This window comes from Lactuca saligna, chromosome 8, assembly GCF_052625555.1.
Source record: "Lactuca saligna cultivar CGN05327 chromosome 8, ASM5262555v1, whole genome shotgun sequence".
Taxonomy (NCBI): domain Eukaryota; kingdom Viridiplantae; phylum Streptophyta; class Magnoliopsida; order Asterales; family Asteraceae; genus Lactuca; species Lactuca saligna.
In genome coordinates this window covers 106,057,571-106,129,659 of record NC_136424.1, presented here as the reverse complement: position 1 = coordinate 106,129,659, position 72,089 = coordinate 106,057,571, and the positions used below count along the sequence as shown (strand labels likewise).

The following is a 72,089-nucleotide window of genomic DNA, read 5'->3' as shown; positions in this document are numbered from 1 at the left end:
CTAAAGACTCTTATGATCAGTAAAATTTTTTCACTTTGTGCCATAAAGATAATACCTCCGTATCTTTAGGGCGAATACTACCGCTGCCAACTCCAGATCATTAGTGGGGTAGTTCTTTTCATGTTCTTTCAATTGTCTCGATGCATATGCTATTACCTTATCCCTTTGGGTCAGAAGACAACCTAACCTAATTCCAGATGCATCGCTATAAACTGAGAAGTCTTCAACTCCTTCGGGTAAAGAAAGAATCGGTGCTTCACAAAACTTCTTATTTAGCTTCTCAAATGCTTCCTTATGCTTCTCATTCCATGTATAAGTAGCTCCTTTGTGGGTCAAAGCTATCAATGGATCAACTATCGAAGAAAAGCCTTGGATAAATCTTTGGTAATATACGGCTAATCCCAGAAAGCTTCGGATCTCCGTGGGACACTTTGGTTGTTCCCAATTTATTAGAGCTTCAATCTTAGTTGGGTAAACCATTATCCCTTCTTGGTTAACCACATGACCCAAAAATTGGAATTCAAGAATCCAAACATCACATTTGGAGAACTTTGCATACAACTTCTACTTTTTCAAAACTTCTAACACTTCTCACAAATGATTGTAATGTTCCTGCTTGCTTTTTGAATAAATTAAAATGTCATATATGAACACTATCACAGATTTATCGAGGATTGGTTTACAAATCCTATTCATCAGATCGATGAATGCTGTTGGAGCATTGGTTAGTCCAAACGACATAACCAAAAACTCATAGTGTCCATATCTTGTTCTAAATGCAATCTTCTCAATATCCTACTCTCTCACCTTTAGCTGATGATATCCTGACCTAAGATCGATCTTCGAGAAATAGCTCGAACCTTGCAGTTGATTGAATAGGTCATCAATTCTTGTCAATGGGTACTTCTTCTTTATTGTTGCCTTGTTCAGCTCTTTGTAATCTATGCACATTCTCATGCTCCCATATTTCTTCTTTACGAATAACACCGGAGCTCCCCAGGGTAATGAACTAGGTCTAATGAAACCGTTGTCCAACAACTCCTGAAGTTGCGTCATAAGTTCCTTCATCTCTGTCGGTGCTAATCAATATGGTGCTTTTGCTATTGGTTTTGTTCCTAGTAACAAGTCTATTCAAAACTCCACATGTCTATCAGGGGCAATCCAGGAAGATTTTCTAGAAAGACTTCCGGATAGCCACACACCACTGGTATGCTTTGCATTTCTTTTTCTCCTTCTTGGCATCAATCACGAACGCCAAGTATGATGTGCATCCTTTATTCAAACATTTTCTAGCCTTCATCAGGGAAATGATTTCCGAATTCACTCTGTGCGTATCTCCGTACACCATAAATGATTCTTTACGAGGCGAGATTACCCTCACTATCTTTTTCTTGCACAATATTACGGTATCATTGGCGCTAAGCCAATCCACCCCCAGTACGATTTCAAAACCATTCAATGTAATGGGTAACATCTCCTCGTGGAATTCATTTCCTTTCGAGTCGATGTCAACATTTTTATTGCAATCGCCAACAGGTATGAATTTGCCACTAGCAACTTCTACAATTAGGGCATCATCTAGTTTTTCTATAGGCAATGCTAATCTTTCACCAAATTTATGTGATATAAATTAAGGAGTAATTCGCTCAAGAATCAAACAATAAATTGGCAGGCAATCCATTTACAAGAAAAGTACCTGAAGCGACATCTGTTGTATCCTTTGCGGCTTCCAATGTCATCTGAAAAGCTCTAGATTTTGGCTTTGGTGGGAGATTAGGCCTTGCTACCTCCTTCTTCAGGCAGTCCTTCAAAATGTGTCCTTCTTCGTTGGACCCATAACAGACTTTCTTATTGAAGGTGTATTCATTGGCATAATGCCCAGGCTTTCCACCTTTATAACAAGTGACTTCTCCATCACATTTCCCAGAGTGCTTCTTCTTGAACTTCTCACACCACTGTGTTTCGGCTCCTCCTCCAAATTTCCTGGAACCGGACTTCGATAATTTTCTCTTCTTGTTGGAACCTGAAGTTCCTTCAAACTTTCTCTTCTCACCAACTTCAACCTTGTTGGCAGCTATTCCCTTAATCAAATCTTCAACAAACTTAGCAGCCCAGATAACTACCTCCAGAGTAAGTACCTGACGTACTGGCACCGCATGCTCCCATGGAAGTCCCTTTGCGTACTTGTCGATTTTTGTCAGCTCGTCTGGGACAATACTCAAAGCAAACTCCATTTTATCTATGAAGTTATTGGTGAATTCATCGATGGAAATGCTTTCCTTCTTTAATGTCAGAAATTGATTCTCTAGCTCTAGCAGATTTTGGGCCGAGCAATACTTGCGCTTGAAATGCACCGAGAACTCTTCCCAAGTTAGTTGCAGTGGCTCAATAGGGCTTAGGGTTTTCCCCAGAGTGTTCCACCAGCAAACAGCACCACTTCTGAATTGACGCACTGCAAATATGGTTTGTCGCTTGCCTTTGCAACCATATGTCATGAAGGCTAATTGCATCCCCAAGATCCAATCCATTACTCGAACGGGATCTTCCTTTCTAGTGAAAGTTGATGGCTTGCAAGTCATAAAGTCTTTGTACTTTCATCCATTTCTCTCAACTTCGTCCTCTTGGTTATTCCTTCTATCCACAAGCGGTTCAGTTTGACCAACAGATCTACTATAATTTCCTTCCTCTGACTGATCGTCATTTAGTTCAAGTTGTTCAACAGGAATTGAAGGTTCATTCCTGTTGTTCAGCAATAGTTGTCTTATTTCTTCCCTTTGTTCAGCCATCATAGCCTAAATCATGGCTTGTACTCCATATATTGTGATTGGTTCTGGTACAGCTTCTACAATAGGCAACTGCTCCATCACTTGGGGTTGAGGTTGTTGATTCCTATTCGCATTTCCAGCTCCACTTCGGGTTCTTTCCATTTTAATCTATACACCAACTTAGGCGAATTTAGGTCTTTATTCAAGATAGATATTTGAATTCTTCTTATCACTCTGAAACGTTACATGCTAGTTCTAATATAGTAGTCATACGCTTAGAATCCTAAACACATAAAGTTTCCAGATCCGGACAGCAACAGACCATAAATCCGAACAAAAATTGGCATATATGGCAACATATAGCATTTATCACTTAAAAGCATTTTAGGCGTCTTTACTAAAATATACTAGTGCTCGTGTCTAAAATATGGTAGACACTCATCTCACAATCATCACTTAGCTTTCCGAGTTTAAGTCTAGAAAGTCTACAAATTCCTAGTTCGCTTAATCTACTGCTCTGATACCAACTGTGACATCCCCATTTTCACGGCCAGAAAAGACTGATTTCGATTATGCTTTTAAAATAAAATAAGAATAATCTTTCAAAAAGTGTTGCAGAATTTGTCCCCAAAACAAAATATGATAAAAATATATTTATCAAAGCATTTCTTATAGAAATGTATTTTCATTTCATTACAAAACTCGGGATGTCCACATCGATACACACCATATGCATAAATTATACAATATAGGCCTTACAACAGTTATTTACATCTACTGACCTATAATCCAAAATCTCTCATCATCGTCCAACTATGCTCTTGTTCCACTACCTGTAATACAGAAAGCTGACTAGGTCAGGCTTGGGAGCCTGGTGAGCATATCGGGTTTTCGACCCACAAATAATAAATTTATTAATTTCATTAACCAACAATAAATTTATTAATTTCATCAACCAACAATAACCCTAATTACCCATTCCCGTTATCCTTACTTTACGTCCCTAAACACCTATCACAAGGGACCTAGTCTAAGGATCATCATTGGGATGGAAAATACTGCTAAGGGATTCCTCAGCCATATATGTCCGTAAGAAAACATGAGGGGGATGGTGTACACTGATAAACACATCATTTACAAACACCTACAAGTTGCGAGCCTGCTAGCGTTCCACTAGACTGTCTAGAAAGGTTCGTGGTCGTCATCTATACTCCGTTAGATGATTGGAACAACAACAACATCAAGGTCTCTCATAATTTTAACACACATCAACTATTTCATCAACTCATGTTATACCCAACATGTAGATAAAAATACATATTCAATTTAAATCATTCTAAACATGTATAAAACCTTCATTAAATATCCATCTCAGATAAACAAATAATATATACACATATATAAAATACTTCCTATCTATGTGTAAGATAAAAGTGACTACACACTCACAAGATAAGATGGCGATTGGACAACACGTCGTCCATTAAAATAATCTTTTTGGATGAAACCGAGATGTTTTCTCAAAACCGGGCTTTACGCTGGCAGAGTTTTGACTCGAAAACTCTTTTTCTTGGAGACTCCGGGCTCTCCTGGACTTTCTTATGATGCTAGGAAAGTATTCTAGGCTTGGGGGTATTTATTGTAACATAAAAGAAAGTAGAGGGTGGAAAGATGAAAATTTTTGTAACATAACTCGGGCAGCCTCAGACCTTTATTTATAGTGGCCGAAGCCTAGCATTACGTGGGGTGTAATTTCATGGTATGCGGGACGTACTACCTTACAAGCCACTACGTTGGGCGTACACCGAGTACGTTGGGCGTAGGAAAGGATCACTCTGGATGCATCAAAGCTACGCACATGTGTGCACCATGCGAAGGAATAGGCGATGTGGCCAATCTCGAACCATGAACACGAGTACGTTGGGTGTACTCCTGTACGCCTAGCATACTCCTCCAATTTTTATTTTTCAAACATTCGCATACGAGCTCCGTTTTCGACGCTCTTTATATGCACGCGTAGGTTTGACCATGCTCTACAACTTTAATTTAGACTCCGTTGGCTAGTTTTGATTTTATTTTTAAAGTTATATTTTTAACAAGTCGGGACAGGAAAAGTCCGTTAAAAATTCATAACTTCTTCATCCGACGTTGATTTATGTCTGTCTTTTTACCGTTAAACTACAATCGACAAGATCTTCGATTCTCGTGTAGGTTGTGTCGGATAAAAATCTATTGATCTATAATTCGAGGTCTGGGCTGCATACTACTATGTTAAATCTTAGAAAACTCATAACTTCCTCATACGAAGTCAGATTTGGACATTCTTTTTCTGCACTCTCTCGGTTTAACATATACTACGACATTCATTTAGATCACTAAGGCTAAAAAGCACTTTATCGTAAACTCACTTTTTGCATCACACAGCGTCGTGTCGGTTCTATCGCGAAAGTTCGACATATCATAATGTCTTCATTATAATTCATATTTCGGTATTCTTTATATCTCTGGAATACTTGTTTAACCACTACAAATTCCTGCATAGATATCGGGTTTATATAATATTTATTTTCGATGCTTATTTTTATCCTTAATTTATTAAATCATAATAATTAAGTATAAAGCACATAATACTCAAATAATACATCTTTATTACTTCAAAACAAGTTACAAAGATTGACCTAGCCTATTACATCATTTTTAATGCTTTAGCATAGAAACGCAGGCATTACACCACGGACGTACTGACCCTGTTGTCGGAGAATCGCGCTATTGAGCCAATGGTCTTTCCGGTAGAATGAAAAGAGGGATAAGAAGACTGGGCGGCGACGGCGAAGTGCTGGTGGTCTGGGGAATCGTACGAAGGACTGAATTGTTGTCGGAGTCGGAGAAATGTTGTTGTAGAGCCATCAGTTGTTGGATATGGTTAGGATGGAACGCCATTACAGAAGGCGGTGACGACGATGATAGGGTAGTGGCCAGTGGGTCGATGCTTATTTAATGTAGGGTTTTAAACTAAATTCCCTAACTAAAAGGCGATATTGATGTTTTCAGATTTTACTAAAATTAAATAGATTAAACATTACTATTATACCCTTTAAACAATTTATTAATTATTTAATATTTCTTAAAAATTGATTCGTCCATAATCAATCCTACATCCACACAATAAGTAGTTAGAATACTTGAACCTACATCTCTCTATCTCTCTCTCTCTCTCTCTATATATATATATATATATATATATATATATATATATATATATATATATAAGATGGTTCACTTGAGATTAAAAAAAGTAGAGATCTTGAGATTCAACCTGAGTTATATATTTCTTATTTGTCGCTCTAATGATCCAGCGTACCGGCAATAGCAGTGAATGCCTAATCATAAATGATTATATAACATAGATGTAAAATCATATATGATTATACATGTTTATACATATATGCCCACTCATAAATGATTATACATATGTTTGCACACAAACTGAGTAATCATATATGATTATGACAATTGGTGAGAGAAGAGGTGGTGGTGACAGAGGTAGCGTTGGTATAAGTGACAAAGGTGACAATGGTGCTTTGGCTGGTTTCAGAGATGGTGGTAGTGGTGGTGGCGGTGACAGTTATCGTGGTGGGGATGGTGGCAGAGGAGAAAGGAACGGGCGATGCTATATAATCATTTATGATTATAATATGTTTGTTGCACCGGTACGTCGGAGGATTAGAGCGACAAGCTTGATATATATGGCTGAGGTTGAATCTCAAGATCTCTATTTTATTTTTAATCTCAACGGGACATATATATATATATATATATATATATATATATATATATATATATATATATATATATATATATAAACACTCTCTAGCCATATAACCGCATACATCAACGTTACATTAAATTGAGGACAAAAAGGTGTGATTTTCATTAATCTTCATTTATGGACATATGTTTCTAAATAAACGCAATTTCATATTTACAACAAGTTTAAATTTACAATTCATTTGTGAACGTATGGACAAAGCTTGAAAACATAATATATTCATAAATGATCATATATTCATAATGGTAAGATATGTTAGATTTTATTTATGAAGATATGTTCATGTTCATATGATATGAGTTCATATTTACATATGAACTCAAATTTATTGGGAGGACTGGTCCAAACATGTATGGGGTCCAGGGCGAATAGAAAAAAAAAATAGGCCCCTAAAAGTCAAATATAATAAAGATTCAAAAAAATATCATTTACTCTTCACTATATATGTGTTTAATTTGCAATAATAATCAAACCAAATTGTTTATCTTTTAGAGCTAATTTGAGTTTGAACCAACTTTAATCCCTAAAAACATTTAGGTAATAATTTTTTTCTATATATACATTATATAGCCTAGAAATTTTGGACCCCTGGAGATGTGGGCCCTGGACGATCGTCCGGGTTACCCACCGTCTTGACCGGCCCTGCTTATTGGAGGATGAGATTTATTTGTAAACATATGTATAAAGCGTGAAAACATAATATATTAATAAATGAACATATGTTCATACATGGGAAGACATGTTCATATGGTTCATATATCATGTCATATCCCTGATCACCATAGCTATCTCCGTTAATGTTCATCGTTATTATCATCTTCAATCTGATCTCTTTCTCTTAACCCACCACCACCAGATTGCTCATCTTGAACTCTTTCACTTAATCTTCAAAATAAAATTACACCAAAGCAAATTCAAATCAATAATCGATGCATCCAAGGCATCACAAACAAACTTGAAACAAAAAATGACCATTTAATATCTTAATTACACATGTTCAAAAAGAAAATGTATCCAAACTACACCAGAAATCAGGCTAACCATTTAAATTACCATTTACTGGATGAAATAGAGGATTGATAAAAGCCCTTTTTTGAAAAAGCATCTAGCAAAGGCGAAGCAATTCATCATAACTCTTATATATCAGTTATCATGTACATAGAAAATACATAGTCAAATCCATGACATAGAATTGTACATAAAACATAAGATCATGTATAAAGAAACTAAACATCCTAGCAACAAAATATTTTAAATACCATACACATACATGTTACATTACCCAAAAAAAAGGTGTGCTTCAAGCTTCAACTTTTGAGCAATGATATATGAAGAAATAATGGGACTTTTGACTTGTGAAAGAGAGTGAATATTTGATACATGGTATGGAGGAGCTAAGTGTAAAGAGCTATAGTGATGTTTGTTTCCAAATTGATAAAGATAGTTCGCATTCTCATTTTAGATTCATGTTCGTATTGAAATAGTGGAGTAGTGACTTGGAGGAGTTCTAAGCAAGATATAGTAGCAAATTCAACAACAAAGTTTGAGTATTTAGCAGCTAATGAAGTTGTAAAGGAGACTATGTGGATACAGAATACCATTAGAGATCTCAGTGTTATTCCTAGCATTAATGGTTGTTAGGTGTGTCACTTACACCTAAACAAAGAATAATGTTCACTATTTAGCTGCGCTAAAGGATAGTACAAGGAAGCATGGTCGAATCAACAATGAAACAACCTAAAAGTAAACACCTCTTTGCATAAGGTACATAGTAGTCAAAATAGATAATTTTAAAAGGGGATATTGTTTAAAACTGAAAAATAATTTGTAAAGCATAAAATATAACTTTAAAAAATTCAATATAAAAATGAATTTTAATGACTCTCCTAATTATGTAATTAATCCAAATATGATTGTGTAATAAGTGTAAGATCAATGTTGTTGTTAATAACAACTAATAAACTATAGAATCACACTTTTACCACGTTATTTAATTAAAACATGCTCTTTGAGTTAAGCTTAACTTTTTACTAACTTAATCAAATAAACTCTTAATTAAATCAAAAAATTTGCATTGTGACATGTCTAAAATTTTAGTTAATATTCAATACTTCTCACAAGCTCATAAGGGTATAAATATATGTTTTCAATTTAAATCACAAATAAATTCCTACGTGGAATGAATTTGATATTTGTTACTTATTATCAGTTGATTAAAACAATTACGGATATTAACAACTTATTAATTAGATTGACTTAATCCTAATTCAGTTGATCGGTCTAAGTCGAACTAAACCCAAACATTGTTTTAAACCAAAACTAAAATCACTAGAAAACAAATTTAAAACCAAATTTAATGATTAATCACATAAAAAGTTGATGTCTTTGCAAAACTGAAAACTAGGGCTTTCAGCAAGATATGGCTAAAAATAAACCAAAACTATAAAATTTAAATACTGAAAGCTAAATTTTACTAAACTAAATTAATTGGTCGAGTCGTGTTCCTCAAATCTTCATAAAATGTCGGAAAATGTTAAAAATTATCGGAAAATCATCTAAAAGTCATGTGGAACAGGTGTACTATGATATCGCTCTTTCAGGTCAAATAATTGTTTGTATTTATATACTTTTATTAGAAATGACATATTACATGTCGTGTAAATGTCTTGGATGCGATGCTTAAAGCAAAAAATTGTCCAAATAAGATTAAACGAAGTACATTGCTATTTCAGATCCTCAAAAACTTACATGATCGTGTAACAAAATAACAAAATCAATATAATCATGTAACTTTTTCATGGACTTCCATAAAATCATGATATTTCTCAGCTTCTTCCAACTCCAATTTCCTTTAGGTGTTTTAGCTCCAGTTAAGCTTCAAATATGCTATAACAAATGCCTCTAGAATACCTCTTCACTTCGAATTAACTGAAATATACATCAAAACATGAGCAGTATGGATACTCTTGCGAAAAGCATAAGCTATCAATTAATTAAACTAAAGCATATACAAGTACAAAAAACATGAAACAAAATGCAACTAAAACTAACATAAAATGATGCATTAAATGGGATCTAAAAATTGTAAGATCTTGATTTTTAAGTATTTACCTTTTAACCCCTCAGTATGAGAATTGATTTCATTTTGGCCTACAGGGGCATTTTGGTAAATTTTTCTAGACTTCGTACGTTGGGCGTATGTTGTGTACGCTAGGCGTACTAGGGCGGACCTTAGTATGCTGGGCGGACACCGCGTACGTAGGGTATACGTCTTAGATCCTCAAACCCTAATTTTTAGGATTTGGTCCATATATAAACATCATTAACTCCTCATTTATCATTCATTCTTCAGGCTCCACTTGCAATTTCGTCCATCTAGAACCCTAATCCTCCTTGAGAGTGTTCTTGAGCTTTTATCGTACTTTTGGTGATTTAGAAGGAAGAAGAAGAAGAGAGGACCACCTTGGAAGAGTGAGGCACCTTAGAACTAGAATCTCATCACCATTTGAAATCATTTTGAGGTAAAAAGCTCTGAACTAGATGACGATTTGTTTAAGATATTTTTATCCTTGAAGTTATGAATATTTTGGTCCCACTAGCTTGGCATTATGAGTATGGGTTACTCTAAGTCAATTGAGCTGTCCTTTTAGACATTTCAGAGTGTTGTGATGCATAAAAGGATGATCTTGAGTGTTGTATGTAACCCATGCACATGTTAGATGGTCTTATTAGGTTAAGAACTTAGGATTTTTGGACATTTAGCACTTTATAGCCATGCAAAGTCATAAGGTTGGAAACTTTATGATTTAGGACATCATTTTGGGCTTGGATCTGAGTTTGGGACGTAAGGGCTTAATAGAATATGATCTTAATGGAGTTTTGGGATTGCACTGCATACGCTGGGCGTGTTCGGTCAGCACTCCGTTTTTGGTCAACATCAAAGTACAATGGGCGTACTCTCTTGGTACGTAGGGTATACTCTACTGGGAAGACGTATTGACTGTTGGACCTTGACTGTTGACTTTGACCTTGACCAGGGTTGACCAAGTTTGACTTAAGGGTATTTGGGTATTTTGAGCTATAGTTAAGCGTTGGTCTTCATCTGTTGAATAGGTGACCTATAGAGACCGTATTTGGAGGAGTGTATTGTTCAATTATTCGTCAGACTACAAGGTGAGTTTTGCCTCATTGTACCGTGGGTCAAAGGCACCAATGTCGGTCCACTAGTTTCGATTATATGTTACTAGATGGATGCCTTATAGACTGAGGACTCTTGATCTAGAACTTCTTGCATGTTCCTCATTTGGTTATGGCACTAGTGTAGGATCATATATCCATGTGTCTATCTCACCTCCAAGTATATATGGTTAAGCATTCCTTGGATTGTTGGTATTTGGTGTGTTTCTATACTATAACGATCTATTAGATCTGTATCCTGATATATATGATTTTTCTATGTTGTAGTGATATGTTAGATATGCATGTTTATTTGTTAGTTCTTATATGTTTACTTGTTTGATAAGTCGACATCTTGTGTTGGGTTGAGGTTGTACTGCTTTGTGTTGTACCCAACAAACCTGAGAGCATTCCATATATGAGCTAAGGGCCCAATTGGCATACCAGACTCATACTGAGGGCTCATGAGGGCTCGATAAGCATACCATACTCGTATTGAGGGCTCATGGGTAATCCAGACTTATGCTAAGGACCCATTATATGTTGTTATATATTGTGTGTTTGGTACTTTGGGGGAACTCACTAATTTTTAGCTTACAGTTTTAGTTTATGGTTTCAGATACTTCTGAGGATCGTGGATAAGCAAAGGCATGATCATGCATAGTTTCCTGTTTTTATAGCATTGGGTCTTGGGAAAACTCTGATTTTAAAATAATGTTTTTGGAAACAATAACTCTTTTGTAAATAATGATGTTAAATGGTTGATTTTTGAAATTTTGAAATTTCTTTGATTTTTGGATGTTACAAGTTAGTATTAGAGCCTTGGTTTGAGAGAATTGGATGAACATTCGTGTAAATCCAGAATCAAACTAGGGAACTGTAAAAGTTTTTAAATGGCTCTCAAAATTGTTTTCAAAAACAACCAAGGAAGGAGGTGATGTGTACGAACAGCCTGAGCATAAAGTATACCCCAAGTTACCCACACCGTTATTTGATATTATGTTTATGTTAAAAAAGCATGCTAGTTGTAGGGTAAGGAAATTTAGGAATTGCATGATAGAATTGTCTGATATATGATGCCTTATTTCCTATAGAGTTTTTCTTGCTTATTGATTGTAGGACTCTTTCAAGTGTGAATTAACTATTAATTGAATATGTTAAGTAACATGTTGCATGGGTTAAATAATTTTACAGTGAATGATTTAGTCCTATTGCGTAGCTCTTGTCTCAGTCAACCGTTGTAGGGTTGAATCTTTTAAGCTAAGATTATTTAAGTTATGTAGCATGTGATTGTATTCATGTAGTAGTTAACTGGCACTAATGGGGGTCATTTGGCAATTGATGGTAGGGTGAGGTGTAGATACTAGGATTGCCAAGGGAGTATGTAGTACTCATGATGTACTTTTAGCAATTGTTGGGAGTGTCTTTGTGGGGAAGTAGGTGTGTGAGCAGCCGGCCAGATAAGGTGTGATTAGCCACTCTCTAGGGAGTGAGGAGAGGTTGTACGCATATCCTGGTTGTTGCATTGGTTTTTTGTGGTTGTGATGATCCTTGAGAAAAATACATACAGGTGTGGAAGGTAGTATGGGCCCGTACTACTGAAAGCACATGACCCATGTGCATCACAACAAAGTCACAAACCCTGAGGGGTAGTCTCGTCCTGTAGTTGTAGCAATGTGTATTGTGGCATTCTGATGCATTTTTGGTTCGATTCAATATGGAGCTCACAAGGGGATATGATTCAGGATCTGGAGCCGATGGCTAGGATAGGCCGGGTGGATTGTTGATCAGATGTGGAAAATGACTACCATTAAGGTTTCACATATATTGCTGGAATAATTATCATAATATCATGGATCAGATCACTGGTAGTCTAATTACCAAGTTCAATAAATGAACTGTAGCTTTACAGAATGTGAGGAAGGAGAGATGAGATGGCTACTGGGGAAGATAACATGGTTTGATACCATGATTCGTGGCAGTGTTTCGACATTCTTCAGTCTTCTTGTTATGGTTGTTCAGGCATGAGAATCGGATTGGTGATTGTTTGGGGCCTTAGTAGTCATGTCAGTTGGGTTTAAAGGTTCCATACCTAGGTAAGTTAGTTGGTTTTGAGGTATCGAGGGCCTTGCTCGAGGTCGTGCATTTGAGTCACAGGACTCAAGAAGTTAATGATTGTTATAATCAGCTTGAGGATTGCAGCTGGAAGTTGAGTGGTTGACAGATGGATTGGAATGTCGTTATCCACAACGAGGTTATGTTCTTCCAGCTTATTGAGTTCGAAGGAAAGATAGAGCAAGCATGTGATCTTCATATTTGGTATGTGAACCCAGCATGGTGCTAATTGGCCACGGTTTATGGTGGTTGTATGACAACGAGGGAATGCGTAGGAGGATTGTTGTCGTATTGATGCCTCGTGATGAGACCAAGGATCTGTTTGTTGGGATATATGCATGTCAGGTGCTAGCTGATGGTTTCAAGCGAATCGAGAGCGATAACTTTTGTTGTCTCGGATGTATCCAGACTATGAGCATAATGCCTTTTGGTATTTATGGATGATATTGCAATGGATTGACAATTGGGATTGCGGGAAAGGAGTGTATGTTTCAGATAGCAAGTTTGTGTTTTTCTTATGTAATTTCATGGAATCCTTAATGTTAAAGGTGGTTATGATTAGAAATCTTTGAGGTCTTCATCTGAGATTCAAAACCTCTTAGGGTTTGCTTGGTCCTTGTTTGGAAGATCATCCTGCATGTGTTATACATTCCATGAGTCAGGGATGGTTTGTACTTGGTTGAGCTGGATTGAAATATGGTTTGGTGACAAAAAAAAGTGAGTTGTAGTTCGAACCCTAAGTGGGGAAGAATTAGGTATTTTTCTTGGAGGAATATCAATCTATTTGAGTTTGTGGTGACAGAAGAATTGTTCATAGGGATCTGCGGTGCAAGTATGCTGGATTTCGATTTAAGATGTGTCAAGTCAGGGGTGTAGAGCAAGTGGCTATCGGACGCATAGGTTTAGGAAATACACGAGTTGTATCGTAGCATGAAGTATTTAGTCAAGGAGCTCATTGTACCCATTAGTTCTTTTTGTGATGCCAACGAATAGATGAGGAGGCTCTAGGATCGCTCGGGTTGAGTGTCGGTTGTTGAGGGACTTGTCAGCTCACCGTATGGAATGCTATTTACAATCTAGATTGGGTAGTTGTTGATAGGTAAATTAATTTTAGAGATGGGTATGTTCGGCTCTACGTGGCTTTGGTTCACTGGATTAGGTGTCGATGTATTCTCGATCATTGGTCATTTCATACATCGTCAAAGCGAAGATTCTTCAGAAGTTTTGAGCTATATCAGTTGAAGTTCAACGAACTCATCAGCCTATCGTAAAGTTCAGCTCGAGTTTTGAAGATGTCCTTGGTTTTTGGAAGTTTAGAAATTGGGACAATGTTGCTCATATTTCAATATGGGACATTAGATCTGCATGGAATCTAATTTTAGCATATCGTGCTTGCAAGGTTGGTATTTGGATGGATCCGACTAGAGTCTTAGCAGTACTTCGGTACTTCGCCCCTTTTAGGTAAGGTTATGGGTTCCCTAAGGGTGTGTATTGTGGCAAGTTCATTAGATATTTTCGTGAGGGGTGTACATGGGTTGAGCAAGATAGAAATGGGCACTTAGTTCAAATTATATGCATGGTTCTTATTTAGGTTATAGCCTTTAAATTGGGTCAAGAGTGCGACTGTCTATCCCATTCTCGGTGTAACATTCGAAACCCTAGGTATACTAATGGTGTGTTTATTTTGGGTTTTATTGAGTGACTCGACGAGTTGTGAGTCCAACCCGTCGAGTAGAGTCGATATAACTGTGTGGGTTTAATGAGCGGACTCGACAAGTTGGAGAGCCGACTCACTGAGTAGGTGTTGTGTAGTGAAACCCTAATTCCCCATGTTTGGGGGCTATATAAGGGAACTTATAGCCTCATTTGCGGCTCATGAGTTGCCCAACTTCACTGAGAGAAACCCTAGTCACCTTTTTGAGCTAAAAGAGAGAAGGTTCAACTTATATTGAGTACTTTGGTGCATCTTTGGAGGGGAAGAGATGGAATTCAAGCAAGGAACGATAAGAGGCTATTAGATATGTTGCTTGTCATCCAAGAGCTTCTGTAAAAGGTGAAAATTTCATACATTTATCATTCTTATGGATAGATCTCTTGATTTTGGAAGGTTAGGGTTTATGCCACCTTTATTTTGGGTTTTGAGCTTACAGAGTTGTATTGAGGTTTAGACCTCAGATCTGAACCTTGTGAGGTCCCTAGAGTCCAAAGGTCCCAACTTTATTCACCCATATGAAGGATATTCTGCTTGACACATTGTGGGAGCATGTTTTTGTATGTTGGAGCAAAAACTACCATGCATGACTGTAAAGATTGAAGCTTTACGTGACAATGGAGTCTTGGGATGCTAGATCTAGTGTTTGGAGTAGTAGAGCTGCTTTGAATCGTCTGAATGAGAAATCAGTTTGAATGGACTCACTGAGTCTATGAGCTGACTCGACGAGTCGGCTGGGGTTTTTCCCCGATGGGTCTGGATATGGGTGACTCAACGAGTTGGCGAGACAACTCAGCGAGTCAAAGTGGATTTTCGTGATATGACAGAAGAAACAAGGGGACTCGACGAGTCACATAGATGCACTCGGTGATTCGGGTCAAACATAGACTGTTGACTCGAGTTTGACTTCTGTTGACTTTAGAGTTTGGTCATACATGAGTAAAGGAGACCATGGAGGGGTAAAATGGTCTTTTACCCAATCGAGGAGTTATAAAGAGAAAGAAAGGGAAACCTTTTGGTATTGAGAATGAATAGAGTATTAATTAGAGATATTTATCATGTGTGATAGGCGAAGGCTAGTTCGAGATTTCCGTGTGCGAGATTATTACTTGTAAGCTTTCGAGGTGAGTCTACTCACTATACTTACCATGTGTGGTATATTTGTGCGAACAAGATGTCTTATGTGCTTATCTGTATATCTTGATATTCTGCATTATGTATTTTTGATATATGATGAGTATTATTATTATGAGCTTCCTGAGTTAGGACTGGAGGGTCCACCCGAGATATGGGACCGGAGGGTCCCACTGAGACACATTGACCGGAGGGTCTTATCTGAGTATGGCCATGACAGGCTACTAAGATGTGTGTAGTATTTTGGGGAACTCACTAAACTTCGTGCTTAGCGTGTTATGTGTTATGTGTTTCAGGTACTTTTCATGATATCGGGAAAGCGTCGGCTTGATTGTACACACGAGAGAAAGAGTTATGTTTGAAGGATCCTGGATTTGTGATAAATAATCTTAAATAAAAATATGTTGAAAATTTGTTACTAGTGATTTTGAGGGAAAGTGACATATGTTTATAGTGTTTTGAAATGAAAAGTTGGTTTTAAATTTTACGGTGTTACAAGTTGGTATCAGAGCATTGGTTTGAGAGAGTCGGATGCACCCTCGGGTGTGTCTGGACTAAAACTGAGTATTTGAGAAAAAATTTCAAAAGTAAAGATTTTATGAAACGAGTAAGATTTCTAAGAGAAAACGAGAAAGAAGCAGTGCGTAAAATCAGCCAGAGCCCGAACGGTGATTTCCCAAAAAAACCCTTACTTATTTATTTGTGTTATGAGTTATTATTGGGATATTAATGACGCGTACTAGAAGATAGGCTAGGTGTTTCATATATTAAGGCTAGAGTTGCCTGATTTGTGATGCCTTAGCCTAGGGATTGTCGTTATCTGTTTTGTGCCTTAAGTATGTGCTGAGTAAGAGTATCTAGCGGGAATCACTTAGAGAGAGACAGTTCTGAGTCGAGAGATAATCTAGGAGAGATACCTAGATGAGCATTGAGGAGTCTGCTGAGAAGAGTAATTAGATACCATGAGAGGTAAGGTAGCTTGAGTTTAGTGATGCCTTTTGAGAGCAAGTAGAGCAAATACAATTGCAACCAAGAGTCGTTTTATGTGTTGGTGGAGATTATTCAACGCCCGAATGTTGATTGTTTTGTGCTTTGTGGAACTCTTCATGATGGGAGTCAGCTATTAAGTGAATATGGTGATATTCAGGAGGTAGATGGCTGGCATCATTAAGAGTTCTTCAGCAGCTGACGGCAGAGAAGTGTGAGAACCTAGGAAGAGCCTAGGGAGTGTTTGTAGTCATAAAAGTATGTTGATAGAGGAGACTATTCGCTGGGCAGCAACAAAGTATATCGGGATTGGTGATCGAGAATGGTTGACTAGCTACTTAGGAAATATGGGACGATCTGTGTGGAAAGCATGGGTAGATGTGGTAGGTAGTATGGGCCCGTACTACTAAAAGTAGAGGAACCATACTCGAAACAGGGAAAAGTCCAGAGGTTCTAAGTAGTGAACTGAGAGGTGATAACATGGTTCGGGTACCATGATTCGTGGCAGATTAAGAGGTGATAACATGGCTCGGGTACCATGATTCGTGGCAGATCGAGAGGTGATAACATGGTTCAAGTACCATGGTTCGTGGCGATTAGTGCTTCAAATTTTATCAGTTATTCCATTATGATTTATCAGACTAAGAGTAGATATGATAGAGTGTAGGGCCAGAGGGCCAAGTCGAACGAGTTTCAATGGAGCATACCTTAGAGGGAATCAAGTAGTTTCTGAGAGATTTTTTGGAGGTGCCAATTAGAATTGCAAGACTCGGGATGAGTAGAGTCGATGCTTATTAGAGGATCGTGATCTGAGTTGAGCAAAAGACCTATAGATGAGACATCACCTTCTGTGACAAAAATTGCGTTGTCCTCGTTTTGAAGGAGAAGAAAAAGAGACAGGGAGTTCCAGTTTCAGAGTTTGGAGGCAAGCTCTGTAGGGGTAGCTCAGGGTTGCAATCTTTTCGTCAAAGTATTTGGGCAGTATGGTGGTGCAAGGTATTTCTTATACCATGAGAGAGTCATTAGTGAGACTGAGATGGGAGAGACTAGAAAGGTTCCTTTGTGTGTGAGGAATATTTTTAGCAGCAGTTCCAGGCGATCAATAGGAGTACATCGGGAGGTGGCCCTCGTTGTCTACATTATGTATTGACTGTGAGAGTGAGGTCTCTTGCTTTTATAATTTCCCACGATGGGTGAAAGTCAAGACTATTTTGGATTATTTTTAGAGTGAAAGTCAAGACTATTTTGGAACAGTCAAGGTATCCGGCGGTGTGTCGGTCTAAGGCATTCAAGATGACTATAGGCAGTCATGTTGGGGGGGGGGGGATTCTGAGGTTTTATCTAAGATACTGGATATTTGGAGTTGCTTGGCTTCCATCGGGAAGATCATTGAATGATTGCGTGGATCGTTTCAAGAGTCGAGTGTGATGTACCTGGTGAAACGGTCTATGGAGTAGACTGTTAGTATGCCTAGGGTGATGGTTCGAACCCTAACTGGGGGATATCTGGGTATTTTAATGAAAGGAACAGAGATTTTTTCAAGGGAGGTTAGAGAACTGGATATAGAGACCTGCGGTACAACTACATGAGACTAGGGTTTATTGGTGGTTGAGGCGAGGTGCAGAGCGAGATAATGCATGTTATGCGTGTTTAGTAAAGGACAAGTGTCTCCACGGTAGGTGGTCGTTGGTCCAAGACCTTGTGGTGGTTAGAAATTCTTCAAGGTTGTAATGGTAAATTCAAGGTGGTTGGCTCGAAGGGATAGTTTCGGCGGTTGAGAACTTCGGGCTCAACGTATGGGTTGTTTTATGCACCATGGGAAAGGGAAGAAGTTGATTAGGCAACCAACTTCAGGGTTGGTATGAGTACTCTTTCATGGGTTTTAAGCAATAGAGGAGGGATTCTCGAATTGTCATCAAATGTTCTAGGTCATTGACGATTCCTCCGTATTTCAAATTGAGAGTTGGAATATTTCGAAGTTGCGAGTTATACAAGAGGAAGATCTGATGTAGGGTTCTGAAAGGATGCATTGTAGTATTTGAGTATGGTGTCGTAAGTAGGAGGTTAGTGGTTGAGGCAAGACATCGTGAGGTTCTGTGATGGTGTACTGAGGTATCTGAGTATGATGCCCTGAATTTCGGATCCTTCTAAGACTTGAGTTATGGGATGGCAAGAGGAGCATAAAGTGACTATGATTCCAGCGGGATCCATTCAATTATTATCATGAAACGGGAGTATCCAAGAGTGTAAGTTTCAGTGAGCAAAGTGTTTGGACACGACGGTTGTCGTCAGGAGTGGTGATGCTTAACCCGGGTAGGAGTGTATAGCTATCTATGTTGGACCGTGGAGTATTCGGTGGTGAACTCAGTTGGGTGATGACTCGAGAATGAGATTATGGGGTGATAATAGGGTGAGTGGATCTGAGTGGGAGTAATCACTTTGGGTTATCAGGAAAAACCATGGAGTGAGCCCATGGTGAGTCGGCAAGAAAGTGTTGTGATACTGCAGAGAGCCGTAGTATTCACCATCCAGGGAGAAAGTGTTGTGATACTGCGGGGAGCCATAGTATTCGCCAGTCAGTGAGAGAGTGTTGTGATACTGTGGGGAGCCATAGTATTCATCGGTCAACGAGAGAGTATTGTGATATTGCAGGAAGCAATAGTTTTCATGAGTCAGCTAGAGAGTGATGTAGGCCTGCGGGGAGCCGTAGCCTTCTCGGATTAGTGAAAGGGAATGTTATGATACTATGGGGAGCAGTCTTATTTGCTAGTCAGAGCATGATGCAGAAGAGTTTTTAGGCTTGGGTAGCCTTATTATTTGAGTTTTTGGGAATTTGGTGGTCAGACCAGGGGGCGAGACTGTGGTCTCCATATTGGTTGGGAATCGTTATAGGCTGAGTTAAGGCGTGGTTATCACAATTGGAAGGAATTAGAGAAGTAATGTACACATGGATAGCGGGTCATGGGTCATGGGTTGAGTGCTTCATTGGGACGAGTGGTTCCAATTATGTGTTGGTGTAGTGACATAAAGAACATGGTTTGGCATGCGGAATTAAAGATTGCACAATGAACATGGTGATTTGGGTGTTCAAGAGATGTATTGATTATGTATGGTGTTAGAAAAAAGGGACATAGATCTACATCTACATAAAAAAACACACACTTACACACTCACTTTTACATCTCTCAAGAACACCTCTACAAGTGGACTAAACCCACCTTATATAGAGGTGTTTACATGTCTCTCTCTCACTCTCTCTAACTAATGAGTCAAAAGGATAATGCACCACATGCAAGTGGGTTTTACAAAAATCAATACATTACAAAGTCAAACATGAATAACTTTGCACCCTAACATTCTCCCCTTCAAAGTTAGGAATGGATAACCCACTTCAAATCTTCCAAAATCGAGCAACTACGCAATCCTAGCCTCAAGGGTGACACATGTCGAAACGAACTTCAAACCTTTAATTCTTCTATGATTCTTCAATTTGGGCTATAGGATGTGAGACCATACAAACCGAGCATCAATGAATGATCACGAGCCTCTCAAACTCCAAATTGATAACCAAAAGTTGAGCATTAAAACACACCCCGAAAATCTTCAATAAAACCAAACCTATTTAAAAAATAAATCACTTCTGAACTTCCAATTGCATCATTTCGTAAGCTTAAAAAATTCAAGGTCACTTCGGTCTTCAAATCCACATAATATGAAAAATTCAAGTTCGAATTTCCATATAAATTTCTCCCCTTTTTATAATCGAAATTTGATTATAAAACCTTCAAGGAAAGAGAACGTACTCTATTCGGAATTTTTCGTGTCAAAACTCCCCCTTAACATGTGGCATAAACTTTGTGCTTTAATCCAGAAAACCCAAAGAATCTTCAATTTTTAGCTTCGTTCACAGACCGCCTTTGACAAAAAAATTCAAAAATGGGTAGATATTGTCAATTTTAAAATTCTTCAATGACCCAGTGCGCCCAAAAAGCCAAAAATGCAAAACTCTTCCCCTTTTCCGAAGTTGGGTAGAAAGCATCAATTTGCACAAACTGTAGGTACCAGAAATGCATTTTTTTTCTCAGCAAAATCAGTCCTTTTCGAAAAATGGGCAAAAACTGCCAAATTTCCGAAACTCCAGGGGCTGATTTCGAAAGTCCTCTATTTCTCTTCAAAACTAACGAAGATTTTATCCCTTCGTACAAAAACTTGGAAAAAGTGTTAAACTATCAAAAGTTTAGGGGTCATTTTCATAACATTTTCACTCTTCTTCAAAACATACGAAGCTTCATCCCTTCGTATGAAATTTGTAAAAAGTATCAAATTATTGAAATTTCTGGGGCCAAATTCAAAACTTCTGCTTTTTCATCCCAAACATATGAAGAATTATCAAAAGCACCCTTCGTATCAAATTTTGAGTTGTAAAAGATGTTAAACTTTCATAAGTTCAGGGGTCATTTTCGAAAATTTTGTCCAATCATACGAATCCAATGTTAATGAAATTTTGTTCTTCATCCCTTCAATAATATTCATTACCCCTTCGTACAAAATCTTCTGCCCATTTTCTCTCTTCCCTTCGTTCAATCAGAGCACCAAAACCATAACCCATGTTAACAAAAACGAAGCCAAATATTCGAAATCAATCCATAACCCAAACATTCGAAATCAAGATGATACCAAGCCAAATCATCTCAAATGAAACCTGATTCAAACCCAAATATTTCGGATTGTCAATACAAGTAGATGTTGAACCCAACATGCATCCTTCGCTTTCAGTTTACAACCTAAATTGAAATCAACTTCGCCCTATTCTTTCCGACCGAATATCGATCGGTAACAAGTCAACTAAAACACGACTCTCACATGAACTAAATCATGAACTAAAATTCGATGAGATAATGAAACCATTGACGACGACATCGAAATTTGACTATGAAATCCAAAATTTCGTTTCCAGATGAAATTTCCTCCAAACAATCGAACTCAACCTTCATCAGTTAACATTTGATATTGACTTCACTATCAATCGCACTTCAAGAAAACTTCCATATACAAACCCTTCGACTCCAAACTAATCTTCAATCGAAACCCAAAATCAAATTCTTCATTATCGAAATTTCAAATTTTGAGTATATATGAAGCTTTGACTTTTCAAAACAATTTGATTCCAATATCGATTTTAGTTAAATAATCGATTTCGGCTAAAAGAACTTCTAGTCGAACACTCCTCATACAATTTTGAAAGCCAATTCACTAAACCTCAATCTAAAATCTGATTTTGACTTTCTAAAATTCGTTTGAATTGTACTTGAATTTATTATTGATCTCTTGATCATAATCGATTTTATATTGGAACAAACCAAATACAATCGATTCACAAGATAAAGTTATACTCATAGATTGTTAAGAAAGACAAGATGAAATCTCATTCGTATGAATACTATCAAGAGCAATCGAGATTACAAGAACTTGAAGCGAGTGAAGATGAATGAACGAATTGTTTCCTATTTTGATTAAAGGATATTTTGGGCTTCATCATGAATATTAATGGATCAACATGATTATTTGGGCTACATCAAATGAAACGAATCCAAAATGAATTTAGGGTAAATGTTTAGGTTCAATCTGATGAACAGTAACAGATACAAATTTTGATTTGGCTTGATCTTAAAAAAAGTATTGGATCATCAATGGGGTTTTCAATAAAAATTTGATCCAACGAGTCAAAGTATCACAAATCAAAAATGCAATGCACGAATTCTATGAAATTAAGATAGATGATAGAGAGAGACTCACCAAAAATGCTTCAATTGTGACAAATGTTGCCAAACCGAGAATCGTTCTTTAATAAATAACTTTGATCATTGAAGACCCACTCTGATACCAATTGTAGTAACACAAAGAACATGGTTTGGCATGCGGAATGAAAGATTGCACAATAAACATGGTGATTTGGGTGTTCAAGAGATGTATTGATTATGTATGGTGTTACAAAAAGGGACATAGATCGACATCTACATAAATAACACTCACTTTTACACCTATCAAACACACCTCTACAAGAGGACTAAACCCACCTTATATAGAGGTGTTCACATGTCTCTCTCTCTCACTCTCTCTAACTCATGAGTCAAAAGCTTAGTGCACCACATGTAAGTGAGTTTTACAAAAATCAACACATTACAAAGTCAAACATGAATAACTTTACACCCTAACAGTTGGATCAGACTCTCGAGTTTGAGTTTGACTCTTATGGTGTATTGTGTAGGCGAAATGAGATTCTAGATTGAGAGATGGGTCTCCTTTTTGGAGGGGTATTGTTTATCATCTAATGTCTTAGACCTGAGTGGGTTAGTTTGTTGGTATGGAAAGGACTGAGAGACACATGGAACTTATGAGTAGTAGACGACGGATGTCGAGGATGAGAAGATTTCAGTTGGGATTTTAGTAGTCGCTTGGGGTAAAGAGAACTTCATAACTCGTGTGACAAAGTGGGCCAAGATAAGTATTGTGAGAAGGATGCAAGTGAGATCTTTTGGGTATGATTTGGGTAACCTTTGAAGGTTCAACTGTTGTGTCGGGAGTTGACCTGGTGCTCGAGTGTTGAATGGAATATTTGAGAGGAAGCTTGGGCTTATGCTTATAGATATCAGAGGATACTTCCAATCAAGCATGATCATTTTCTTATGTCTGAGGACAGGGTGTTGAGAGTTAATTGTTCAGACGGGTTCCAATAGCAGTTCGGTGGATTAGTTCCTAGTGGAATGTGACCCCCCCCCCTTTGTTCCCTTGGAGAATGGACTGATTGATTAGTATATCTAGTATGAGTGTTTAGTAGCCAATTACTCTCCATGGACTTGATTCTATTAAGTCGCAGCAAGAGAATCAAAGGGACAGTGAGTTATCTAGGTATGTTATTCTAGGAGCGATAAGCATCGTGATATCGTGCGACGTCGGTCTGGAGGGGAGACAGACCACTAGAGTTTTTCTAGGTTCTGGAGAGTCAGATTGGGTATCATAGGGGCAGAGGAGTCTGTACTTATTTGGGATGGGGAGACCTTGTTTACATTCAGGCGTCCTTGGAGGAAGATAGTTGTGTGGTATGGATCCTTTGAGTCGTGTTTGCGGGTTTTTAGGTTTGATCTATGTGTTGCTAAGGAGCGATTTCGAGGGCGAAATCTAATTCAAGTGGGGAGAATTGTAACATCTGAAATCCTAGGTATATTAATGGTGTGTTTATTTTGGGGTTTATTAAGTGAATCGACGAGTTGTGAGTCCAACTCGTCGAGATGACTGTGTAGGTTTAATGAGCGGACTCGGCGAGTCGGAGAGCCGACTCGTCGAGTAGGTGCTGTGTAGTGAAACCCTAATTCCCCATGTTTGGGGGCTATATAAGGGAACTTATAGCCTCATTTGCGGCTCATGAGTTGCCCAACTTCACTGAGAGAAACCCTAGTCACCTTTTTGAGCTAAAAGAGAGAAGGTTCAACTTATATTGAGTACTTTGGTGCATCTTTGGAGGGGAAGAGATGGAATTCAAGCAAGGAACGATAAGAGGCTATTAGATATGTTGCTTGTCATCCAAGAGCTTCTGTAAAAGGTGAAAATTTCATACATTTATCATTCTTATGGATAGATCTCTTGATTTTGGAAGGTTAGGGTTTATGCCACCTTTATTTTGGGTTTTGAGCTTACAGAGTTGTATTGAGGTTTAGACCTCAGATCTGAACCTTGTGAGGTCCCTAGAGTCCAAAGGTCCCAACTTTATTCACCCATATGAAGGATATTCTGCTTGACACATTGTGGGAGCATGTTTTTGTATGTTGGAGCAAAAACTACCATGCATGACTGTAAAGATTGAAGCTTTACGTGACAATGGAGTCTTGGGATGCTAGATCTAGTGTTTGGAGTAGTAGAGCTGCTTTGAATCGTCTGAATGAGAAATCAGTTTGAATGGACTAGCTGAGTCTATGAGCTGACTCGACGAGTCGGCTGGGGTTTTTCCCCGATGGGTCTGGATATGGGTGACTCAACGAGTTGGCGAGACAACTCAGCGAGTCAAGGTGGATTCTTGCAATATGATAGAAGAAAAAAGGGGACTCGATGAGCCACATAGATGCACTTGGCAAGTCGGATCAAACATTGACTGTTGACTCGAGTTTGACTTCTATTGACTTTGGGGTTTGATCATACATGAGCAAAGGAGACCATGGAGGGGTAAAATGGACTTTTACCCAATCGAGGAATTAGAAAGAGAAAGAGAAGGAAATCTTTTGGTATTGATAATGAATAGAGTATTAATTAGAGTTATTTATCCTATGTGATAGGCGGAGGCTAGTTCGAGATTTCCATGTGCGAGATTATTACTTGTAAGCTTTTGAGGTGAGTCTTCTCACTATACTTACCATGTGTGGTATATTTGTGTGAACAAGATGTCTTACGTGCTTATCTGTATATCATGATATTTTACATTATGTCTTTTTGATTTATGCTGAGTATTATTATTATGAGCTTCCTAATGTAGGACCGGATGGTCCACCCGAGTTATGGGACTGGAGGGTCCCACTGAGAGACATTGACCAGAGGGTTTTATCTGAGTATAGCCATGAGAGGCTATTGAGATGTGTGTAGTATTTTGGGGAACTCACTAAGCTTCGTGCTTACCGTGTTATGTGTTACGTGTTTGCAGGTACTTTTCATGATATCGGGAAAGCGTCGGCTCGATTGTACACAGGAGAGAAAGAGTTATGTTTGGAGGATCCTGGATTTGTGATAGACAATCTTAAATAAAAATATGTTGAAAATTTGTTACTAGTGAATTTGAGGAAAAGTGACATATGTTTATTGTGTTTTGAAATGAAAATTTGGTTTTAAATTTTACGGTGTTACACTCGAGTTGTGTGTGACCATTTTTTTGTCGGATTTTGTGATGGAAGCAGCTTGTATTGTGAAAGGAACTATGCATGGTAAAAGAGTATGTGTCACACCCCCAAACCAGAAACGACGGAAACGTTCGGGGGCAGAAGACGTCATGTTCAGTATCATAACCATAGACAAGAAAGTAAACACAAGCATCATCAATATAATTTAAATGGTTACATCGTTGCAAAATACATGTTCCAAATAAATTACATATGATGTCAAAATAGTTCAAAAGGAATCTACGCCTTAGCGTCTTGTCTTCAAAAAGTCATGTGGTTGCCTGTATTACTGACTACCTGAGAATACAAGTTGTTTTTGAAAGAGTATCAGCATTAAAGCTGATGAGTTCATAAGCAATTTATGAATGAAAAATGTATGTTGTTCCTTAAAGTTTGTTACGAGTTTGTTTCCAGAAAATCCAATATTTTTTAAAAGGTTTATTGTAGTCTTAACTGAACCAAGACTTAGTATATGTAAGTAAATCATCATACTTATATGTGGTTTTATATGTAAATAAAACTCTTTTTTGTGAAATCCTTAAATTCTCATGAACGGCGTGTTTGTTAATTTCTCATGTGAGTTGATATAACCATACTATGACTTGAAGACCCCGTACTCGATGTTCTTCAAGCATCGGAATGTTATGACACTTGTCACCCCAGACTTGCCGGTCTAGCTGGTGGAAGTAGCTCAGGTGCGGGTTGTCAAATCCAATATACATCTATACACAACTATCACGCTCTCTCTACAAGAGATTCCGGCTATAACTACAGGACTTTTTTGTTGTACTAAAGAGTACTCCGAAGATGAATGTCTCACAAATTTATTCATTAACATGTTCACGTAGTTTGTAATAAAATACTCGCTTTGTAAATCGATAGTATTATCATTTGAGGTGTCCAAACTATACCTATTATAGTTTTATCAAAAAAAATTATGTTGTAACTGAAACCTTTTTATGCATGACCTTGTATTTCAATAAAATGATAGTGAAAATGCTAAGTATAAAATCTTACACACCTTGCTTAGCATGTTACAAGGTGTGAATAACTCTTAAACTTCTTTTAAGAATTTAACTTTAACTGTCACTGTTTTAGATTATTTATACAAAAACCATCGTAAGTCTAAAACTAAATCCGTAAACTTGGAGAGTTTGGAAAAAGAGTCTACTATGTCCACAGTTTTTCTTATAATTTTTGGTAGTCTCGAACCTGTGTGAAAATGTTCATTCTCGCAACCTGGTCCGATTTCATTGCTGCAGTGATAGGCAGTTTTGTAAAAATCACCAAAAATTGTAGAAACATCGTATGGAGATGTGAAAGTAGTCATTTTAAAGGTATAAACCTGAAATATTTTAATATTGAAAATGTTTGAAAAATATTAAGTTTAAGTTGGGTAAAACAGTTCGTGAACAGGTCACAACTTTTCTGTTGTAAGCTGTCAAGTTAAGTTTCAAATATGTTTTGGAGTTTTAACTTGTATCCCCCCTCCCTCCCCCCCCCCCCCCCCCGAAAAATAAAGAACACCAAAAAATTTAGGGGTATGAAATCACCTTGAGTGATTCTTGGAAGAGTGGAAGGTCGAAGGCAAGGAGTATAAAGTCAACAACACTTGATGAACACGAGAAAGTGTGGATGATCCTAAGAACGATTTTTGGCGTTAAAATATGTGTAGATAATTCAAGGATGGTATGGAAACATAGAATAACACTTGAGTTTAGATGGAATACTTACCAAAAAGTGCAGTAACAACTCAAGAACACTTGCAGAAGGTGGTGGAAAGTAGAGAGAAAGAAGCTTTCTTGATGTGGTGTGAGAAGTGTAAGTGTTTGAAATGATCAAGTGAGCCAAGAAATCCTCCAAGGGTTTCTATATATAATGAAGGTTGCTGGAGCAAATTGTAAGTTTGAAGTGACATTTTCCTTGGTTTTTGTGATGTGGATAGGGTTGGGTTAATGGGGAAGTGACACATGGAGGCAAGTGCGCACACTTGACCCACTTGTGGGGTAAAATATCCTTAGATATTTCTGTTAATGAAATAACAATTTTAAATTAATAAATCCTTGAGAAATAAATAAAATATGAGTTTTGGGAGTTTAAAATGGTAAAAATATGAATTTGGTGAAAAAATCCCGTCAGAAAGGGGCTTAGGAGGTGAAAGTAATCGAAAACCGGAAGAAGGAAGCGAACCTGCGAGGGGTTCGGTGCTTAAGGATAAGGACCGAGAGTGGCACAAGGAGGGAGCGAAGGTGGAGGTTCGGTTCGTAGGGTTCAGTCCAAGGGGGTAGTTTCGCTACTGACATGTTAGCCTCTGACAGCTTCGGTTCTTAAGAGGGGTTCGGCCCTGAGAGGTTCCCTCTAAGAGGGTTCGGTTCCTAAGAGGGTTTCGGCCCTAATTAGCCGTTTTTCAATATAACTTCTCGTTTTGAGTGATTTTTGGCCAAGTTAAGGCTCGGGATGACCCTATTGACTATAAAAAGTTGAGGGATATTTTGAGAGAGATTTGGGAGAGATTGAGAGAGATTCGAGAGAGATTCACATTTAGTCATTTTCATCGAATAATCTTGCAATGCAAGGTATGTGGACCCTATTGTACTTCGTTTACGATTATTTTAAGTCCCTAAAAGGTTTCATAGTCGTGTTTTGATGCGTTTAACTCCCTTCTTAGGGTTTCACATTGATAAACACATAGATTTACCTAGACCCTCTAATTCTTGATATATTCATAGAATAACTTTTAATCATACAAGTATTATACAAGATTGACCGGTTTGACTTGTTGACTTTGAATTTGACTTGAATTTCACGGTTGTCACAGTATGTCATTGTTGCAATCGGTTGGCGTTAAGAGGGATGTATACGGGTTCTTGCAAGATAGTGGATTGAGGCTGAGTATCTTTAGGCTCTGTGGTGTTGGTCATGAGTTTTCAGTCGAGTGATGGAAAGTCGACAAGATCAGCATAATACTGGGAACATTCCAGACATAGGCCGAGATCCGGGGAAGGGCATTCCAGACTCATGTTGTGGGATCGGAGGCCATCCAGACCTATGTTGAGGACCTTTTATAGGTATTATAAACATAGGTTGTGGGCCCAGTGATCATAATAATTTATCTCTTTACTTTAGGTGTTGGTGCATTGTTGGAAGTTAGGAAACTCACAAACCAGTTGGTTTGGATAAAGTGAGCAGTTAAGGGTGTTGGGAGTCGCCTTGTTTTCGGATGAAGCGTTCAATAGTAGTAAATGGTCGGGAGTCATGTTTCCTAGTGGTATCAACAAGGTAATTCAGGGTTGGAAGGGTTTCGTATGGTTCAGATTATAAGGATAAGTCGTAGTAACTACATTCCGAGATAGTTTTGCTCGCTTGCGATTCAGTCGAGGTATTGGATTTCTGGATTTTGGGAGAATTGTGATGGATTTCTTCAGTGGTAAAAGTTAGCAGGTTAAGGATTTGTTATTGGTTAGAGTGCATAGGTTTCGTAAGATTGGGTTAAAGATAGTATGGAAATGCAGTTGCATGAATGACCCAACTTTTAGTTTGGATCGGGTTTCGGGGAGGATTGTCTATGGAGCACGAGATGGAGTTGTGGAAACACTACCCTGAGTTAGTTGCAGCAGCGGTCTTTGAGGACAAATTCTATTTTACGTGGGGGAGACTTGTAACATCTCGATTTTCAACTATTTACCTTTTAACCCCCTTATTATGAGAATTGATTTCATTTTGACCCATAGTGGCATTTTTGTGACTGTGGCCAGATTTAGTACGTTGGGCGTACACCTCATACGCAGGGCGTACATGATGGATCCTCAAACACAAATTTTTAAGGTTTGGTCCATATGTAAACATCATTAATTCCTCATTTCCCATTTACTCTTCAACCTCCGTTTTCCATTTAGTCCATCTAGAACCCTAATCCTTCTTGAGAGTGTTCTTGAGCTTTTGTGGGTACTTTTGGTGATTTAGAAGGAATGAGAAAAAGAGAGGACCACACTAGAAGAGTGAGGCACCTTAGATACAAATCTCATCACCATTCGGCATCATTTTAAGGTAAAAAAAATCTGAACTTGATGATGACTTGTTTAGTATCTTGTTAGCCTTGAAGTTGTGAACATTTTGGTCCCATTAGCTTGGCATTATGAGTATAGGTTACTCTAAGTCATATAAGCCATCCTTTTAGACATTTCAGAGTCTTATGATGCATATAAATATAATCTTCAATGTTGTATGTAACCCATGCATGTGTTAGATGGTCTTATTGGGTTAAGAACTTAGGATTGTGGACATTTAGTAATTTATATCCATGCAACGTCATAAAGTTGGAAACATTATGACTTAGGATATCATTTTGGGTTTGGATTTTAGTTTTGGATGTAAGAGCTTAATGGAATAAGCTCTTAATGGATTTTTGGGACTTGGCTTCATACGTTGGGTGTACTTAGTGGTACACTGCACATACGCAGTCAGCGCCCCATTTTTGGTCAACATTAGAGTACAATGGACATACTCTCTTGGTACGCGGGTTGTACTCTGCTGGGAAGAAGTACTGACTTTTGGACCTTGACCGTTGACTTTGACCTTTTTAGGGTGTGAAATGTATAATCAGATGTCGAAATTAGTGTAAGTCTGTTTAACTGCGAAGTCATGTACTTCGAAGTGTATGTATTTTTCAAGGCACCTATTGATGTTTAAGTCTAATGTCTAGTCCTTGCATATTTTTTGTGTGTCTATATCACTCAATAAATAGAGTAAATATAAGGGTAGAGAGTAACTTTTGAGCTCTTCGTCATTATGTTCTCTCTAGAACTCTTGTACTCTTACAGAAGATTAATGAGACAACCAGATATGATTTACGTATCGTGTTCTTATTGCTTTCATTGGTTGATTACATGTTCATAACTTGATTTAAACACTCTTCAATTGGTATCAGAGTGGGATTCATTCAATCAATTCCAGTTTTCTCCTATTTTTTTCAATATTCACTACTAGAAAAACAGCCTTTTACGACGCTCATTGCTCGTCGTAAAGGGCTCAGACGACGCGCAAATGCACGTCAAGGAAGGCCATGTCATAAAGAGAGACGACACGCTTTTGTGCGTCGTCTATAGACGACGCGCATTTACGACGCGCAATTACGACGCACGTTTACGACATGCAATGCGTATCAAGAAAGGCCCTGTCATAACGGAAGACGACACGCATTTGCGTATCGTAACCTTACGACGCGCATGTTAATGACACGCAATGCGTATCAAGAAATCCCCTGTCAAGAAAGGCCATGTCATAAATGCAGATGACACACATTTTTGTGTATCATAATTTTAACTGTTTAAAAAAAATTATTTGTAGATTTACTAATTTTCAAATTAAATTTCTATTTCATGTATCATAATAAAAAATAAAATACCATATACAAAAAATATAATATATTGCACAAAAGTTAATGTCACAAATAATCATTCCAATAGTAGACAAATGGATATCAAAGGGATTAAAAATATGTTTGTCTTCTAATAGAACTTATACACAAGAAAGTATTGAATTTGCTATTGAATTTATACACAAGAAGAAGGTGTTTGACTTCAGAAAATGTCCCAGCAACTTAATTGGCCCCGGAAGCTTGTGGTTTGACTGCAACTGAGATAAGGATACCTTGTTTACTCTTCTTAAGCTTACTAAACAAACATGACAATAAGATAATATAAAACTGAATTATTATTAAGATTAAGCCACAAATGCACTCAAGCTATACAATAAGATAATTGGGTAGATTTTTGAAAGTACAATGTTCTAATAAGAAAAAATGAAATTAGGATGTTATAAACTTGTAATAAATAACTAAATCAATGAAAGTGCATTGTTACTTTATGAATCTAACCCTAAAAAAAGCTATAGAACTGAGGAGGTGAAGATTACCACAACTTTATTTTGCAGAATGAATGTCCCCGTTATGATGGATACCTGTTGATGACAAGAAACCAAATTATCAAGATAAAAATAATTATAACATTTCTTGCATGTTGCATTAATATGTGCAAATATTATCTTATATTAAGTAATAAACTAATACTAGCATGCAATTAATGAAGTAGACAGATCTAGTCCCTGAAAAACTTACATATAAAACATTCTTTATAATGGATGCACAATTTAAAGTCAACGAGAGAGCAAATCCAGTCAACATGGCTATGAATGGATAACTCGTGAGTAGTGGTATAGACACAACCTACACAAAACATATTCAAGACCTCACTTAACAACCAAACATCCCATTTTTCAAGATTCATATATAAAAAAAATCTCTCATGCAAAATCAATAATTACATCAAAAATGAATAATTAAATTAAACAAATGGTAAAAGAAAAACTAAATTAAAGAAAAATTGCTTACTCCTGCGATACGAGCTATTACTATAGGGCCAAATATCCTCTCCAGAAATGGATACAATGTGAACTGGAAGTGTAAATCATATTCATACCTGTTTATAACCAGGGTGCATCTATGAAACATCATTATGTAGCTCCTCGCTTCTAATTTCCTGCAAGTGTAAATCAAAATAATAAGCTAAATTGTAAATATGCATCAAGCCAAGGGCAAAAGGTGGAATTTTTAATACCTGACTTAGGAGAGATAAGTGGGTTGTGATCAACACCTTGGGCTCACAAAATACTAAGCGCACTATGGAGTTGATGGGTAACTTTTCTAACTCAAGCCCAAGTTTTACTGAATCAACTCTGACTTTGGTCAAACAGGGATTAGACCTACCTTATATTCACATAAGGTTAATCCAACCAATGACACAATTGGCGCTAATTCCTCTTCGCACCTCTGTTTCTCTTCTGCCGATCGAACCCCAATTGGCCACCTCTTACTCAACCACGATACCCAGCTCCTCAAGGTTGGAGGTGTTGGCTTATCCTAATATCGTCTTCAAAACCCTAGGGTTCAATTTTGGATCCTCTGTCATCCAAAACGAGTTATTGAGCATTCTTGTTGATTCACCTGGGCACATTGGCTCTTCTACCGATATTAATGTTGTCTTATGTATCGGATATGGTGTATTAGCTACTGTTGATTTCAATAAAGATGATAGTGTCATGGAAAAAAAACTCTGTCTCCAAAACTGTGGAGAAATATTTCATCTTTTTGTGACTGTTAACAAAAGTGACAAGTATTTCTCTAAATATCTGATGCATGGAGCATACTTTACTTTTCAAAAGGTTACTGAAGATTCTAATGTCACCTTGTCCAAACATCAGGACCCCCTGGGTGATATTATGGTTCCCCAAGAAAGAGTGCAGGGGAATTGGTGTATGCTTGCTGGAATCAAAATACAGGAAAAAGGTCTTGAACAGGTTATAATTACAGCTGGTTATGATGATCTTGGTGGAAGTAATGTCATTACTGGTGAGAACATGAAGAGTATGGAGAGCTCTTGGATCCTGGAGAATTTGAAGAAGAAAGGGATTGATGAAGAGATAGATAAAGAAATACTTGTTATTGCTAAAAAGGGAAAAGATGTTAGCAAGGATTTGATGTTAAAGTTGTTGCCAAATAAGTTTCCTATGGCAAATGGAAGTGGAAGTGAAGTTACTTATGGTGAGCTTTATCGGCTGGAAGAGTTCCTATTGTGCCCCCTTAAGGTTTTAGATGATTCGGGTGATGGTTTTACTAAAGGACTTGAAGCTGAATTAGCAAGTTTACATAGCAAGGGCTTTAATGCATCAGTTGCTTTTGGAGGATATGGCTGGTACATCACCTTAGATCCTAATGAGAATGGTTGGGAAGTTGTGAAAAAAGGTGGGAATGCACAACTCATTGGTGAAGTCCCACATAAATTCAAGAATGTTTTTGAGGTGGTGAGGATACCAAGCGAGGGTCCCAGTTTTCATTACCAATACTTCTCCTCAAGTGTGATGAGTAATAAGAATGGGAAGGTTGATAAAGTTATCAAGATGATCTTAGAGGAATTGGAGCCAGTGATTGTAGGGAAAGCCACCAAACAAGGGTTCGAACTTGAAGAGATGGAAGGAGAACAACAGCAACAGGAGTCACTTAAGAAGAAGTCAGAGGAGATTTTGGTCTATTCTCCTAAGTTATTGATGTTACACGTGAAGTTTGAGTTGTTTCAGGTTTACCATTCATTTTGGCAACCGCACTTGAATAGGAATGTAAGGACGACCCATTCTTTCCTTCACCTTGAGGACAAGGTGAAAGTTTGGGCCGTTGGTATTGATAAGCCCCGACATTTCTGTTATCTTTTTGGCCAGGGGTAGGATGGTTTTTTCTGGTATTATGGTTGTTTTGTTATGTCAAGAGCACTAACTTTGTCCCAGGACTGTTTTAGGGGACCACTCCCTAGAGGTTTTTGTTTAGCAGCTAAGAATTATTTTGAATTGAACTTTGTTCTTTCTTGGAGATACCCACATCTTGAAAGCTGGGAATTATCTTAATATTATCACGTAATTGAATCAGGGGTTAAAATGCCTGGAGTTTATGATAGATTCAACAAGGGTCTATCAGTGGCTTGGGATTAAAGGACTTACAACAAATCTTGTAAGAGCATAAATGAAAAGTGCATTGTTGTAAACTGTAATAGAAAGAAATAAAAGTAAAATGTTTTCACAATAAGCAAATACATAAAAGTACGTTGTTATTTCTTATAAACTGTAATATACCTGGAAAGTGAATATGACCTGGAAAGTGAATATCATCTTCTGTCACATTCTCCAACATGATGAACTCAAGTATATTAATAAATGGAGGATCATTTCTTGGGTTGACAATGATTGGAATATCCAAATCATGCTTCCCATGCTTGTTCATGGTGGTAACCCTAACAGTATCTTCACCACTGAAGTTCCCCTCCTTGATTTATAAATATCATATAATATTAAGAGGTTAAAACTGAAAAGTAAAGGGAAAGTAGTTAAAAAAATTGGTAGAATTTGGAGTACCCGATGTATCTAGGGTTTGCTCACACAGTTGAACCACCTATTTATGCTTCCCCAGCTGTGTAATAAGTTGGGGCAAATCAGTCAATTTCAATTATTAAACTAACAAAGATTATGAATCACATTCACATACCATGAGAAGAGCCTCTCCCTTCGTATTAAGTAGTTTCTCTGAATAGGAGCTTATTGACCTTCATGAAATTGGGATCTAATGCAGCAGCCATTCTACAGTCGTTTAGACATTTTCCCTCATTCTTCCAAGAGCCATGCGTATAGTTGCACGATTGCTATAACAGAAAATAAGAGGATGTATACAAACGCCATGCGTCTTTGTATGTTGTATTGAACTAATACCCTTTGAATAACATACTTCAGCTTCTGATAAATCTCCACTCCTATAAACCTCGTTTCCCCTGCACAAATCAAATTATTTCAGAAGTCAAAACCATATCAAAAAAAGGGGGGGGGGGATAAAACAACACCTTTTTCGCCAACTGTCACACGTTTCTTGAGCTGTAGCCTTGTGTGCACCCTGTTACCACGTTTATGAAAATGGGACACATTAACACAGCCAGTTCTCAGCTTATACTTCTATAGATGTGGCTGTTGTCTCACTGCCATGGCAGCACTAGCAAAAGATGTAACAGAAGGTGAATGTATAGATTTTCATGTCAAAAAAAAAAAAAAAAAAAAAAAAAAAAAAAAAAAAAAAAAAAAAACTTACAAGAACAACTAGCGGATCACGAGTAACAGCATGGCCATTGATCATGTTAACAAGAAGCATGTTCCCATCTCTATCTATTGTGTTCACTAGAGTCTCATCTCCATCCAGGCATATTTGAGCAACATCAAGTCCAGCCTTCACCAAACCACCCTATAAATAAACATATATATGTATATACTAGTAAATAGTCAAACAAAAGTTTACTAAAGTCAACTTTAGGCTACTTACTGGATTGTTTCAGAGATCCAAAATGTAAGATTCAACACCCTGATTTTCAAATTCACGAATGGCGTGTTTCATATCTGTAGCAGCACTCTATTTACAAAAGCTTGTTGTTAGATGAATTTAAGATATGAAGTTATAAAGTAAGACTAAGATTTAGAGAATTAATAAGCACCTGGGAGAAGGCTAATAGCTTTACATATCTGGTTTTGGATACATGACCATTTGGTGTTCTATGAGGAATGATGACACTTAATATAGGATAAAGTCTGATGAATTCCCGGGGTAGTTTCACCTCTCTAAAACTAGAGTCAATGGCCAACTTTTTTCCATGTAGATCAGAAATATGAACACGCACAAATTTCTATAAAACCCTTTGGAAAGGAATCAACCATTCCATTCCTTCCTACCAAACTTAAATGTAAGAAACTTACATTGTGCACTTTGACTGTAACACACTTGTCCCAACATAACCTCTAAGCTTTTGTGCAGCAGCTTCACCACTAATCTCTTTAATTCTCTCTCCATTTATTTCAATCAACTCATCTCCTACATGTATTCCAGCTCTAGCAGCTGGGCTACCCTCAACACAGGACAATAAAACCTGAAACAAACAATTTTAAATTTTTAAAAATAAAAAATAAATAAGAATCCATAACTGAGGTCTCAGGTTCAAGTCTCAGCATCATAAACCAGATGCCCGGTTTCTGGTTCAGTATTCACAAATAGTCCAACTCCTTGTACGTTTCCATCACTTCCAATTCTAAAACTTTGGTATTCCTGTACAAATCATTGCCGAAAAGAAAATAGAGTAAGTTCCCCCTTTTGGAATCTAGGAGTAAGAATAAGTTACAAAAATGGTTCCTGTTGTTTCTGAATTTTAGTCCAAAACTGAAAACTCTTTTAAAAACCACAGGGACAATTTTTGTAAAAGTAATGGGAAAAGATGCACCTTTGGAGTGATAATGCGAGTGAAGCGGTCTTCAAGAGTAGAAAGCATTCCTTTAATCTTGCTGTATGCAGCATCAGCTGTTCTAAGTGGATGCATTTCCACCATTGTTTGTTGGAATTTCGAGTCCCAGTCTACAGAAAACACATAAAATTACGTTAAACTTATTGACACTAAATGACATAAAACAACATAAATGAATCGTACCTTGATGATTAAAAGTTGGATCAACAAAAGTCTCTCTGATTTATGGTAATCCCTAAAAATCGGACCCAAAAATCTCTATATCGGGTTTACAAATACACGAACCACGCTTTTTCCTGGTTCAAAAAACCAGAAGGGTGATTAGGGTTTTCTAGAGAGGGAGAGAGAGGGAATGCAGAGGTAGAGAGAATGCAGAGCTGGAGACTTGACCCAACATTTATTATACCTGGTAGAGAAGATATAAGGAGGTTTGCTAAACCCTGTCGCAGCCATTAATCTCTGTATCCTCACACAGTCACACAGGGAGCAATGATCGATCTCAGAATTCTCACAGGTCTCGTCAATCTGGCCCCTCACCCAAGAAGAAATCCGATACTAATAAGAAGAAACGAGGCCTCACAGCGAAACCCTAAGGTTTTTTGAATGTTTCTTGATTTTCCATAACAAGATAAAAACAAGCGTGGTGTGGACTCACAAGTAAGGATTTAGAGGGGTGAATAAGAGGCTGAGATCATAGAAGCGAAGAATAAAGAAAGGGCAGAGATAGTTAGAGACAACGAAGGATGGCGGCATACGACAACGACAAACTTCATCATCTTCTTCCACTGCCTGGCGGTGTTTGATTCGCGGCGACGACATGATTAGGGCAAGAGGGAAACAACCATCGAAATAGAGAAACAAAAGGGGAGAGTCTATTGTGAAGACAAAGAAAAGAAGGTAGAAAAGAAAGGCGGGTTTTCAAAATTTTAGGGTTCCGTTTCCCCCGTTATCTTCTCAAGGCGCGTTTCCTTAAAATTATAAAGCGACACCTACAGAAGACGCACGTTTAAGATAAAGCGCCCTCCGTGTTTTTAATTTTTTTTCTTGAGACACTAATTTAGGGGCACGCAAAAATGCGTGTCCACTATCCTTCAAATTTTGGAAGTCTGACATTATTTTTAAGGACGCCCAAAAATGGGTAACGTGAATCCGTGAGTGTCATTGTTTGCGCGTCATTAAAGGCTATTTTTCTTGTAGTGATTTTTGAATCGCTCTTCTTGATTCAAAGTTTTCCGCATAATTGATTAAGAAAACTTGTGTCAATTGATTGATTTGTTTCGATCCTGCATTCATTTTGTTAGATCAAGTGTTTACTAATCATTTTCTGATTGATTCTTTGGTTATATCTCTTTTCTAAAATCAAAAATCTCCTTTTTCCGTACAAAAATGGAGAACTTCAACATGAACATGATGTCAAGTTTTTATCATTTGCTTAGATCATATATGAAGATTCCCTTGCTCATTCCTAAATACTACGAGCAGTGGGTCGATCGAATGGAGGATTATCTCAACGGCATAGATGAAGATCTTTGGAGGTGTATCACAAGTGGAAACTATCATCCTTGAAGGCTTGAATAAGTTGCAACTGCTGGTTCTTCTGCTGATGTTGCTATGCAAACAGATAAATAGAAAGCAAATAATAAGAAATGTCTTCGATAACTACGTGGTGCTCTTCCATCAGAAGTTTACAACTATGTTCGAATTTGTAAAATCATGAAGGAATTTTAGGACGCATTAAAAAAGAAATATCAGGGTAGTGAGAAGACCAAGAAAAGTTCAGTGAAGGAGTGCCTATTGGAATTGGGTGAGTTCAAGTAAAAAGATAACAAAATCATCGAGTTGTATTATGATCGCTTGAACGTGTTGATCTTTAAGTGTACTCGTTATGGTGTTACTCGTTCGACTCTTGATACAATGTGACTTTCCTGATGGGGTTGCGAAAGGAATGGAGAAACATAAGCCTGGTGATCAAAACTCAAAAGAGTTTCAACGGTTATTCTTTGGCTGATTTGTACCGCCTTCTGAAGCCCATGAAAGTGAGATTAATGAGATTGCTGAAGAAGGAAACTTGAGCTTAGGAGGACCATTGGCTTTAATGTCAAAAGTGACTGCCAATGACTCTGAAATTAAATCCGGTGAACAAGAGGATGTTGAAGAATAAGCATTTTTGATGAATTTTTAGGATGAACCGGTGGCTTATTACTCGAATAATAAAGTGAAGAGTTTTTCAAAAATCCATTTAATCCAAATTACAAGAACAACAGTGAATTTATAGGGAATAGCTCAACAGGTAAAGGTGCAAGAGTAGAGTCGAAGGAGGAGAAGAAGGAAGGAAAGAGTGTGATTGAGAAGAAACCATTAAAGCTGAAAGGGGATTCGGGCTATGATTGTAACAATTACAATAGTTTGAATCACTTGCCAAATATTGCATGCTATGAAAAATGGAAGAGAAGAATACTACGCTGAGAAAATTAAGGAGTTGAGGGCACGAACCAAGGGACTCTCCTTGATGACAAAAGGAGAAGATGGGAGTGATGGGACGTATTAGATCTGGTCATCTGGGTCTAATGATGAGGAAATAAGAAATCCTACCCATGGAGCAATGTTCACTCAGTTCGAAGAGGACGATTCGAAGGATGAGAAGGTCACTGGAATATTCTTTGTCTCAACTAGATCTGAAAAGTCTCCAATGACTATGAAGGTACGTAACCTTCTTGATTCTCTTAATATTCCCTCTAGTACTTATCATGCCATTTTACTAGACTTTGATGATGCTCTTTCTTATCTTAATGATATGTTGATTTCCGTGAGTAGAGAAGTTGAACAATCAAAATCATTACTATATGATATTCGAAATAAGATGGAGGTTAAGAAGAGTATGATTGAGAACTTAGAGCTTCAATTGAGAAACACTACGGTAGATAGGGATTTGGTTAGGAATGATAATATTTTGTTAGCTAAAAAAAGAAATATCTACTATAACTCAGCAAAATGTTTGTATGCTAAGCTTACTGAATTACATCATTCTTTTGATATTTGCAAAGAACAGCATCGAAAATTACTACCATTCTTAGATTATGAAGGAGAAAAAGTAGATGCTACTTCTTATGATTGTGAAAAGAAATTTTTTGAGTTTGATAAAGTTCCTAATGACTTGTATGCATATGGAATAATTAAGATTGATGAATGATTAAATTTTGATGATCTTGTGCACATAATTAATGAAACTCTTATGAAAAAAGAACAAGTTAAAATTTTGAACATGACTGAGAATTCGACATTACACTCTCAACCAAATTTTTCTGATATTGAAGATGGTTCTGATAATATCGGTGAAATTAAAGAAGAAGAATATGTTGATTGTTCTCAATTATCTATTATTAATATCAATTCAATGGCAAAAGGCAAAGAAATATGTCATGATTCAATGGTGAAGGTTAACACTGATCAACCTTCTACATTGAAAGTTTGCGATCCTTTTGATCAAGTTGTAGTGGAAGATTATGAAAGCGATGAAGTTGAAGTTTCGAATGGAACACCTATTCCTAGGTTCGTTGTCAAACTAGTTAATGAAGAATCAAAGGAGTTTGAAAAGGTGTTGAACGACAAAGGTCCACATTGTTTGGAATCTAATTCTGTTTTCTATCCATCATTCAAATGTACAAATGCAGTTGTATTTCCAATCCAAGAGTTTGTCACTACTGGAAATGGTGACAAGGTGAATCCTGAAATAAATAAACTGGTTGAGGAAGATAATAAAGATGTGAAAAAAAGATGGTTTCTATTTGAACCAAAGCACAGTTGAAAATTGTCTAAACAAAAATTCAACAAATTTTCAAAGACAGAAACCAAAATATGTTTGGGAAGTAAAAGCAGAAAAAATCAAGTGTTCTCAATCAAACCAAAGAAACTGTTTTGAAATCTCAAAAGACAAAAACACAAGTTTTCAATGAAAGGGTTCAAAATTTTGTTTGTGAAGAAGTTATTTTGACTACAAAAGCTCGAAAAAAAGTTTATTGGAAAAGTGTCAAGGCTTTTCAAAAACAAAAAGTTTTTAAGCAAACATCAACTGAACATGTTAAGACATTTTCTCAAAACAAGGCGTCCGTTCAAACCAAGCCATTACAAAAGCAAAATAATTTTTCAAAAAGTCAAACTAATGTTCAAAATCAAGTTCGATCGCAAAGCGTTCAGAAACAAAGAAATAGAAATTTTGTTCAAAATCAACGTCCAAGAAATTTTGCTCCAAATCGTGAAAATGGAAGGTTTGCTCGAAACAAAAATCAAAGGAATTTTGTTCGAAAAAATTAATAAAGAAATTTCAATCCAACTCATGGACAAACACATTTTTAACAAGGATAAAATGTTTTCAATAAAAATGTTGTTGGTTATAATAATCAATACCAAAATCGATTTCAAAATCCACCAAAACCATTTTTTCCAGAACAAAATTTTGAAAAATTAGACATTTATGGGAAGAAAAATGAACCTTTTAAGCTCACAAATCTACACTTTCCAAATCCTGATTCAAAAAAGAAGGTGAAAGAATCTTTTTCGAAAGGAAGAAGTGATGTGAAAAACATCAATCATTGGCTCGAAGGTAAAGGAAATCAATATCGTTCGGGAAAGTACTCTCAAGAGCAAATCAATCTGTGAAAAAGTGGAAATAAATTCCCAGGAAGAAGGATGAAGGACATCAAACTAAGGATGGAAAAGGGAAAATCAATGTTGAACCTTTCACGTTGAATTATTACATTTCAATGCCTAAATCTTTCAAAATTGACTCAATTGACAGTTTAAAGTCAAAGGTTCGAAATTGGGTACTAGGTTCATCTTTTCATAATGCCTTTCAAACTAATTTCCAAGGACCCAAAAAGTATTGGGGACATAAATTTTTCTGAATGATCGCAGTTACTAAGTGATGAGCAATACGATGAGCATTAGTACATTGATAGTGGTTGCTCTCGCCACATGATTAGGCGAAAGGAGAATTTACGAGACTATCGAAAGCTAGATAGTGCAGGAGTAATGAAGCTTGGCAACAACAACAAATGCAAAGTCAAGGGATACGACAAGGTAACAAATGGAAGTTCACATCAAATAGAGGTGCATGTCGAAGGCTTACAACATAATTTGATAAGTTTTTTGCAAATCGTTGTGGGAAATAGTGATCAATTTGTCTTCGATAAAAAAAGGAAGCATCATCTCTAACAAAGAAACAATGGAGATTCTTCTTAAGTCGAACAGAAAAGGATACATGTTCACGCTCGACATGAAACCAAATCTTGGAGTTCCCTCTATGTGTCTACTGTCTAATGCTTCATATGATATTAGCTGGTTATGGCTGCGTCATCTCTCCCATCTAAATTTCAAAAATCTGAATAAGTTGGTTTTACATGATCTAGTTCAAGGGTTACTTGTATTAAAATTTGATAAGGATTCACTGTGTGCTGCCTGTGAACTGGGAAAGCAACATAGACAAGGTCATTCAATTTTCATTGATTCCAAGATCATTTAACCTTTCTTCACATTAATTTATGTGGACCTTCGATTGTTGAGACTCTCAATAAGAAGAACTACATATTGGTCGTTGTTGATGATTTTTCAAGGTTTACTTGGGTTTTCTTTCTTCGTCAGAAGTCGGAAACAACTCAAATGATTAATGATTTCATCAAAAACATAGAGTTGAGTTTGAGGAAGATAGTTCAAAAAGTTAAGAGTGACAATGGTTTAGAATTCAAAAATCGAATTCTGATTCATTCTTGAATGAATTAGGAATTTCGCATAAGTTTTCATCTCCTTACACTACGCAACAAAATGGTGTAGTCGAAAGGAGGAATCTCTCTCTCTATACGAAGTTGCAAGAACCATGCTTACATATGCAAATTTGCCTCGATATCTTTGGACAGAAGCTGTTTCAATGGCTTGTTTCACACAAAATCATTCTTTTATTTATCGTCATTTCAACATCACTCTTTATAAGATCATTAACAAACGAAAGCCTAATGTTAAATTCTTTAATGTTTTTGGATGAAGATGCTTTATGATGAATCTCAAGGACAATCTTTCTAAATTTCAGTCAAACGTTGATGAAGGAATTTTTCTGGGATATTCGCACAATTCCATTGCATATCGGGTGTTGAATAAAAAAACAAGAAAAATCGAGGAAACTTTCAATCTTACTTGCGATGACTATCACATCAAATTTGTTGAACATTCCTTTGTATAAAAGCTAGTCATTTCTGAAATGAATGATGAGTTATAAATAAAGAATTTTTATGAAGATGACTATGATTTAATTTTTGGTATTCCAGATAGAGCTATAGATGCTGAAAATCATGCTGATGACAATCTTATTCCTGAAGAATCCAAGCATTCAAATGATTCAACTGTTACTAGGGAAGAAGATGATTCTCATTCTACCTCAACTTCACAAGTGAATGTCGAATGCATACCAGTTTCAACGGGTGATCAAGTGGAGGGGAGCACTTGAGTTCAATATCACATGGTAATATTCACGATTTAACTGTTAAAGGGGAGCTTGAGCAAACCACATCTCCAATCGATGGGGAGCATGAGAAGGATAATGATGATGTCGAGGGGGAGCATCTTAATTTGAATCCATTAGTTGAGGGGGAGCTAAATGTATTTATTCCTAATGATTTAATAATCAAACTAATGAATTTCGTGATGTTTCTGACAAGGTTTCGAATGCAGGTGAAGATTCGGAAGAGGATGATGTATTCAAAGATGCACCTTTAGATTTTGATCTTGCATATCCACCAATGGATAAATGGACACGTTGTCATCCAAAGAAATAGGTTCTTGGTGACCACATGCTGGAGTCATGACACGAGCATAAATTCGAGCTAAGGATGAAGTACTTAATGTTCACCAATAATATTGTATGTTAAATGTGTTTATCTCAAAACTTGAACCCAAAACAGTAAAGGTTTCATTAGAACACTCAGATTAGGTTGTTGCAATGCAATCTAAATTGGCATAATTTGAATGAAACAAAGTTTGTAGGTTAATTCCTAAACCAAAGGATGTTTTGTTAATTCAGTTAAAATGGATTTTAAGAATAAGAATGATAAAGAAGGAAATGTGATTTGAAATAACACAAGAATAGTTGTTAAAGGGTATTCTCAATAAGAAGGAATAGATTATGAGGAAACCTTTTCCGTTGTTGCATACGGATTTTGATGTATATCAAATGGATGTCAAGTGTGCATTCCTCAACGGTGTATTGGAGGAAACGACCTATGTCGAACAACCACCTGGTTTCGTCAATGATAAGTATCTTGATTACTGTAATGTTTTAGATAAGGCAGTTTATGGGTTGAAACAAGCACCCTGTGCTTGGAACACAACCTTAACCAATTTTTTGAAAGTTTCAAAATTGGAACAAGGATCAGTTGATCCCATATTATTTCAAAAGAAAGTTGGGAATTGACTGATGCTTGTTCAAATTTATCTTGATGATATAATTTTTGGTTCAACTGACCCTTTGTTATAGAATGAAATTAAGTAGATTATAAAAAGAAAGTTTGAAATAAGCATTATGGGAAAAACTAATAATTTTTTGCATTTACATAGTCATCAAAGTAGGGAATGCATCTTCATAAATCAGGAAAAATATACGTGAAACTTGCTTGAAAAATTTGGGATGAAGAATAACACAAAACTAAAAGTACCGATGGCAGTTGGAACACGCTTGAATCCTTCGTTGTACAATCTAGAAGTAGACTTAATTACATATTGAAGCATGATAGGTTCACTTTTATACTTAACTGTGATTCGTCTTGATATCATGTTTGGTGTGTGTAACTATGCTAGGTACCACTCTAACCCAAGAGAACCCCATCTCACTACTGTGAAGAATATATTTCACTATCTCAAAGGAACGGTTTCATTGGGTCTTTGGTATCCTTCAAAGACATGATTCTTTGTACAAGATTTCTTAGACGCTGGCCTACGCGGATGTCAACTTGATCGCAAAAGCACAACAGGCAGATGTCAGTTGTTGGACGGGAAGCTAGTACGATGGTGATCGAAGAAACAAGCATGTGTTTTGATTTCTACAACAGAAGCAGAGTATGTAGTTGTTGCAGCTTGCACTTCTCAAGTTATATGGATTCAAAGTCAACTATGTGATTATGCAATCAATATGAAGAAGATACCTTTGTATTTTGACACGCAAAAGTGCTATTCGCATCTACCATAACTGTAACATCCAGATTCCCAGGTATCTTATTTTGTACATTTATATTGAGTTTTGGAGAGGGACTCGGCGAGTAGGCGCTAAGACTCGCCGAGTAGGATCGCGCATGGTCGGACTGATTTAATGGCGGACTCAGCGAGTCCATGCGTGGACTCGGCGAGTCCATGATGTTTAATGAAATGCTAATTCTCCAGGGCTTGAGCCCTATTTAAGGACCTTTTAGCCACCATTTGCAGCTATCAAACCCCTGAGAACCCTAGAGAGAGAGAGAGAGAGAGAGAGAGAGAGAAGGCTTGTAGTGCAAGAGGAGGGCTATTTAATCATTCCAAGTGTGATTTTGCAAGAAAGAAGGAAGGAGGACAAACAAGGAAGGTTGAGGAGCTCATATATATCATCCATTTATCAGAGGAGGCTACTAAAGGTACTAATCTGTGCTCAAACTCGTGTATTTGGTGTTCTAGTTGAATCTAGGGTTTCCTTGTGCATTCTTTGGATTGGATTCGATGTATGTAAGGTACCAAGGTGGATTTCTTCTTAGATCTGGACCTTAAAAGGTCCATAGAGTCCCAATCACATTTGAGGGATTATTTCACCCAAAGAAGCTTTTTGGTCATTGCATGAGTGTCAAGGACAGACCTTTACGTGATTATAGTGGTTGGTAAGGCCAGATATTGGGACTGGAGGAACATACCTAACTTCAGGAGGTCATTTGAGTTTGAGCATGGCATGAACTCGCATAGTCCAAGAACAGACTCGGCGAGTAGGATAGTTTTCCCCCATGAATCACACAGTTGGTGACTCGCTGAGTTGGGGAAGTGACTCGGTGAGTCATTGGGGATTTTGAGGACTCAAGTTGATGGCTGAACTCGCCGAGTCATAATTGTGCACTCGGCGAGTCTGGTCAAAGGGTTGACCTTTGACTTTTGTTGACTTTTAGAGTTTGGTCAACAATTGGACTTGTGAACTGTTTGAAGTGTAAAATGGCCTTTTAGCCTTCTTAGAGGACATGTGAGGATTTAGTCTAGCCTGGAGAGCCATTATTAATTGAGATGATCGTTTATGTGTTTAGGCAGAGACTAGATCAGTGTTACGCGAGCGAGATATTACCGAGACATCTGAGGTGACTCTTCTCACTATACTTTACCTTGCATAGGTAAACAGAGTTATGTGATAAAGTACTTTGTATGCTATCTATGTGATGTGTTGCACTGCATTATTTCTATGAGATTTATGCTGTGAGTATACCAGAGTTAGGACCGGAAGGTCCATAGAGCTAGGACCAGGGGGTCCACAGAGTTAGGGCCCAAGAGCCCACCAGAGCTATAGCCTTGAGTGGTTAATATGTGCTATATGTGGTATTTTGGGGAACTCACTAAGCTTCGTGCTTACAGCGTTTGTGTTATGTTTTGCAGATACTGGTGAGGATCGCGAGAAGGCGTCGGCATGATCAGTACACACACACGCGGAGCTTATTTATATGTTATGATCTTGGGATTTTAACTTATGTGGAATATAAGGAACAATGTGTTTTATAATATTGTGAATTAAATTGTTCTTAAAATGTGAAAATTTGTTTTCTAAAAGGGTATAAGAATTTGAAAAGATCAGAGCAGAGTCGTGTGTACGATCAGCCATTGCCCGAACGATGATTTCCCAAAATACCCTTATGTTATATGTTATGAGATGATATGATACGTTTTGCGTGCTAGAGTAGGCTAGGTATTCTATTAGGACTAGAGTGGCCTGATTTGTGATGCCTTAGCCTAGGGTTTGCTGCTTGGAGATGCTTGAGAGGAGGTAGATAGCAGCGAGAGGCTTATGAGCGATCTGTTGGGGAGTAGACTTTACTTAGTGAGAGTAGAGTACTTGGAATCTGGGATCCTTGGAGGAGGACTTGGGGTGTATACTGATGCGTTGTGGACAGTAGTATTGGGCCCGTACTACTGAAGACACCGGAGCGGTGCACAGTCCAAGTAAGAATCCATGGAGCATCAAAAATCAAGTAGGGTAGATTTATTGAGTGCGAGTATACTCTATCGAGTCCCTGATATATTCTTATGTTGTATTTCAAAGTCATCATGGTCAGTACATGCCTTACACAAGAGAGCAGCAGTGCTAGTGATGAGGAGATTCGTAGGATCATTCACGAGGAGGTGGTTGCGGCCATCAGGGCAGAGATACCCGAGATGTTTGGGTCTATCAAGACCATGTTGATAGAGACTTTTGATGAGAGATATGCTGCTCTTTCTGATGTTGTTGTTGCTGCAGCCACTGCAGCTGTAGCTGCGGCTAGACCACAGAGTGGTGATGCGTTGCTGTTCCAGGAGTTCAGCAACACAAAACCACCAGAGTTTGATGGGACACAGGATCCAATTGTGGCGATGAGGTGGATTTAGGATATTGAGGGGTGTTTCTTCACATGCTCAATTCCAGAGCATTTGAGGGTTCGGTTCGCGCTGAACTAGCTTCACTTGGGAGCGAAGGACTGGTGGAAGTTTGTGACGGCGCACTATTTGCCTATTGAGCTTGCTGCAGTGACCTGGGAGAGGTTCACTGCTATGTTTCGAGAGGAGTATGTTCCCCAGGTGGAGAGGGAGCGTTTGGCGCAGGAGTTTTTGACCCTCGGACAGGGTACTGAGTCTGTTACAGTGATTACCATGATGTTCCAGGAGAGGGCGATGTTCTGCCCAGAGCACGTGTCTTCCGAGAAGGCACGTATGAACCGATATCTGAGCGTTTTGAGGAGGGATATTTGAGAGTTCGCAGCGAACTCATGATACCGTACATTTTCCGAGCTTCAGGAAAATGCTCGGAAGAGGGAGATAGAGCTGGAGACTCAGGCAAGGGAGGAGGCAGAGTCTCATGGGAGGGACACGCGACCAGCACAGTCTCAGCTGGCAACCAAGTAGGCCAAGCCCGCTGATTTGAGGACAGGGAACCAGAGGGGTTGCACTTGCGACAAGTACGGCAAGAGTCATGACCGGGTGTGCAGAGCAGGGTCTTGCTACAAATGTGTCAAGGAGGGGCATATGGCCAAGGATTGCCCCAAGGGGTTTTCAGTCTGTTTCCACTACAACAGACTGGACACCAGAAGGCAGAGTGTCCGCAGTTGTGAGGGTCAGTGCAGCGAGCATCTCAGGGATCAACCCTTGCTACTATAAGAGCTACAGAGATCCAGTCGGTGAAGGCCGAGGCACCGAAGGCACGAGGGAGAGCCTTCCAGTTGACCGCGGAGGAGGTCCGTGCTGCGCCCGATGTTGTGGCTGGTATATATTCTTTCTCATGTTTATTTTGATTTTGTGGTGATATGCTTATATTATGATATGCGTAGGTACATTTCTTGTATGTTATGTGCCTGCTTTGGTGTTATTTGACTCGGGTGCGAGTCGGTCTTTTGTGTCGTTAGCCTTTAGTCAGCAAATCAGTATTTGTCGTGAGGCATTGAGTCGACCTTTGTGAGTCTCCATAATTGACGAGAGAGCGGTGTATGCCACTGATGTGATTCGAGGATGTGTACTCAAGATTTTAGGAATAGGGTTTCCGATTGATTTGGTCCCGATTGCTATGGGGGGCGTCTGTGTTAATGTGGGCATGGATTGGTTAAGCAGGTTCAGAGCGGTTATTAACTGCAAGCGAAAACTGGTGACCATACGAGACCCTAGTGGGGGAGTTCTTATAGTGTATGGCGAGGGTACCCATAATGGTTCAGCGTTCTATTCGGCTGCTAGAGCGAGGCAGAGTCTACAGCAGGGTTGTAGTGGGTTTGTGGCTTACATAATGGATATGAGAGTTGATTCAGAGAGACCGAGGTCAATCGATGAGGTACCGATAGTGCGCGAGTTCCCGAATGGTTTCCCTAAGGAGTTTTCGTGTGTGCCTCCCGGGAGGCAGGTAGAGTTCCACATTGATTTGATTCCGGGGGCAATACCTATTGCTAAGGCGCCCTATTGCCTTGTGCCTCCAGAAATCCAGGGGTTATCCTCGCAGCTTTAGGAGCTGCCGGGGAAGGGGTTTATTCAGCCGAGTAGCTCGCCGTGGGGAGCACTGATTCTTTTTGTCAAGAAAAAGGATGGTTCACACCGGATGTGTATTGATTACCTGGAGTTGAACAAGCTGATGGTCAAGAACCGTTACCCTTTGCCGAGGATTGATGATTTGTTCGATCAGTTGCAGGGATCATCTTGGTTCTCCAAGATTGATTTGAGGTCTGGACACCATCAGATGAGGGTGCGTGATGAAGATATTCAGAAGACGATGTTCATGGAGCGTCTTGTTCGATCGATTACCCTTTTCCAGGCATTACGAGTTCGTGGCGATGCCTTTCGGGCTCACTAATGCACCAGCAACATTCATGGATCTCATGAAAAGGCTGTGCAGACCGATGTTGGATCGTTCGTTGATCGTGTTCATTGATAATATTTTGGTATATTCAAGGTCCAGAGAGCAGCACAAGGACCATTTGAGGGAGATACTCGGAGTTCTGAGATCGGAAAGGTTGTACGCCAAATTCTCCAAGTGTGAATATCTGGTTACGGGAGGTCCAGTTTCTGGGGCACCTCGTCAACCAGAATGGGATATTGGTCGATCCGGCCAAGATCGAGGCGGTGATGAACTGGGAAGTACCGAGATCCCCTTCGGAGATCAGGAGTTTCCTGGGGTTAGCCGTATATTATCGGAGATTCATTCGGGATTTCTCCAGAATTGTGGTTCCACTCACCAGGCTGACCCGAAAGGGCGTGATATTCAGTTGGGGCCTAGAGCAGTAGGCCTCATTCGAGACACTTCGCTAGAAGTTGTGTGAATCCCCAGTGTTGGCGCTTCCGGAGGGAATGGAGGACTTTGTGGTATATTGTGACCTGTCGATATCAGGTCTGGGCGCGGTACTGATGCAGAGATGACATGTCATAGCTTATGCATCGAGGCAGCTGAAGCCTCATGAGACGAGATATCCTACGCACGATCTGGAGTTGGGGGCTGTGGTGTTCGCCCTCAAGATATGGTGTCACTATTTGTATGGGGTTCGGTGTACCGTATACACGGACCACAAGAGCTTGAAATATTTGATGGATCAGCCAAACCTGAACATGCGCCAGAGCATATGGTTAGATGTGGTAAAGGATTACGATTGTGAGATTCTGTATCACCCGGGCAAGGCTAACGTTGTAGCCGATGCCCTGAGTCGTAAGGCAGAGAGAGCCCCGATACGAGACGTTTGTTTGAGATTGACAGTGATGACTCCGGTGCTAGACACCATTTGAGGGGCCCAGGCTAAGGCTGTGAGACCGGAGAACCGTAAGAGGGAGCGGGTTATTGGACAGGTATTGGAGTTCGTCACCGATAGCCGGGGGCTTATGACCTTCCAGGGTTGGATTTGGGTGCCATTTGTGGGCGGGGAACGTACCGTTTTGATGGAGGAGGCACACTGATCGAGGTTTTCGATCCATCACGGGGCCACTAAGATGTATTTAGACTTGAAGAGAGAGTATTGGTGGCCCTGTATGAAGAGGGATGTCGCATGGTTCGTAGAGAGGTGTTTGACCTATCGCAGGGTTAAGGCCGAGCACCAGCGTCCGCATGGTAAATTGCAGCCTTTGGAGATTCCCGAGTGGAAGTGGGAACAAATTACCATGGACTTTATCATAAAATTGCCAAGGAATGCAAGAGGTGTCGATTCAATTTGGGTGATTGTGGACAGATTGACGAAGAGCGCTCACTTTCTTGCTATCAGTGAGAGCTCTTCTAAAGAGAGGATGGCAGAGTTGTACGTGAGGGAGGTGGTATCGCGGCATGGAGTACCAATCTCGATCGTCTCAAATTGAGATGTACGTTTCACTTCCAGGTTCTGGAAGAAATTTCATGAGGAGTTCGGGACGAGGCTGTATTTTAGTACCGCATACCACCCACAGACTGACAGACAGAGCGAGCGGACGATTCAGACGCTCGAGGACATGCTTCGGGCATGTGTATTGGACTTCGGAGGGAGCTAGGACACGTATTTACCATTGGCTGAGTTTTCCTATAACAACAGCCATCATTTGAGCATAGGTATGCCACCTTTTGAGCTGTTGTATGGGAGGAGGTGTCGGACTCCCATCTGCTGGGGAGAAGTAGGGAAGCGAGTGATGGGTAATACAAAGATAGTGCTCCAGATGATAGAGTAGATACAGCAGGTCAGGCAGAGATTGCTGACAGCTCAGAGTCATCAGAAGAGCTACGCGGATAGGCATCGCTCGGAGCTCGAGTTTCAAGTTGGTGACTTCGTTCTCCTGAAGGTATCTCCTTAGAAAGGAGTGATTCAATTCAGGAAGAGGGGCAAGTTAGGGCCCTGATATTTTGGCCCATTCAGGGTGATCACAAGAGTAGGCAGGTTAGCTTACCGGTTGGAGCTACCCGCAGAGTTAGGTCAGATTCATGACACCTTCCACGTATCGCAGTTGAGGAAGTGTGTGGCCGATGAGTCGGCGGTGGTACCGTTAGACGATATCAAGGTGGAGATGAGCCTGAACTATGTTGAGAGACTGGTTGCGATTATAGATCAGAAAATCAAGGTTTTGAGGAACAAGGAAGTGACCCTAGTGCAGGTCCAGTGGCAACAGCGGAGAGGGTCCGAGCTGACTTAGGAGCCAGAGTGTGAGATGCATGAGCAGCATCCAGAGTTGTTTGTGGAATGAGACTTCAAGGACGAAGTCTGATTCTAGTGGGGGAGAATTGTAACATCCGGATTCCCAGGTATATTATTTTGTGCATTTATATTGACTTTTGGAGAAGGACTCAGCAAGTAGGCGCTCAGACTCGCCGAATAGGATCGCGCATGGTCGGATTGATTTAATGGTGGACTCGGCGAGTCCATGCTGTTTAATGAAACCCTAATTCTCTGGGGCCTGAGCCCTATTTAAGGACCTTTTAGCCACTATTTGCAGCTAGCAAACCCCTGAGAACCCTAGAGAGAGAGAGAGAGAGAGAGTGAGAGAAAAAAAAAAAAAGAAGGCTTGTAGTGCAAAAGGAGGGCTATTTCATCATTACAAGTGTGATTTTGCAAGAAAGAAGGAAGGAGGACAAACAAGGAAGGTTGAGGAGCTCAGATCTATCATCCATTCATCAGAGGAGGCCACTAGAGGTACTACTCTGTGGTTAAACCCGTGTATTTGGTGTTCTGGTTGAATCTAGGGTTTCCTTGTGCATTCTTTGGATTGGATTTGATGTATGTGAGGTCCCAAGGTGGAGTTCTTCTTAGATTTGGACCTTAAGAGGTCCAGAGAATTCCAATCACATTGCTTTTTGCTACTCCATTAGAGATATGGCCCTAGGTTGCCATTTTAGGGGTTATTTCACCCAAAGAAGCTTTTTGGTCATTGCATGAGTGTAAAGGTCAGACCTTTACATGATTATAGTGGTTGGTAAGGCCAGACCTTTGGACTGGAGGAACACATATGACCTCAGGAGGTCATTTGAGTTTGAGCATGGCATGAACTCGCCGAGTCCAAGAACAGACTCGGCGAGTAGGATAGTTTTCCCCCATGAATCACACAGTTGGTGACTCGCTGAGTTGGGGAAGTGACTCGGTGAGTCATTGGGGATTTTGAGGACTCGAGTTGATGGCTGAACTCGCCGAGTCATAATTGTGCACTCGGCGAGTCTGGTCAAAGGGTTGACCTTTGACTTTTGTTGACTTTTAGGGTTTGGTCAACAATTGGACTTGTGAACTGTTTGAAGGGTAAAATGGCCTTTTAGCCTTCTTAGAGGACGTGTGAGGATTTATTCTATCCTGGAGAGCCGTTATTAATTGAGATGATCGTTTTTGTGTTTAGGTAGAGACTAGATCAGTGTTACGCGAGCGAGATATTACCGAGACATCTGAGATGAGTCTTCTCACTATACTTTACCTTGCGTAGGTAACCAGAGTTATGTGATAGAGTACCTTGTATGTTATGTATGTGATGTGTTGCACTGCATTACTTCTATGAGATTTATGCTGTGAGTATACCAGAATTAGGACCGGAAGGTCCATAGAGCTAGGACCAGGGGGTCCATATAGTTAGGGGCCACCAGAGCTAAAGCCTTGAATGGCTAATATGTGCTATATGTGGTATTTTGGGGAACTCAGTAAGCTGCATGCTTACAGTGTTTGTGTTATGTGTTGCAGGTACGAGTGAGGATTGCAGGAAGGCGCCGACATGATCAGTACACACACACGCGGAGCTTATTTATATGTTATGATCTTGGGATTTTGACTTATGTGGAATATAAGGAACAATTCGTTTTATAATATTTTGAATTAAATTGTTTTTAAAATGTGAAAATTTGTTTGAAATTTTACGGTGTTACAATAATTCACTCCAACATTCGAAAACCAAACACATTGCTCTTTGCTATCACTTCATCAAAGACCATGTAGAAGACAGGAACATAGAGGTCCATTTTGTGATAACAACGGATCAACTTGCAGATATGTTTACAAAACCTTTAGATAAGAAGTCATTTTTAAGGATTTTGAATGGTTTAGGGATGATCGAAGCAAGTTCTGTTCATGGTTCTTCTTGATTGAAAAGATGTTGATATGGTTGGTGCTTTACTAAATAGTTCATAGGTTATTGTTCATGATTGAATGTCTGCATACCTTCGCTTTCATAATTCCTTTGAATCGTTCTGACTTTAATTTGCTTTGTGGTGGAGAAAGTTATTCGCTATACAATATCTTTGGGAGTTGCTACTTCTTACATCGAACATCACTGATAACAAATTATTAGCTTGTTTTTGTATACTTTCTTTTCAACCTCAAAAATCCAAAAAGATTTTCTTATTTTGTATTTCATTTTAAAAAACAAAAATCCAAAAAGATTTTCTTCTTTTTGTCTTTAATTTTCAAAAACAAAAATCCAAAAAGATTTTTTATTTTTATTTTCCTATTATGGTTAACATTTTATGGCTCATTGCAACAACATGTGGTGGTGAATACTCAATAATCATATTACAAAGGGGAACAAGCATTATTTCGAACTAATGTACTAGTTAGGAGTCCCTAGAATCATGTTGTTGTACGTTGACCTCAAGCCCCATAGACTTTATATGTTCGAAGCCTTAATGGATCTCTCACTATGAGTGTTCCTTCCCAATCAGGTTAGATTCACATTAGTCGAAGAGTTACCTTTCTCTTCTCATATTGAGTAAAGAGATTTCTAAAATGTCTATATCTTTCGCAGAGGTACAACGAGTTTCATAAACCAATATTTTTCACCAAAACTTTCTTCATGATCACACACATCACTGCATATCCTCGACATCTCTGGTAGAAACCAACCTGAATATAGATATTGCAACAATCTGTGTTTATGATCTTGATTCATTCTTCCATGATGATGGTGAAACACAACAATCCTAATTACTAAGAAATTAACAGTGAACATTCTTGTTCAATATTATAACAAAACACTTGTTTCAGTACCTTTTTCGATATTCAAAATCATATTCCATTCGACATGCATGATCTTGACAAAATGCACTAAAACCAAGACATTTTTATCCAACATATCCAGAACTTACTTTTTTGCTCTTGAATACACTGTTAGAAAAGAGGCCCTTCGATGCTCATCGATGAGTATTCGATTGTACTTCACGGGAAACCACATAAGCAGTTTGTCATCTCTCTTGATGTCGAATGAAGAGATCTTTGCCAGGGATCCAACTGCTTTCGTATCAAAAAAATTTGATATCACTAATCACACATTTTTTTAATTTGATTCCTATTATTTGGAACACATTTCCACTGGAATCCATGAGGTTTTGGGTACTACTAATTTAAAAGCTATATTTTGCAAAGTTTGGCATATGATTTTGCTTTACAATCCCAGAAGAAAATGAGCCTTACCTCAAAGCCAAGGCATGGTGGTCTCTTGATGATGAAATCATAATCTATAGCTGTCCCACAGTTCAAAACATATGATGGTTCTTATCTGGTTGGGAACAGCGAAAAGTTTGGCGGCTGTGACGGTTCAATATCTCATAGGATTTGAGGAGATAGTGATGATCACTTTTTCTGATGTGGCGATTTTTACGGAGACCCGTTCCATACCCAATGTATTACGTGGCAATATCTTATTGTTTATCTATTCAAATTCAAATTCTCCATTGAGTATTAAAGGAAATTGGTGGTGTTATTTGAAGATTTTATGCTTTTTTATCAAATTTACCCTAAAATTCTCCAAAGTTCATCGTCTTCAAATAAACTTTTCAAACCTATGAATGGAAACTCATAATACAAATGTTGATCCTTCCAAAAACACCAGTGAAGAAGAAATGTCACAACCCTTGTTGAAGACTCAAAGTTCGAATCTTCGCTACTGCCAACTATAGATCAATACCCTAAACAGTTACACATGTTGATTTTAGCCCTAAATCACTCTATTCTTTTAATTGTTGTTAGGACATGATTTGTGGTTTATGCTTTACTTTTGGTAGCTTTTAGAGTTCTCGATCTAGGACCAAAAACACCATGTTTTTGGTGGTGTTTGGACCGAAATCACCATGTGATTTCGGTGGGCTTGATGAGGATTTCGGTTGGGTTTTGGGTTAGGAATTTGTAATTAGGTCTAGGTATATATATTGTTCTTTCAGCGGTGAAAAAGGGTTGGTCATTCTAAGAAGCTTGGTTCGAGTTTTAGAGAAAAAGAGAGAACCGAGAGCAATTCAGAATCTTATGTACTAGACTATTATCAATGTAGGTGTTGTTTGTTTTTTTGAAGTCAAAATGTCTGCAGTCTGCGGATCACATCTGTAAGCCTCTGCGGCAGAAGAGATGGACCAAATGTCTGCCGTCTGCAATAAGAAGACTGTTTGTTTTTAACGTCTGCGGGCCGTTAAAATAAATTGAATTTTTAAACTTAATTTCATGTTATAAACATTAAAAATGCATTTCTAACAAAAAAAATGAAAGAAAAAAAAAACTGCACGATGGCCATTTTTTTTTTTTTTGGTTTAGGTTAAAATAAGGTCTGAAGACCTTTGAAGACAGTGGCCCATGTCTGCGCCAGGAAGACCTCGCGCAGACATTTTCTGATCTGCGCACTTCCAAAAAACAAACAATCTGCGAGGGCATACGTCTGCGTGTTGTCTGCGCGGCGCAGACAAAAGTGGTTGCGCAGATCTTCACACAAAAAACAAACAGCCCCGTAGTGTGCATTAAAGATTGATAATTGTATTCTTAATTCATAATAATTATTTTGTGTTAATCATTAGGTTAGGATTCCGCACCAATTCAAGTGATTTTGATTGATACTATGTATCGTGTTTTACAATTGGTATCAGAGCAAGGTTTGGTATCTATTGAATTGGCAAGATATTAACCGTTTCTTGGAGTTTTTCTTGGTGTTTTTAGCATTTTTGAGACAATATTTGTTGTTGCTGTTCTTCGTGTTCTTCACTGTGTTCAAGATTCCTTTGATCGAATTTGGTCCTAATTAAAACTAATTTCGTGTGCGTCTTCGGTCAAGACTAAGAGTCCTCGGCGGCAAGCTTTGGAGTTCTCGGTTAGGTTTAAGAGGACTCGGTGGCCAGCTGATCGATCTCAGTTAGGGTTTCCAGCTTCTCGGTCTTAGCCTCGGTGTTCTCGATCTCAGCCTCAAGTTCTCAGCGGCGACTCACTGTTCTCGGCAAGGTCAGTTTCGCTTCTCGGTGCTCTTGAGTTTTCAGTCAACATCTTTGGAGCAGCTTCTCGGTTATTGAGGATTTCGATTAAGGTTCTCGGTCAAGAAAACCTTGCTTTTGTTCAGGTTTCTCTTCGAAAAAAAGAGTTGTTTTTCAAGGTTTTAGATCAAAGGGGATTTATCTTGGTTTTTCGATCAAAATCCATTTACATATTCAGATTCCTTTCATTGGTAAATAATGAGTTCCTACAACAATACAAAGAAGGTAAGTGAAACCCTATGCTCTCAATCATGTGAAGATAAAATAAATAAATACTATGAGCATAATGAGTTATTAATTAAGGAAATTGAGGATCTTAAATATGAGAGATATACTCTTAGAAAGGCCCAAAAACCCTTAAAAGAAAAATTAGAGACCCAAACCAAAGATCTTAAAAGAATTAAGGAATAATACAACACTAAATGTGAACACTATGATTATGCTCAAGAAAAGATTGTTAGTCTAACTGCCGAGCTTGACACATTGAAAATTAAGTTTGAAAATGCAGATTTTAATTTTAAAAAAATTGATGTGTCAAGTAAGAGAGTTAAGGTAATGATTGAAAATCAACGTAGATGGAAAGAAAAAAAAATGTAGGTCTAGGGTATGATAGTGTTCCTCCCCCATTTAAAGATAACTACACTTTTATTCCTTTGACTGAGGAAGAAATAGCAAGGAAAGCACATCTACAGTATGGAAAACCTACTATAGTTGAGACAGTTAATAATGATAGTGTGAACGATACTAATGCTTCTTCCTCATGTGCATATAAGCTCACAGTGCAAGATAGGCATTAGCAGAACAAAAATAATTATAGTTCTGCTGAAAAAGATTCAAAAATGTGGATTATACTCCCATTGTTGAAAAACTTAAGCTACAAAAATTTGTTAAACAGTCTAATAAATGTTCATGTGCTTGTGGTTGTGGAAGTTCCTTCAAACAAACTTCATTTGGACAAGGACCAAGTCACAATCTTATTTATTTGAAAGGTGGACTTGTTTGAACTGTGGGACTCCCAGTCACATTGCTAGAAATTGCTCTCATCATTCTTATGTTCCCTACTATGAACAAGGTTGATAGCACGTTCCTAGGGGGAGATCTTCCAAAAAAAATCCTTCAAGGTCACATTCACGCAATGGTGATTGGAATGCTAAAAAGGCCAAAAATCAGACTCCCAGGGACAAAAAGGACATGTCGGACAAGAAGCCTATTTCGAGAGATGGTTTAGCCAAACAAAAATTAGTAAGGTTGAATTCATCTCAGGTCGTCGTCTAGCTCACACTTACAATACAAGCCTAAATCAAAAGGTAGTCATGTTCCAAAGGTAAGTAAAAAGGGTCCCTTTCGGTCCAACAAGAAAGTACCCAAAACTAATTACCAATGGGTTCCCAAAGGTCACATTTCAAATCGTTCAAAAGTGTTGTAACTTCTTTATGTTCTTTTTCTGATAAACAGGATATGTCATGGGAAAGAGTATCTTGTGTAGATAGTAATGGTAAATCCAGTTTCAAAATGGACTGGGTTCCAAAAACCAACTAATCTCGCAATCTGTGTCGGAGCAGCTATGGAGGAATCATCAGACTTCGGTATGTTGATAGTGTCTGTTCCAGGCACATAATAAGAGACATCTCTCAGCTTCAAGACATTCAAAACTTTAATTGAGGGTATGTGTCCTTTACGGGAAGGAAGAAAGAAAAGATCACAAATGGGGACCGTATTTAATAGCGTGTTGAATTTTGAATATGTTAACTTCGTTCCGAAATTGATACATGGTTGAGGTTGTATACGTTGTTCTGCGTGATGTTCTCAGGTAATTTGGATGCAACTTCAATTGTTGGCTTACGGTTTGAATTTTCTCGATACTCCTGAGTTTTTTCTGAAAATGATTCGTTACAAAGTCTAATTTTTTTGTTTAAATTTTGGCATTAATTTTATTTCCTTTCTTCCCTATGCACAAATTTAAGGGGGAGAAAACAAAACAAAACAAAAAAAACTATAAAATCAAAAAATTTCCAAAAATATGTATTCTTTCGTAAGTGTTCTTGGCAAGTGATATAAAGTTTAGTGTTAAAGGGCAATCTATAATATGTGTAATGCACTGAACCTAAATTGTTTAGACTCTATGTTTAATGTGCTGGTAGGCACGAAGGATTCAAAATGTAGGGACTAAACATTGTTGAAAATCAAAGTACTTGATAGTGTTAACTTATTTGGACTTAGATAGTTACATTTGGACTGACCATACGATGCTTGTATAGATTGAGCAGTGAGATAAACAAGGGAGCCTGCGAGATACATTAAAGTTACTTATCATCTAGAACTATGGCTCAACACTTCTTCGACGTACAGACTTATATCCTTAACTCTAGTGCTGATAGGGTGACTGGGGGGTTTTTTATAAAGTAGGTCTGTGTGAAATTGTTTTTCTTTCTTATCCTCTATGTCAATCATATGTTTCCCCCTTTGCGTGATTTGAAGAGATCCGACCTAGCACACAACATATGCATCTCTATTTCAATGCATCTATCTATCTATGCATCTCTCTATCTATCTATGTTAGTCATATGCTCTCAATTCTGTGTGATTAGAAGAGATCCAACTTGGGACACAGCATATGCACCTTTCTATCTCTTTATCCCTCTATCTATGCTAGCAATATGTTATCCCTCTGTGTGATTGGAAGAGATCTGACATGGGATACAACATATACATCCCTATATCTATTTTCCCTCTCAAATAATTCAATACTCACATAAAGTAAAGAGCTCTTTGGAATTCTTTGATTGCTAGGGTATGTCGTGAAGTGGGGAACACGTTCTAGTGCACTTAAAATTGAATTGGTGCATGACTAAAGGTTTACTATAGATCTTGCTACTGAATTTAAGTGGACAACAATATCATTAGTCGTCGTCAGTAAAATGGTCTATTTAGGAATATAATCGCAATGTCTTCTCACTTATAATTTGTCCAACTTGCAAATATCCTTTATGTTTAAGTGGACCACAATATTGGTGATTGACCAGAGTTATCAATGCAGGTATGTGCTGATAAATGATATTAAATTGCTTGACAACTTTTGATCCCAAAAGTTTTAAATTTAGTTATTAAAACGTGTTTGTTTTATTTTATTTTATTTTTGTTTCTAAAAATTTTCTTTTATTTTATTTCTATTTTAATTTGCATTCATTTCAAATTTTAAAATTTAGTTTTATTGTATTTCCAAATTTAAGGGGAGAATTAAAACCAAACAAAAATCATAAAATTAAAAAAAAAAATCAAAAAATATGTTTATTTCTATTTTTATTTCTTTTTCAAAAAAATAAAAATTCCAAAAACATTGTTTTGAGCATATTTTAATTTTATTTTTATTCATAGTTGTTTTATTGTGTGCTAAGTTTTATTTTTATTTTTATTTTTATCTCAATCTCATTTTTCCTAAAACGTGAATTCAAAAGAAAAAAAGACTCAAGGAGATTGTATCGGAATTTTTTGAGCAAGGAGAAGAAACTTGGAAAGGAATTGACGGTCATTACACTTCACACTACTTTCAGAAGGAATTGAAGGCTTGAAAATGTACAAACTATCAGTTAGGCAGTATCTTTCTAAGAACTGTCATATTTAAGCCAAGGTTGGGTCCTTGAACAACTATGGTGAGAACGGTCTTTATGACTCTGTGACCTACAGGGACTTTTTGGTCATGGTTACTTTTCAAGACACATCTGTGATCATTAAAGAACATTCATTCGGAGGAACTAGTAGTGAAGAATATTTTTCAACACATTACCTTTCAACCCCAGAAGCAAGGTGAAGCTGTATTTTAAGTTATGTGACAAATTGCATTGAAGCCTCCTTAATCAATTTGCTTTTATTTATGAACTTGCTGAAGTGATCCAAATGAATCGGTCTCTCTGTAATTATATGTAAAGTATTTCAAAGCTAAAAGTGCTGATTTACAATAACCTATACAGGAAGCCTCTATACCCAATGTGCATTCAAAGTCAAATTTTTCGAAGGAAGTCCAATTGTTCAAGATAAATTCATTCATGTAGAAATTCATATGTTCATCTTGAAGTTGTGAAGAAATCGAAGATAAAAGCTGAAGAGAACAAAGAGAATATTAAAAAGAAAAAAAAGCTATAAACCAATGAGGAGATTGTTAGGACATGATTTGTGGTTTATCCTTTACTTTTGGTAGCTTTTAGAGTTCTCGGTCTAGGACCGAAAACACCATGTTTTCAGTGGTGTTTGGACCAAAATCACCATGTGATTTCGGTGGGCTTAATGAGTTGGGCCTTTGTAATTAGGTCTAGGTATATATATATATATATATATATATATATATATATATATATATATATATATATATATATATATATATATATATATATATATATATATATATTGTTGTTTCAGCCTTGAAAAAAGGTTGGTCATTCTAAGAAACTTAGTTCGAGTTTTAGAGAAAAAGAGAGAACCGAGAGCAATTCGGAATCTTATGTACTAGACTATTATCAATATAGTGTGCATTAAATATTGATAACTATGTTCTTAATTCATAATAAATGTTTTGTGTTAAATATTAGACTGGGATTCCGCACCAATTCTAGTGATTTCGATTGATACTATATATCGGGTTTTACAACTGTCTTATCATCATCGTTTTCTGGTCCAATGACCTGGTTATCTCTTGCTGGTTCAACGATAATATTCAACAAAAAAACTAAGGTTGTTAATTTCCAAATGACGAACAACAAGTCGTGAAAGCTCCCCAAGAAACAGATTGCTCAAATTATGAAGCTACCATACTCAGGTACTTTTTATGAGGTTACGAATGAACAGGTTCTTCATATGTTCAACGAGATGGGTCATCAACCTGTTTTTACTGGGATTAGTCTATTTCGCAAATCCATTCTTGCCTGTGTTTGGAATTTTCTCTTTGGTATCATACTATGATGCCTGACTAGTCGTAGTCCAGTGTTAGATAATGTGAACTTGGAAGTTTATGCGATGACTGTTGGTATTTATTGTGATTTGAATGTTAATTATGTTACTCAACTTTGGGAGGAGTTTGGCACGGCTATTACACACAATAATGTGTTGAATGGTGTTTCTTGTGCATGTTACTGGAGTCTAATCCTCAAGGAAGTTTATAAGAAGGAAGGGATTTTGGTTCCCTCAGAAGATGAAAAGTTGAATTCTCGACTTTGCAGGCTCCAAAACTGGTTGTTGATGATCCAATCCTTTTCCAAGTGTTTCTCTCATTCCAGATCTGATATTAAGGCAAATTGATACTGCAAACCCAGTACTTATTCAGCATTTGGCATCCATTAATACAAATGTTTCTGTTGGAGTTCTTTTGCCAAAAGGGGTTGAGGATTCGTCGAAGGTTGTTAAAGCACCAAATAAAAAGAAGCAGACTGTGCAACCAAAACCTATTCAAGAACATGTGGAGGAGGAAGTCTCTAAGGAAGTTATTCCTTCAAAGATTGGCATTCTCAACCGCACTAAGAAGCTAGCTAAGAGACCTCATTATTCTCCTATAAGGCCATCAGTTTCTGAACCGGAAGTTGATACCATTCCACAACCCTAACATGAGTCTTTTCATACTCATTCTTCATTAAAGGGTACAAAGAAGATTCATAAACCTCAGATTAACAGACAAGGTGTGCTATTTTGATACGTTCCTATTCCTGTTTCACTTGTTTCAAAGAAACGTCAAGCCTAAGAAATGGTTCAAAAGATTAAAAAGAAGAAGAGACAACTTGAACACCCACTTGACAAAGTCACTATAGAAACAGATCATTAAAGTGACATCATAAGATCTGATATTCACATTGATGACTCTAGGCTAGGTCACCTCGAAAGGATTCTCCTGTTTAGTCAATTTTCGATGAGACAGGAAACCCTGGTGAAAATGTAAACTTATCTAATATAGATACAAACACCAATTCGATTGATCCTCCATCTACATCCATCCCCGAGAAGACCATGGTCATACCACCCGAGGTTTTGCAAACTGAGTCCTATACGGAGGAGGTTCGAACCATAGACATCAATGTGAACATATCTGATGAGACATAAATGTCAACATAGGGGAAAGGGTGTTGAACAACAAAGCCTTTTGTACCTCCACTCTGGAAACATCTATTATTTCTACATCACTCATACTTTCATTAACCATCGAAACCTCAATCTTTAACACATCAACTTTGTTACCACCATCTCACCAACTTATTCCACCATAATGCATAAATCCATTACTACTCTTTTCTCTTCGCAATCCGCAGAAGCTGAGAAGATAGTTCAAGACGATGAACCAAATATTGATGACATCATGGTTTCTTTTGATGACTTGCAATTCAATCCATAGGAAGATAATGTTTCAGATAACTTGATAATGCCAGGTAAACAATTCAAGATCCTCAACAACAAACTCAATTCTCTTTTACAGATCCAAGCAGATAATAGGGGTCGAAATTTCGTTTTTGGGTTTGAAATGGAGTACATGTTAAAGTCTCGAGATAATCGTCTTAGAATTTTGCTAGAAAATATTGAGAAGCAACAAGTTGAAAGGCCGGAAGTTCATGCCAATCGTTTTGATTACGAGATTCAAAAGCTTAGTGATGTTGCTAAGGAGTATCATGAACTTTTTTTTGAGAAAGTGAATACTACGAAAGATTCTATTGATCTCAAGATGGCTGAACTTAAATCAGAGATGGCCAAAGAGATTAAGAAGATAGAGAAAAGTTGTTTTGTTCTTCATAGAAAAGTTGATGTTGTTGCTGATGCTATTGCAAAGCTTGTTTAATATAATACTGATTATTTGACATAGCCTTATGCGAAGACATAAAGGACTCCCAAGTATATGTAAAGTTGGAGGAATTTCTAAGTAGTATCAAGGAATCTATTTCAAAATCTTCTCTTTCAAATCAATCTTCTATTTCCTAATAATCAATTTCTCAGTTGATTTCGTCTATTGAGGCTAATCTCAAAGCGGAGCTTGCTCCCGTCCTTAAGTTGATTCTTCTCTTACCAACTAATTCTCCACCTGCTAAAGCATGTGTCACAAGAGGGAGAGAAAGGATGTGTAGGTGTCAGATCTTTGAAAGATACAAATAAAGGAGCGGCTGTTGGGAGGGTGATGTCCACTCAAATACCCACTTCACTTCCAATTTCTCTAACAATAACCTAAACAAAAATCACAACAAGACCTATTATGAAAGGGGTTATTATAAGTGAGAGTGTTGGAGGTTCTGGTTCGAGCTCCATACCACCTCCTTTGAAAGACAATCAGGGTGACAAAGGAAAAGGTGTTTTGGTAACTCCTTCAGAAGAAGAAAATAAGAAGCAATAAGCCTTGGAAATGGAAAGGAAAAAGGCAAGTCAAAATCATATTGAGGAGAATGTAGAATGATCCACCAGGCTTAAACAAGGGTTTTCCCAACAAGAATTAGTGTTATGAAACTATTGAGGAAATTGTTTCAATTGGGAAGTTTGAGTACTTTCACAAAGTACCAAAGAAGAGTTATAAGGTTGAGAACTCTGATTTTAATCAACTTGATTTCCCAATAAATCATATGATGTACATATATTCTCAATTCAAGTTAATCGATTACTTAAATAACAAAGCAGAATACAAAAGGTTGAAGATGCGATTTCATGCAGTCTTCGGGAAAAGTGTAGAGGAGGTGTGGTCATCTGTGAAGATCATAAAAGTGATGTCTATTTCACGTGAGAACTTGTTCGAAGCCATACTACATAATTTTTTATGTGGTTGTTAGAGCGAATAATGTGGTCTGTGAATTTTTTATTGTTGATTTCCCATTGATGGACATAAATGACTTGATCACTGTGACAAGGATTTTAAGCAATGCGGATGTTATGAAGCTGACATAGAACAACAAGGATGATTTTCTTATTGGATTTGCTCATATCAAGGTTTTCATTGATAACTATTATGATTGCCTCACAATATGTGATATTGAGCTGGTTATGGCTGTCAACAAGAGTTTGAAAGTTCCCTAATCCTTGCTGAAAGGGAATATCAAAATTGATGAATTTGAATATGGGGAAATAATTCATCAGCATGTGGGAGTGGTGTTTCGTGAAAAAAAACAAGAACGGGAGGATGACGAAGTTTCTGTTTCAAGTATGCAATGTAGAGAGGTATACTAATTCCCAATATATAAGCCTTCTTGTTCGAATCAACAACTGCAAAAGGAATGAAGTAGTTAACAAGGCTAAAATTCAAAAGAGAATACTTTGGTATATAGAGATTCGCGGTGTATGTGACATCCCCATTTTCATGGCCAGAAAAGACTGGTTTTGTTTATGCTTGTTTGAAAATCAGAGTAATATTTTTCATAAAAGTGTTGCGGAATTTGTTCCCAAAATAAAATATAATAAAGATTTATCAAAGCATTTCTGTAGAAATGTATTTCATTAAAAAGACTCGAGATGTCATGTTTGATACAAATCAAAAGCATAAACAGGACAATATAAGCCTTACTACATTATTTCATATCTACAGGCTTATATTTGTAATCCCTCATCCAAAACATCACATCTATGCTCGAGCGCCACTACTTGTAATACATGAAAATGAGTGGGTTAGGCTTGGGAGCCTGGTGAGAACATAGAGTTTTCAACCCACAATAAATAAGTTTATTAATTTCATCAACCAACAATAACCCGATTACCCATTCTCATTATCCTCACATTACATCCCTAAAACACCTATCATAAGGGACCTAGACTAAGGATCAATCATCGGGATGGACACTAATGCTAAGGGGATTCCTCAACAATAAATGTCCTTAAGGCAAACATGTGGAGGATGGAGTAAACCAGTGAACACATCGTTCAGAAACACCTACAGGTTGCGAGCCTGCTAGCGTTCCACTAGACTGTCTAGAAGAGTCCGTGGTTGTCATCCATACTCCCCTAGATGACAGAATCAACAACAACAATATTGAGGCCTCTCATCATTTTATCACACATCGTCTTTGTACATCTACCCATGTTATACCCCAACATTTTTGTAGATATAAAATACTTATACAGTTTAAATCATTTAAAACATGTATAAAATCATTCATCCAGCATAGACAACAAGTATTCAGATAATATGCACACTTAGCATGTAATTTATATATAATACTTCATATCTATGTGTAAGATGAATGTAACTATGCACTCACCTATCAAGGTAGTGATTCCGAACTTGGACAACGCTTCATTACTCTTGAAACAATATCCTTCGTCAAAACCTAGTATCATTACCACTAGGGTTTAGTCTATCATTCATCGAGACTAATTAATAGTCTAGCTATTAGTACTATTATATAAGCATTAAACAATACTTATATAACCCATAATAATAGCCCAAGTACTTATTATAAGTTCCTAATAACGTTACTATAATTAATTAGAAGCTATATTAAAAATAGCGTAGGCATAGCTCACTTACAGCGGGTATTCTCGAAAACCGGGCTTCGCTTGGAGCAGCGTTTCCGAACCGAAAGAACCTTTTTCTCGAGACTCCGGGAGCCTCGGGGCTTCCTTCGGGTGCTAGGGGTTTACCTAGGCTTAGGAGGTTTAGGAGCTTGAGAGAGAGTGCAAAGAGCGATAGAGAGAAAGCTTTGAAAGGTGTGCGAGGGTTAGCTGCCTTCACAGCCTTTTTATACGCATCCAACTTCGGTCTATGCTAGGCGTTCCGAACTGGTACGCGGCGCGTTCATCGGATAAGGCTTCCAGGTGGCCAGCTTCGTATGGTGCGACTTGGAGGTTTGTAGTCCGAGTAATGCAGTTGTACGCTGGGCATTTCGAGCTCGGACAACGGGTGTACCGAGGGCCAGGTGTCTGAATCCGAAGCGAGTACCCTGATCGTTAACGGAGGGTTGGGATCGCGCCACGTCATCGCTCTTGCCACAGATTTCGCAAATTCAAGTACCAACTTCAAAAATTCATATATTGTGCATACGAGTTCCGTTTTTGACGTTCTTTATATCCACGCGTAGGCGGGAACGTACTCTACAACTTTCATTTAGACTCTGTCGGCTAATTTTGACTTTAATTTAAAAGTTATATTATTAACAGGCCGGGATAGGAGTGGTCCGTTAAAAATACATAACTTCTTCATCCGACGTCCATTTTCGTCTGTCTTTTTATCGTTACGCTACTATTAACGAGATATTCGATTCTCGTTTAGGTTGTGTCGGCTAAAAACCGCTCGATCTAATATTTGAATTTCGGGTTGTACATTGCTAAGCTGAAACTTCGAAAATTCATAACTTCCTCATACGAAGTCAAATTTTGCCGTTCCTTTTATGGATGCTCTCGATTTAACATATTCTATGACTTTCATTTAGATTGCTAAGGCTAAAAGTTGCTCTATCGTAAACTCACTATTTACGCTTCCCGGTGTTGCGTCGGTTCCATCACGAAACTTCGATGGGTCATAACTTCTTCGTTATAACTCGGATTTTGGCGTTATTTATATCCCCGAAATCCTTGTTTCGACCACTACAACTTTATGTAAAGATATCAGGTTTATCTCATACTTTAATTTTGATGCTTATTTTTATCCTTTATTAATTATATCTTTATAATTAAGTTATAAGCACACAAATACACATAATTCTCATAGTATTCAAATATTTCATCTTTATTACTTCAAAAAGAGTTATAATAGTTAACCTAGACTATTACATCGTCTCAAAATGTTTAGCCCTGAACCCGGGCGTTACAGTGTACTTCTTCAGACTATGAATCTAATGGCATGATTTTGTCTTTTCTCACTAAGGTGGAGATTGTAGGGTGCGAAATGTATATTGAGAAGTCGAAATTAGTGTAATTCTATTTGAGAGCGAAGTCATGTACTTTGAAATGTACATATTTTGCAAGGCACCTGTTGATGTTGAAGTCCAATATATAGTCCTTACATATTTTTTGTGCATCTGTATCACTCTATAAATAGAGTAAGTATAGGGGTAGAAAGTAACTTTTGAAGTCTTCATCTTTTTATTCTCTCTAGAACTCATGTACTCTTACAGATGATTAATGAGCCAATAAGATATTATTTATGTATCATGTTCTTATTACTTTCAATGATTGATTACGTGTTCATAACTCGATTTAAGCACTCTTCAACCTTGAATAAGGTTGACCAAGTTTGAATTAAGGGTATTTTGGATATTTTGAGCTATAGTTAGGCCTTGGTCTTTATCTATTGAATAGGTGACTTGTAGAGCCGGTATTCGAAGAAGTGCATTGTTCAGTTATTCGTCAGACTGTGAGGTGAGTTTCACATCAATGTACAGTGGCTCAAAGGCACTGATGTCAGTCTACTGGTTTCAGTTATCTGTTAGTAGAAGGATGCCTTAGGGACTGGATATAGTCATGTAGGATAGACTGAGGACTCTTGATCTAGGCTTTCTTGCTTGGTCCTCATTTGGTTGTGGCTCTAGAGTAGGATCACCTGTCCGGGTGTCTATCTCACCTCTGAATATATATATGGTTAAGTATTCCTTTGATTGTTTGTATTTAGTGTGTTGCTATGTTGTAGCAATCTATTAGATCTGTATCCTGGTATATAGGATTTTGTTATGTTGTAGTGATCTATTAGATCTACATATTTATATTTTAGCTGTTATATGTGTATTTGTTTCATATGTAGACATATTGTGTTGGGTTGAGGTTATACTTCTTTGTGTTGTATCCAACATACCTGAGAGCATTCCAGATATGGGTTAAGGCCCGATTGGCATGCCAGACTCATACCGAGGGCTCAGAAGCATTCCAGATACGATTTGAGGGTCCAATTGGCATACCAGACTTGTATTGAGGGCTCAGGGGTAATCCAAATTTATGTTGAGGACCTTGCAGGGGTATTCCAAACATAGGATGGAGACCGAGTATATGTTGTTATATGTTGTGAGTTTGGTACTGTGGGGGGAGTCACTAAGCTTTGGCTTACAGTTTTAGTTTATGGCATCAGGTACTTCTAAGGATCATGGAAAAACAAAGGTGTGATCATGCACAACTTCCTATTTTTATGGCATTGGGTCTTGGGATAACTTTGATTTTGAAATAATGTTTTTGGAAACAATGAATCTTTTGTAAAAAATGATGTTAAATGGTTGATTTTGAAATTTTAAAATGTCTTTGATTTTTAGGATGTTACAAAAATGGTCGTGTTAAGAAATTCTATGACAATGAGGGTGCAGTCGTCATGACTAAAGAATCCATATCTCACAAGCGTTCAAGGCACATACTCATAAAGTATCATTACATCAGAAAGTTTGTTGAAGAGGGAGAAATCATAGTCAGCAGAGTCACGTCGAAAGAAAACCTTGCTAATATGTTCACCAAATCATTGTCACAGACCAAACATGATTGTCATACGAGGTCAATAAGTATCATATTTGCAAATGAATTTTTTTGAATGTATTTAGTTTCGTTTGATTTATTTTGGGAACTTATGCAGTGTAAAACTTTATCTGATTTGGTAGTTATTTTGTAAAGATCTTAATATATGCATGGTGTAGTCATTTCATTAGTTTATCATTGTGTTCTAACTTTGCATGTTTTGCTTAACTTCATGGATATTAAACTATTTAAAACCTCCACAATTGGTCATACTTTTGGAAGTAAGTAGTGATTTAAGACTGTCATGAGGTATTAGTAGATTGTCCATGGAGGTGGATATGACATGAAAATGTGACTAATACTCATATTTACTTAATGAGGATTAAGTACTGCAATAACTCACACTTAGAGATTACTTCATGGAAATACTCACGAGTAATTATAAGATGGTAATATCTAATATTCTTCGGGGATGCATGAGATTCTTGTTTTGCAGTTTGTTATGTTTTGGTGTTCTCCAACATTGTCCATAATTAATAGCCATACATGGAATGTGAAGGTATGTCATGAAGTGTAGGTAAGATCTATAAAGACAAAGTTTATTTGTTTATTCTTATCTAATGGGATAAGATATATCCCCCGACCTCTTAATTATTTGGTGATGACATAAAATATATGGTCATACTTAGACTAGGTTGATAATGGATCAATAGTGTGGTTTAGTGTTGGGCATTACAAATCTCTATTAGCAAATATAATCTTGAATGTTTGATTGACATACTTCCATGTCTTACTTTCATATGGATATCTTGATAATAAAGGAATATTTGATCACTTACTAAAGATTATTCATCCTTATAGATTATAAGTACGATTGTAGGTTTGGATGACATATTCCTTTCTAGTGGGAGACTATTGGAAATATACCCATGGTCATACATTAGCAGGGTCCTTTTCGGTTACACATAAGATATGATTTAAACTAAAAGAGAAAGATGAGGGATTAGTTTGTTAACACACCAAAGTTATTGTGATTTAATTTGAAACTAGAAGAGCACAGCGATTTAAGTGAAATATCCTTGAATTGATTGGAATCCCCATAAATCAGTGGATATGAAACTATGTCAAAAATAAGGGATTTAAGTAGAAAACTCTTAACCTTGGTCGTGACTTGCAAGTCTTCGACCTCTCTCCCCTCTCTTAGACGATTTATCTCTCTCATCCCCCTTTTGCTCACACAGTTTAGCACACAACCCTTCATAGGGTTCGGTTTTTTTCTACAAGAAAATAAGATCATGTCAAGAGCTAAGTCATTTATATTGGTGTGGGACTTCATCAAAGGAACTATGGTTTGGGTTCCAAATCATCAAACAACATCAAAGAATAAGTTTAATTCAAAGTCTACAATGGTATGTTTCCATGCTTTCTTGTTAGTTTTTGTTGTAAAGTGCTCATAAATCCGTAATCCTTTATGGGATATGTTGAGTTTACGCTTTCAATGGCTTTGTGACTTTGTTTTAATTTCTACACATATTCCATCCTTTCAATCTACTTATTTTTCACATAAAATTACCTTTTAAACCTTCTTAGTTTCCACATATGCAATTGTGAAACAAATTCACAATCATCTCACCTTGATTTTTATCGAGCTTAAACTATGAACCCATGGATGTTTTGCAATATATTCTTCATTATGAGTGGCTTCTACCCTAATCATACCTCTAGTATCTTACTAGTTCGTATATGCAGTCGTTGTTCCATTTGAAGAACCTAATTCTTGTTCTTATTTGCATTTGGTATTTTATTTCATGTAGCCCCCTTCATGTTCTTATGTGCATTATGGTGTTCCATTTTGAAGAACCCCTTTTTACACACACATAGACACACAAACACACAAACATTGTTCTTGAATTTAAGTGAATTAATATTGTCTTATGTTCTTGAGTTATGGAATCGATAAGAACACCTTCATCCCCATGTTTTTAAATTTACGTTCACTATTTATTTGTTCACTGAAAAATATATATTGACCGGACACTCACCGGAGATGTCAAAATCATTGTCACCCGGTTAAATTTGTAATGGTTGGTCAAAATGATATTTTATGAATGTAACAAAACAAAAAATAATAATAATAATTATAAAAATAATAAAATAAAAAAAAAAAAAAGCCATGTACAAGGATCATGAATTGTTACCATGAAATCACTAACCTTCATAATCCATATAACCATATTCAATTGGTAACCATTTATTTGTTCTTTAGCACATCAATACCAAAAATGGTATTTCTAGTATACTAAAAATGTAATCATCAACAACTTTTCTTGTTATCAGAAATAACTCACCAAATAAATATGCAGTTACACATGCGGACATAAATTTACGTCCCCTAAATGAAAAGAAAACTTATTTTAGGGATAAAAACAACAAAAACATAAATAGAGAGGAACGTCATGATAACACGCCTTTTGACAAAAATCCAAATCGGTCCCTCTGAATCCAATTGTTCCACCAGAAAAAGCTTTTCTCTCTCTCTCTCGTCCTTTAACGCGTTCACGCGTAAATGGGTGGCGACTATATAACCTCCGTCGTCTCCTCCATCTCCTTCAGCAGGTGCAGACGAAAGCTTTCTTCCCTGTTCCCGGCATCTGTTTCTAGACCCTGTTCTTCGTTTTCAGGGAAATAGCCAAATAGGAAATAGAACAATATCCAGTTTGTTTTCTTTCAAATTTGTTCCGACAAAAACGATTTCCAGCTTGTATAATTACGGATATATCTGAAATTCAATCGAGAGTTTATCTCTTTATAGATACCCAATCGATTATTTAAAGATGCCGCAATTGGATGAACAACTGTTTCCATCAACCCCAGGTAAAATTAAGATCGAGCGTGCCCATCATCATTACACCATGAACAGAGCGGTTCACCGGTGTTTCACCTCCACCAGCACGATATTTCTCTGGGCTTTGTTTTTGGTAGCTCTAATGGCGTCGTATATGAGCATCCAAAGCTTCGTTGATTCAAGTAGCAGGTATCTCCACCACACAACGTCGCGAGGTCATGGTGGCATTGGTGGGCTCCTTTGGGAGAAACAAATCCGTTCATCGGCTCAGATCCGTCGTTCTAATGGTATGTCCGTTCTCGTTACCGGCGCAGCCGGTTTCGTCGGAACACACGTCTCCCTGGCGTTGAAGAAACGCGGCGACGGCGTTGTTGGTGTTGATAACTTCAACGACTATTACGACCCATCGTTGAAAAAGGCACGACGTGGTCTTCTCGATTCACACAACGTCTTCGTCGTGGAG

The 72,089-nt window shown here is 37.8% G+C and overlaps 1 protein-coding gene and 1 pseudogene across 1 annotated transcript in view; one reads left to right on the top strand and one right to left on the bottom strand.

Moving 5' to 3' along the window:
- Positions 1–34,155: 34,155 nt before the first annotated feature.
- LOC145009981 (carboxyl-terminal-processing peptidase 3, chloroplastic-like) lies at positions 34,156–36,593 on the bottom strand (annotated as a pseudogene).
- A 34,711-nt stretch (positions 36,594–71,304) lies between these two features.
- LOC145009116 (UDP-glucuronate 4-epimerase 1-like) overlaps positions 71,305–72,089 on the top strand; it is a 1,843-nt gene continuing 1,058 nt past the window's right edge. The window contains exon 1 of the mRNA XM_078967776.1: positions 71,305–72,089. This exon is cut by the window's right edge and continues 1,058 nt beyond it. Within this exon, the coding sequence (XP_078823902.1) occupies positions 71,616–72,089 (474 nt within the window). The 5' untranslated portion in view covers positions 71,305–71,615.